The sequence below is a fragment of the Tasmannia lanceolata genome, unplaced genomic scaffold (genome assembly GCF_043159265.1).
Source record: "Tasmannia lanceolata isolate RefF3 unplaced genomic scaffold, GAP_Taslan_0.1 ptg000004l, whole genome shotgun sequence".
NCBI lineage: Eukaryota > Viridiplantae > Streptophyta > Magnoliopsida > Canellales > Winteraceae > Tasmannia > Tasmannia lanceolata.
In genome coordinates this window covers 1,133,812-1,194,759 of record NW_027518681.1, presented here as the reverse complement: position 1 = coordinate 1,194,759, position 60,948 = coordinate 1,133,812, and the positions used below count along the sequence as shown (strand labels likewise).

At 38.8% G+C, this 60,948-nt stretch overlaps 3 protein-coding genes, 1 long non-coding RNA gene and 1 pseudogene across 5 annotated transcripts; 2 read left to right on the top strand and 3 right to left on the bottom strand.

Annotated features, from left to right (window-relative positions):
* Positions 1-984: 984 nt before the first annotated feature.
* On the bottom strand, positions 985-20,499 carry LOC143876002 (FRIGIDA-like protein 3). Of its 2 annotated transcripts, XM_077377601.1 has the most exons (5): positions 20,346-20,471; positions 15,584-15,670; positions 2,295-3,323; positions 1,933-2,105; positions 985-1,835 (listed from the first exon to the last, which is right to left on the bottom strand). In XM_077377601.1, exons 3-5 carry the CDS (start codon positions 3,298-3,300, stop codon positions 1,215-1,217), a joined length of 1,800 nt encoding a protein of 599 aa, XP_077233716.1. In that variant the 5' UTR covers positions 3,301-3,323; positions 15,584-15,670; positions 20,346-20,471; the 3' UTR covers positions 985-1,214. The 2 variants fall into 2 exon arrangements, with proteins under 2 accessions (XP_077233716.1, XP_077233715.1); XM_077377600.1 differs by lacking the exon at positions 15,584-15,670 and having other exon boundaries at positions 20,346-20,499.
* Positions 20,500-25,726: 5,227 nt separating this feature from the next.
* Positions 25,727-26,581, top strand: LOC143875919 (protein FAR1-RELATED SEQUENCE 5-like). The gene has a single exon (XM_077377497.1). It carries the CDS (start codon positions 25,727-25,729, stop codon positions 26,579-26,581), a length of 855 nt encoding a protein of 284 aa, XP_077233612.1.
* Positions 26,582-26,644: 63 nt separating this feature from the next.
* LOC143875918 (protein FAR1-RELATED SEQUENCE 5 pseudogene) lies at positions 26,645-27,211 on the top strand (annotated as a pseudogene).
* A 2,757-nt stretch (positions 27,212-29,968) lies between these two features.
* Positions 29,969-31,364, bottom strand: LOC143875687 (uncharacterized). The gene is made up of 3 exons (XR_013250170.1): positions 31,210-31,364; positions 30,301-30,434; positions 29,969-30,203 (listed from the first exon to the last, which is right to left on the bottom strand). It is a non-coding gene; the product is annotated as an uncharacterized LOC143875687 (long non-coding RNA).
* Positions 31,365-35,399: 4,035 nt separating this feature from the next.
* LOC143875685 (Transducin/WD40 repeat-like superfamily protein) lies at positions 35,400-49,436 on the bottom strand. Its single transcript, XM_077377288.1, has 5 exons — positions 49,145-49,436; positions 48,942-49,040; positions 36,956-38,046; positions 36,309-36,570; positions 35,400-35,727 (listed from the first exon to the last, which is right to left on the bottom strand). Exons 1-5 carry the CDS (start codon positions 49,161-49,163, stop codon positions 35,489-35,491), a joined length of 1,710 nt encoding a protein of 569 aa, XP_077233403.1. The 5' UTR covers positions 49,164-49,436; the 3' UTR covers positions 35,400-35,488.
* Between the last annotated feature and the right edge of the window lie 11,512 nt (positions 49,437-60,948).

The following is a 60,948-nucleotide window of genomic DNA, read 5'->3' as shown; positions in this document are numbered from 1 at the left end:
CACTTACAGCAAGTCCCATGATTTCCCGCTGTGCCTTACACACGCAGTAGAGGGACCCTAAAATCTCTCTTAGGGTACACATACAAGCAAGACGATTTCCAGTGCTGGAACCTTCCGTTGTCACGAGTCATTGACAGCAACTAATAGTAGTAGGTCCTCCCTGTCTGCTCCTATTCTTGTCAATTCATTCGCCTCTCATTTGCTGACCGGCGCTTGCATTGGAATTTTGGGGATATCTTCTCAGCTAGATCCCTGATTTCATCTATTATTGGGCCAATCTCCCTCGGCTAACAGCTTTATTACAAGCCCAATGAATACCAATTGTTGAGTCCCCCTCCATGATCAAGGGGCCACTTCCATTCTCTGCATACGGTCTCAGTCCTCACAAGGCCTTTGCCTCGGCTTCATTTGCATCACATACCCCGCCAATCCTGAGAATGACAGGATTTTCCTTATGATATCATCTCGGATTAGTCCCATAATTCCCGCTTTTTCCAGGATTAGCTCCCCAATTAGTTCAAAACATGCTTTTAAACATCGGCATATATCAATCTGGGATTTGGTAGTGTCCATCGCAGAAGGCATTTCGTGGATGGTTTGTTGCATGTGAGAGCAGCCACATAGGCTCGCTTTTCAACACATTTTGTCTTCATTCGTTTATTCATCCGACGTGGCTGCTCTCTCATGCAACAGACCATCCGCGCCTTCCGCGATGGGGGCTAGCAAATCCCTATCAATATATATTTATTTCAGCACCCTTAGGATATAGATACATCAGTTGATATGTATTGCTTGATATAATGAGAATATTTGGGAATATTCATGATATATCGGATGATATTTTGGGACCTAAAAACCTTAGAAAATGACATTTACCTAAGAAGATTCTGAATAAGGTTTAATTGTGAAGTCATTAATAAACTAACATTAAATAAATTGTCCAGCAATTTTGCTCTACACAGTATTGCATCACAACTCAATGCAGACTTCAAAAAGGATCTATGCATTCCATAGCCATCGTAGAGCCATTGCAACTGAAAGAAATATGTATCCTAATAAACAGACCACAACATAAAACAAAGCATGAAAAACTCCCTGCAACTGATGACTTTGAGCAGGGAACAACACATAACTGCCTACCACAAAAGTCCTACATATTTCCTCTAGGCTACCTCTCAATGATAACTGTCTTCCTACAACCCTTGGAAATTTGTTTACATATAAGGTTTGTAGGAAGACTGCATTCCACTCCCCAAATAGGCTCCATAATTTGATGAAGCATTGAATGAGTTAGCAGGAACCCTCTCTTCTGCGTAGAGATGGGATGGTTGGACATTTGCTTGAACCCTCTCTTCTGGGTAGAGATAGGATGGCTGGATAGTAGCTTGAACCCTCTCTTCTGGGTAGAGATAGGATGGCTGGACAGTTGCTTGAACCCTCTCTTCTGGGTAGAGATATGACGGCTGGACATTTGCTTGTTGGCCATACAAACCCTGTCTTGGCGCTTCATAATCATATGTAGTAATTGGAGTAGTAAGAGGGTAACTTTGTGACCCCGCTCGGAGTGCTATCCTATTGCTAAAAATCGGATGGCTAGGCGGCTGTCTTTCTGCAGCGAAAACAGGCATACGGGGGCTGAATCCTCCATTAGTTCGAACCCGTTTAAATTGAGGCTTTGCAGCATCCCCGGCCCTCTTCTTATCAGATTTCACTTTCTCCAGTTGAACAAGTCTTCTTTGAAGGGGATCCAATGGGTACTCTGCTTCGAGCTTGTAGTCATCAATACATTTGATCACAGCCTTCAGTGCGGCAAGCTCCTCTGCGATTGCGTCATCCTGAGTTCAAGAATGCAGAAAATTTTCAGTCAATCAAAAATAAAAATAAAAATCATAGCTCAATATTAATTTTAACAACTTGTAGTTTGATAGGCACCTGACCGTCTGCGGACCCAGAATTTCCACCTTTTCCCTGCGCATTTCTCCTCAAATCCCTCAAGTATGTTTTCAAGAGAGGCACAGGGGGGAAACTCTCAGTTAGCTGGAAGCCAAGCACAAGATGAACAGCATCAACATGTCTCCCAATGTCGACCAATGCTTCAATTACGCCTGCATCAAAATGAAAAACCCACACAATTAGACACTATATAGTGGGACAACACCACCAACCTAATAATGCCAAATCCTCAATCGCTCATTGTCATACAGACCATATCATGGCATGCCCTCAAATGGGACGCCTACGAAAAGGTATGAAGGGTCAGTAGACCCCTAATGGTCAGTTAACAGAATACCAACCTGGCATCTTGTGTGTGAGCCCAAGTGAACGGTAGAGTTCAGGTTTCTGGCTACGAGAAGCAACAGCAAGGACAAGCTTGCAGAGTTCATCTTCATCAAACTCCGACGCAATGTTAAAAGTCGCTAAAAGCTGCAGGAAACCCTGAGCTTCCAATGAATTTCCATTCTTAGCATCAATGTCCTCATCACCCAACTTGGGCTTCCACTCATCAGCAATTGCCTTAGCTTGCTGTTTGGTTTCAGAGCTCAAAGTGTGATCGGGCCCCACCAACAATGGGGCCACAGATTCCATCAAAAGAACACAAGATCTGCGCAGGCCCTGTAGGGCCTGATCCTTCTTGTTCCCTTGATGGGTAGTTTGAACTGGAGGGTAGAAACCCTCCAATGAATCCAGCACCAAACGGGCTGGTTCGGTTGCACTTTTCAATGCAACGGGAATTTCCTCACGTATGGCAGCGAGATCTTTCCGGTTCTCTGAAATGAATTTCAGAAGCCCTTTCGCATCCATCTGTTCGCATAATTGCTGCAACTCAGGACGGGGCTCAACTTCTACAGCCATGGTTTCAGGGTGTTCACCTGGTCTATCAATAGATTTCTCACCATTGGAAAAGCTGCTTACCTTGCTTTCTATGTGGGCTCCGCCGGTGGGCTCCGGAGATGGCGCCTTGTAATTTTTGCGTGCCTCCACAATAGCTGCAACAGCAGTGTCTTTTAGTTCTTGGAGCCGATCCAAAAGAGCTTGTTCTTTAGCAGCAATATCGGCCTCTCTCTGTGCCAGCACAGATTCCTTGTCCTCAAATGCCTTCTCCTTCTCAGCTAACTCATCAAATTTCTCCTTTAAAGAACTCTCAAGATTGCGAAGGTGTTCTTCAATTTCATTCCACTGAATAATGTTGTCAGAAGAAGCTTCTCTATGAGCTTCCAGTTCAGAAAATGCCTTACCAAGCTGCTCTATCATCATGGTTGTCGATTCAATGCCCATGACAGCTGGTTCTCTATCAGCCATGGAAAAGAGCGGAAGGGGTCAACCTACAAGAGAGAAATATAAAATCCGTCAAGAAAAGCCAGGAATTACAGTGAAAGGTGTTAAATATTTATTCTTTCAAAAAAAAAAAATGCGTTCAATATTTCTCTGCCGCTTTAGAATTGGAAAGTGTATAGTATGAGATGCAAAATATGAGAGGTGTCATGGATTCGGTAGTTTTTTCTTTTCTTTTTGGCTAGTGTCTTGATGAGAGAATATAAGGATCGATGTTAAGAGAATGAAGTATTTGTTACTCTCACGTGGTCTTTATATAAAATGTATGGTTTGATTAATTTATTAGTGTTTTGGTTCCTTTTTCCCTCTTGTTTGTCGAGGAAGATGGTATGGTTTTTATTAAAAAGAATACGCGAGGTGTCCCCGATAACCAGAGTATAAAACGATCACCAACTTACATACTAGTCCAAGTCAAAGAAATTAAAAATTAATAAATATAGAGAGGGAATTAATCATCGTGCTTCTAATGGCGAGGAATATCATGGGGGACATCTCAGATCATGTGGAATAAGTCAGCCCTCTCATGCCAAACACAAAAATGCGACCATGGATGCTTTTGTAGCTTATTAGAAGACACGAATTGCAGATACCAGAAGATTTAAAAGAGAGCTACATTACAAACGCTGCAGGAGGCCAAGAGTGCCATGACAGACAGTTTATTTGGTTGGACAGTTGCTCCTATACGAACTTCCAAGGGAGGCCATTGACTTCAAGAAGGGTAAGTATGGAGGAACTACTTGGTAGCATTGTTGTGTCGCATACTGAAAAACAATGAATATAAGGAAAGAACCATCGATATGGGACGTGATTGATGCAGACATGTGAGATGAAACCAAATCCATGACTGTGGAAGCCAAATGTCTTATGGAGCCGCGCTTTCTAGAAATATATGTTATGCATGCATTCCAACTTTTCATTTCAACGAGTACAATCAGTCTTCCCCGTCTGAAAATTATGATTCCAAAAGGCTCACAGAAAAGAGAAAAATGTCCATTCGCGACATTGACTGCATCTGCAGTTCATTCGTAGTTTTTTTTTGGGTCAAAGGTACATATTTTATTAATCAAAAGCAACCATAACACAAGGGAGACAATAACCAAACCAGCGCTAACACAAAGCCCTCACCCACTCTGCCTCACAAAGAGTGTCATCACTAGTTAAGGGACACTAATCACCCGTTAAATCAAAATTACAAAAGGGAAATGATATCCCTCCCCTCCTTTAACGGTTTCTGTGAGAATGGTTCAGTGCTTGAGGATAAATTCATGCCTTTTAATTTCCTTTGCCTTTAAAACTTAACGAATAACGTTAAAGGGGGAGATTTTAGCCGTCACCGGGTGGTGGGGGGGGGGGTACAGCTCCAGCCTTAAAATGAAGGCAAATCCTTGATCGCAAATTCTGAAAGAAGCCCCACTTGCCAAGAAACACTTCTAGAAGGAAACCATTGTGCTCAATAGAAGAATGCTTCGCCAACAGAAAATCAGCAACACAACCAAACCATTTGCCCAGCATAAACAACTCTTCAGATTTGGAGAAAGACAGTTGCACCTTTTTTTTAATATTACAGTCGCACCTTTTTTCTCAGAAATAACTTTGTCAGACACTGAAAAACAGAATAAAAAGAAATAGAAAGACTGGGACCATCCCAGAATGAAAAGGAAGAAAAGAAGGCGTACAAGCTAGATCAGGAAGGTTCTTGAGAAAACCATACCAGGTTTGATAAATATAAACCGCTGCTTATATACAAATAAGTAAGCATTCTGTGACAGATCAAGAACAGACTTGGTCAATGCAGTTTCATATTTGGAAGCAGTACAGCTTACACAAGAGATGTCAGATATGGATTCAATTGAATATCCAAATGACCAGGCATTAACGTAGTTCTACTAGAATATGAAAGACGGTAGGAAGAGACGCTTGTTCCAGAGTTATCCCTAAGAGCCTTCGATATTGTGCCATGGTTTATTTTTTGTTGAAAGGTAACGATTTTATTATAAGCTGCGAAAGGGTTACATAACCTACATCCAATGGGGACAAGACGTCCCACCAACGCAAAAATCATCTCTACAGCCCCAATCACAAGGGTTTTACCCCTTGATTAATGTCTTTTTTTTACATTTTATTACAGTTCCCCACAAATAAGAGAATACAAACAGATAACTATACTGTTCTGTCCTCATTCTGCCTTGACAGCAGATAACTATACTTAGCTGAGCTATATCCGCCTACCTGCTAATTCGTTCAGTTCTATTCTCTCTTCCTCTTGGCCTAGGGTTATGCCCTCCACTTCCTCCTTATCCGCCCCATCTTTGGCTAGTTTATCAGCTTGTTCATTTGCAGATCTCCTATGGTGATGAAGATGGCCAATTTACCAGCTATCTTCCAGGGGCCAACACTTTTATTGTTAGCCCAGGCTATTACGTTTAGTGAATTACATTCCACCAATAGGGGGGTTACGCCCCGACTTTGCAAACCATCTAAGCCTCCAAAGCAAAGCTTTAGCTTCCACCTCATTAGATTCGCATATTCCGGCTGGTCCAAAAAATGACATCACTCATCTTTTGTTAGAGTTGCAGATAATACCCCTGAATCCCGTCCGACCTGGGTTCCCTTTGAAGCTGCCATCGAAGTTCAGTTTCAACCAACCTTCTGGTGGTAGGGACCACTTTGGTGCAATAGTGCACTTCATTTTCTTTTCCATCATCACCATATGCCACTTTCTAAGTACCTCTGCCACATTCCAACAGTGTGCATCCTTGGCATTTCTACCCCATAAGTGGTCTATTTTGATGTCAGATGATTTCACTCCAACTTTTCTCTCTTTGAACATATGGTTGTTCCTTTCTTTCCAAATGTGCCAAATTAACTAGGGCCACAGGGATCAACCTCCATAATGCCTGCGCCGTTTCTCCAAAAGGTCCATCACTCTAGCTTCGCAATAAGCTCATTATAGATCTTGGCAACACCCATGTAAGGCCAAAACTTGTGATGATTGCCAGCCAAAGATTATATACGAACAGGCAGTGCACCATCAAGTGATCTACAGACTCTGTTTTGCAGAAAATACGCCAGATTGCAAGGTGCATTTTCCTTCCTTTATGAACGCCGCATCCCTTGGTGGAGCCTTAGTCTTCCAAATAATTGCACAAATTTAAACTTCCCTATTCGAAAAGTTCAAAGAGTTTAAACATGAAAAAGAAAAATTTAGCACAGAAAGCATCATCAGGGCCAGGGATCCAAACTCTACTGTCAGCAAGGCCGATGGACAATAGGTAGAATACAGAAGACTGAACAATGAGGACAGAGTAGCAATCTCCACTCTCCTTAAGGTTATGCCTAAGCCAAATGTCCTAGCAACCACTCCCTTCCCCTCACCAAATAGACACAAGACTATAAGGGTTACTAAACGGTATAGTTCTGGAAATGCATGGCACAGAATTGTGATTGATTCCTTAATTTTTCCCTCTTGTGAAACTCATCTACAAAGGCGATGATCCCTTTCTTGATTAACTCCCAATACCTCTGACAGAAGGCCATGGAGAAACAAACTGGACTGAGAGTTTTATCCTTCATGGAAAATAATGACTCCTTTACTTCCTCCTCTGAGAACTCCCGCCCCAACCATTCTTTTTTATTTGGTGAGATTTGATTAAACGCTACCACTAGTGCTCCCTTGTGTATAACTTGGAGAACGTTTTTTTTTTTATAAAAATTGACACATTTCATTAATATTAAGATGGCAATCGGGACCAACATGGGCCGACATGCCGGCACTAGTCCAAAAGGTAAACAGAGCATTGATATTAGTTTGTTTTCATCCCTATACTTTTCTAAACACTGTGTTCTTTACAACATCTTCTGACCCCCATTTATGTATCACCTATGGAGGATTATGCCACCACTCAGTAACTGGCCAATAGCCTAAGCCCTTAAAAGCATTGACTTGCAAGACTGGGGAGATAAACGGATATGTCCCCTTTGAGCTCATCCCTTCGAAACTCATGCTCCTCCAACGAAACCAACTAAACCAATGAGACAAAACAAAGCGATAGGAGCACACTATCAAGATACTGCAATAGAACCTAAAATTAGGGTATGTAATTTATCAATTCTATTCAATAGGTCCCGGGCAAAACATTCTTCCGATTCTCAAGCGAGAAAGTTGCACCTTTGGTTAGTATAGCCCTTCCTCATACTATTGAATCCAACCTAATCTCTCATAAAAACAGAAACGTGGTTTCTTTGTTTCTCTACTTCCCCGTCCTCTTTACATTCTCCTACTTCTTTTCCTCTGATCCTTCCCTATTCTATCATTTTCCTCTTAACTATTCATGATTTAGGTTCTATTTCATCTGCCATTTCCTTCTCTACTCCGTCCTCTACAACTTTGCATTGCTCTCCGAGGAATATCGCCCTGGTCTTGCCTATATTCTCCTGATAAGAGAATCCCAAGGCATCTCCCGTCACTAAGAATTCCTTAAAGCTCTCCAGTTCAGGGTGCCCAGGGTCATCACCTGCTGATGGCAAAGAAAGAACTTTACGCTTATCATTGCAATCTTTAAGCTGCCCTGTCCGCTGAGTATCTTCCATTACCGGGGTCCCTTGTTCCCGAATCTGAACTGGGCCCAGAGATTGACGCCTAAGTTCCAGACAAGAGATAGCCGCGTGCTTTTCATCCTCCCACAGGCGCCTTCGAATAAGCCTCTCCTTATCCAGAATCTTATTGAAGATGGGCAGATTACGAAGGGGGGTGTGAAGTTCCTCCTCACTATTCAAGGTGGACCGAGATGGGGACGACCCCAAACTTCGAGCGCCGGCAACCCTTTCTTTAACCCATTGTTTCTTCAGGGGATACCAGGACCTCGGCTGGTGTAGGCGATTCCTTCGTTGCCAACTTCTCGTTGTACTTTAGAGTTTTCAGAATCTCTATGTCTTCATTAACCAAGGTGATTGCCCCATCAGCTATAGTGCTTGTGTTTCCGAAGTGATCGTTGCTAGACATACTTTGAGAAGGCGATTTTAGAGGGGATCGAAGATAGACTTGGAGAAGTATTAGACAATGATGTTTATAATGATATCCTGATCCACTATCAATTCCCCACTTTCTACAAGGTAGGTTATTGTGTTAATTCTTCTTCTTGGGTTTGCCATACGGTGAAAGAATTTGGAATTCTCATCCCTCTCTATGAGCCAGAGAGCACAGGGTTTTAGTCGCTAACTAATTTCCTCCCTTCGCAATTTTTCTTCATGCTCCAACTTGAGAAGCCACCTTTTCTCTTGCAACGCATTTTCCTCTTCCTTTCTATCAAGGCGTTATATTCCTCGTAAGATCTCTTTTATTATGGCGCCATGTTTTCAACACCGCATTAATAATTCTTTCTTCATGAAAAAATTACCTCAACGCTCAAAAGGCTAAAAAATAAGGGAAAGCAACAAAAGAAAAAAAAAAGAGCCGCTAAGGAGTGAAACTTTAATTTTTTTCCAAAAAGTTGGTGCTTCGGCCAAATCAGGAATGCAATGGGATGAAATAGAATGAAAATTCTAGGCGAAACGGAACATGAAGTGTTTCTGTCTGAGGGGGCCGATTGAAGGCTTTAAAATAGGGTGTGAAGGGGTGGAGGTATCGCATTTGCAATTTGCAGACGATACTATTCTTTTTAGCCCCCTGATGTGGCAAAGATTATGAATCTAAAAGCAATCCTTAGGTGCTATGTGCTAGTGACGAGGCAAAGGTCGAATTTTCACAAATCTAGAGTCTACGACATTAACATTACCCAAGAGGTGGTAGAAGGGATAAGGGAAAATTGGAGTGGGCCCTCTTTTTATTTAATCAAATCATTTTATAATAATTTATGGTTCATTCTAGGTCACCTAGTGCTTTTTTTGTGGATTGTAGAGCTTTGGCAGATCATATGTTTGAGCTTGGAGGGGACAATAAGTTGCTCATTCTTTGAAGTTATTACTTTATATTCATGGCTTGTTTGGAGTCAAGTAGGTAACGCTATATTTGATTGCACTATTATTGGATGCTTGATCGCTGTCCGTTTCCAACTAGAGGCCATATTATGTGAAACTTAACTTCAATGGTGATGCTATGGTCTATTTGGAAGGAACATGGTAAAAACAATTCAATATGTGGGAGAAAATATAATTCCTAAGCATTTCTTAGGAATCAAGTGGGTCCTCAAATTCCCAAAACCCTTAAAAACATGTCGTCAAGAGAACAATATTAATTATTAGAAATGAACATAGAAGCCCAAGACCGAGATGGGCGATACACATGAAGAAAACAAACAAGATAAATACATAAAATAACACACTTAAATAGGTGTTCTCTTTTAGTTAAGCGTTTTAGAGCCTCCTAGGTCCCCCCCCCCCCCCCCCTCTTCTCACCCTCCCTCCTCTCCCTCTCTTCTATTCACATCACTATTAACAGGAGTTTCTAGAGCTCTAAGTGAGTATTTTTTTTCATAAGTGGGGCGCATTTAGTTTAGGGTTTCAGAGCTTTCTATATGTATTTGCTTTGGAATAAGAAAGGGGTTAGGGATATACTACCTATTTCATGTTCGAGTGATTTTCTTGAGAAGAAAACTCCATGATTGCGAAGATCTATTTTGTGTTGCAATTTTCATTCATTTGGATTGGTTATCAATCGAAGGTTGGTTGCTAAAATTTTCTAAAGTAATTTAACTTTTTAATTTATTCTAGATTTGAAGTATGTTGTTGATATCTTTGAAGGTATGGCTAAATCCTCTTCTTCTTTATGAAAGTAATAGCCCTTACAATAGATTGGGTGAAATCTCTCCCTTTCTTTAAGTTTGTATCGGCCTTCAACCTATGGAATGGATGGAGGGAGATCTGCTTTTGTGTAGCTTGGCGCCGAGTGATTGTGCAAAATTGGGAACCCCCTTCTCCGGATACCTTGAAGCTTAATTTTGACGGAACCAGCTTGGGGAACCCTGGGCCAACAGGAATTGGAGGGGTTCTTAGAGACGATGAGGGAGTTTTCTTATGGGCTTTTGCAGCGCCTATCGGAGTTGTAGATGCCGAGAAGGCAGTTCGAGCAGTTCATCAAGGTATTAAATACTTGGACAAGGGTTGTTGTGGAGGGAGATTCCCTCAATGTCATCCTTTGGTTAAGAGGCTCATGTGTTCCGCCTTGGAGATTCGCTCAATTTTTTGACAAGATCCAAGACCTAAGTTGTAAATTTCGTTGTGTTCGCCATTTTGTTTTGGCAACCGGAACGGAACATTTCAAAAATTTTGGTCATTTTGTTCTGATTTCGATCGAAACTTTTCGTTCTGCTACGACGACAGAAATTTAATACTTGAACAATATGAAAAAAATCCAAAAAAAAAACGGAAATTGTGAGAAAAATATAAGAAATAATTAAATGAATCAAATATGTAAAATATCCAACATTTACTGAAAGGGAAATCACTGTCAGCAGAAATGCATATGTCGACCAATGCCTGACAAGGTCAAAAACTTTTAGAGACCAAATTATGAATATTTTTACCAAACTTGATTTAATAATGGAATTTATGAATTTTTAAAATTGCAAAAATATCCCATTGTCTGGAAGTTAAGATTTTAACCCGGCCAAATTTTGTACTAGAACTGGAAAGTTGACTTTTTATCCATTTAGACTTGGATCTTGAAACTACTTTTTAATGAATCCAAATGCGTGTGTGAGGGAGCGGGGGGAGGGGGTAATTCCGGACATTAAAAATAGTAAAGACATTTACTTAAATGACTTTACATGTGAATACTAAGAAGAGAAGAGAACTGCTAACTACCAGTTTACTCTAAAAGCTTAAGCTGTTGGAGAAAGGCGTTATTTATCTTTTATACTTTAACACTCCCCCGCACGTGTGGCCCACTTGGCAAACACGTGGCACATGTGGTCCCACTTTGGGCCGACCATCGCATGTGGATTTTTGCTAACTGGGAGGTTTGAACTCGAGACCTTTGGCTCTGATACCATGTTAACTTACCAACTTCTCCAAAAGCTTAAATAGTGCCTTTGGAGAAGTTGGTAAGTTAACATGGTATCAGAGCCAAAGGTCTCAAGTTCAAACCTCCCGGATAGCGAAAATCCACATGTGATGGTCGGCCCAAAGTGGGACCACATGTGGCACGTGTTTGCCAAGTGGGTCACACGTGCGGGGGAGTGTTAAAGTATAAAAGATAAATAACACCATTCTCCAATAGCTTAAGCTTTTGGAGAAGTTGGTTAGTTAACAAGAACAAAGAAGAGAGAATGAGTGGAAGAAAAACAACTAAAATTTCAAATTTCGGAAAATTTCATCCGTAATTACTGAAATCCATCGAAATCCGGAACGAAATGGTATATACGGCCTTTTTGTTGAACCGAAAAGTTTCTCTCGAAAACGGGCAAAACGAAACGATATATACATCTAAGTTTAAGACCAAGTGTTGGGGGGGGGGGGGGAGGAATCTACAATTGTTTTTAGTCATGATAGACGGTTTGTCATTAGCGTGGCGGACAACCTATTGAGGGAGGGGATAGAAAGGGAGGGGCCAAAGATGTTTGTTTATCTTCCCCCTTGATTTATTTTCTTCCGTCTTTTTTTTGAATGGTTGCAGTTTCGCTCAAAGAGAGGGGAAGACCGAGATGGTCGACCCAAAAGTACAAAAAGAATATATAAAGAAAACAGAAAGATACAATCAGAGCATAAAACAAGGATCAAGGTGGGAGGAAGTCAAACATCTCCAATCCCTGCTTCCCCACACCATCCATTGCAAGTCTGTCAGCGGACTTCTTAAGTGTGTAAATATGATTGGCATCCCTTCCACCCGATCCTGAATCTCATAAAAAAACTGTGTGAATCTCCAAGGCGGGAAACTCGATCCACTAAGCCACAGAATAACATTCATGGAATCTTCCTCCACAATGATCTTATCCATACAATCTCCATCCAAAAACTTTATACCATGGTGGACAGCCCTATCTTCGCCTCACCAGCATCTGCAATCCCAAGAGATCATGAGAAAGCCCGATAACATCACCATTTGAGTCTCTTAGGATACCTCCTATGACAGCTGGACCGGGATTTCCCAAACTAGAGCCACATCAAAGTTGAACTTGAGCAATCCCATAACACGAGCCTCCCACTCTCGAACAATCGAATGGCGCTTTTAGGCACTGAAACGCACCTCCTTCCAACCCTCCCATAAATTGAAAGCAGAGACGAACAGAAAAGAAGGAAGAGTCCCCACCCAAGCTATTGTGAGGGCAATAACTTTGATAAATAAAAAATGAAGAGACGTTGCATTATCTTCAACTAATCTAGCATTTCTTTCTTTCCATAGAACCCACAGAGTTGCTAAGTGGGAAACATTCCAAAGCACTTCCTTTTTTCTTCCATGGTACCAATGCCCAGCTTTCTAGCAGATCTGAAAGCTTGGATGGAAAAACCCAAGACAATCCAAACCTGGAGAGGATATTGCTCCAAAGCTCCTTGGCTACCTTGCAATGTATAAAGACATGGTCAATCGAATCCCTGGCTACCTTGCAATGTGTGACTGTACTTTGTTTTGTCTATATTTACTTTGCTTCTATATTTTTCTTGGGGTTGACCATCTTAGTCCTCCCTTTGGATTTAATGAGAATTTGCTACAATTCAAAAAAAAAAAAGTACGTTGTTGATATCTATAATCAAGAGCTACCCATCGACTCTTGGATGTTATATCTATTATAAGTTGCATTGTAAATTGGTATCACAACATCAATCGTAGATTTGTCCCACATAACTCTCTTATTGATGCACACTCATTCTAGATGGCCCAGTAAATCAAAATGCGGCCCAAGACTAGATGTCACTTATGCCAAGGTTTCTAAACAACTTTATACCTTTCTCTATCATAACCCAAATTCTAGGCACCCCTAAGGAAAAATCAAAGGAATTCCCCATTCTAGGAGTCTTCCCAACATCTAGCTCATATCTAATCCCTACATAAAAGCAGGCTGCCACACACCAGAACCCAACCTCCCAACCCCCAAAACACTCTCGAGTGCCTTCTTTTTGTACTATGCTTCCATGACCCATTCTTGCTCCTTGTTGAACCTCCACAACTAACACTCAATACTGCTTTATTTAGCTCTTTTGATATGAACTCACAGCTCACCAAACTTTTGGTTTAGAATGCTCCACCAACCTTACCAAATGATACGCATATCCTTCAATTTTATCAATCCATAAGAAATCTTTCTTTGATAGTTACAAATGATTCTACAGTTCAATGGGAATTGGAAAAGGGTTATGACATGGACGAGACAACTTGGGAGATACCCACTTTATATCACCCCAAAGAGGCACAAGAATATCCATTTTAATAACATCTGAAAACTATACATCATAAGCTCCCGCAAGATCCCACACAATTTTGAAGGCTTACTGATACACAAGGGAAGTCCCAAGTAGGTGTTAAGAAGTGTTCTTCGACCCCTCAGATAAGACACAATCTTAATAGTTTATCCGTCCTCTACATTCACCCACAATATCACATTTCAATAAAGTTCACTTATTGCCAGAAAATTGTCGCAAAGTACCACAAAATCCCCTTTAGATTTATAACCTATTCCAAAGAAGAACCACATAATAGGAGTTTCCATCTATAAGTTGCATAAGGGTTCTTCGGCAACCCAAATAAGTCAATCCATATAGCTAATTCCTCCTCGACATTCACTCACAACAATATATATTGCCTTAAAACTGCCGCAAAGTACCAAAAAGTCGCCTGTGGAGGTACAACCTATTCCAAAGAAGAACCACAAAGTAGTGATTACCATCGATAAATTGCAAATGCGTAACTTCAACACTGAAACAAAACCCAAAAAACCTCAATCATCCTCAGCTAACGACCTTTTCCATTAATCTACTAGCCACATTTTATAACATGCTAAAGAGAAATGGAGAGAGAGGGTCTCCGTGTCTCAAACACCTTGAGCTTTGGAAAAGATCATTTTTTTGGCGTGGTTTTGTTATGTGTGTGTGTGGGGGGGGGGGGGGGATAACCATTCAGGATAGAACTTCAAGTTGAAGAGATGCAAGACTTCATATGTTTCAACTTGTCACCGGATACCATTCCTCAAAAGATAAATAAATCTCAATGACGTAATGCGTTCTCCATGTCCAACACACAAATTATGCCCAAGTGTCCCCTATATGATGTACTTCTAGAAATTCATCAACAAATCCCCGATCAAAAAGTCGGGAGACCACTAATGAATGCACCTTAAGGGTAGAGTGAGTCTAGGCAATCATGAACAAAGCCACATCAAAAGGTTGAGAGACCACTATTGAATGCACCTTAAGAAGGGGAGAGTGAGTCTAGGCATTCATGAACAAATCTGCATCAAAAAGTTGAGAGACCACTAATGAATGCACCTTAAGAAGGGGAGAAAACTCTGATATTTTCCCCACAATTAGCTAGTAGGACTACATAAAACAAGAAGACTCACACATCAGATTATCCTAGGTCAAAGTCGTGATAATTTGACCCTGTTACAAAATTTTCATAAGTTTGTTATAACCTCCCAAATCCCACCAGTCCCTCTTCTACCAACATACCTGCCGTAATCCCCAACTACAGTCCATTAAACCCTCTTTCTTTGATTGTTCCTACCTAATATTTGACCCAAACCCTGAATAGACTAGTTCCTATTCGTTGTCCTACATCAGTCTGTCAACGAAAAACCTGTGAGAAAATCTCACACATAAATCAAAGGTTCTTCAATATCTCTCAACTGAACTCACCCCGAATTCTGTTTCAAAAAATGGAAAAAAAAAACAAATAAACTTCAATCAATTCAACATATTCAAAAGCTATCATCTTCCACTTACAGACCATACAAGGAATAAAGGAAACAGCTTATCAACTCAAACTCCAATATCATCTTTTTTTTTTCCTTCCTTTATATAATATCAAAAAAGGCAATGATGTACAAAAAAAGAGCAGAGGAAGCTTTCCTTCTATTCCAGCAATCATAAATCCTTGACTAAGCAAATTGGCAAACACCTAGAAAACTGAATTCAATTCCCCATTGAATATTAAAAAATAAAATCAGTATGATCCATCATTTGAAAACCAGAATAGATTTACGAAACTCAAAAAAATAAAAAACAGCGTCCAAATAACCTTTACGAAAAAAGAGAAAAAGATAAAAAAATTAATAAAGAATAACCAAATATTAGAAGGAAAAAAGAAGTTGCAGATGATTACCACGGTGCAGATGTAGCACGCAACCGACTTCTTTTTCTAGTGTGTAAGGGTCCCAATTGTGTGATTTTACCCACTTCGATCTGGGGACTGAAAATTCAGCCCAAAATCGACTTTATTTCACAGTATAAAGCCACGTTTCAAAGGATTGGGAGATGAAAATTTCCTCCAAAATCCAACAGTGTTTCGCACCAGAGAAATAATATGATTATAGTTAATTTAGAGGGATATCATCATAAATTTAAGGTCCCTCTTACTAAATATAAAATTTGGATGGTTCAAGCTATCTTTTTCATTTGTAAAAAAGATAGCAAATTTTAGAAAAAAATTCCTTTTTAAACTTTTCCAAGAAAATCATGCAATCCAAACTAGGCCTCAACCATTGATTTGTTTGTCCCCACTAAAGACAGTCATTTCTCTATTGGACAATCTAACTATTATTATTCGAGGGTGAAAAATGGACGGCAAAGAAAGTTAAAGATCAACAATACTCAGAATGTTGACAAATCAGAGGCCTACAATTGTAAGGCCAATTAGGGGCCCGTTTGGACTGGAGGAAAAATATTTTGGGCAAAAAAGTTTTTCTTGGGAATTTTTTTTTCATTTCTACGATTTAGAGGAAATTATATGGTTGTGGTTTATTTGGAGGGATATCATATCATCCACCGCCACCGACGACCGTCTTTGCAACTTGAGAGAGGAGGAGGAGGAGGAGGAAGAAAAAGAGAAATAAAAAAAAAAAATCAAAACAGTAGAAACAAATGGAAGAGCCAACTATTGAGGTGGGTATTATTATCATATGTAGGGAGCATTTAGTCTAGGGTTTCAGAGCCTTCTAGGTTCTTCCCCCCTTCTATTCACGTCACTTTTAATATGATTTTGTAGAGCTCTAAGTGAGAGTTGAGGAGAAATTAGTTTAGGGTTTCAGAGCTTTCTATATGTATTTGCTTTGGGCTTTACCGACAATTTTTGCATTTTTTGGAATAAGAAAGGGGTTAGGGATCTACTACCTATTTCATGTTCAAGGGATTTTCTTGAGAAGAAAACTCCATGATTGCGACGATCTATTTTGTGGGTTTCATCTATGGTTGAAATCAACCTGGATTAGATACATTTGGTGTTGCAATTTTCATTCATTTGGATTGGTTATCAATGGAAGGTTGGTTGCTAAAATACTCTACAGTAATTTAACTTTTTAATTTATTCTACATTTGAAGTATGTTGTTGATATCTTTGAAGGTGTGTCCTATCAAGCACGGGTTTGGGTACGACACGACACGGGTACGCAAGTATGTGATTTTTCAAAAAAACCCGGGTGCGGGTACGTTCGGGTACGCCGAATATAATAATATATTTTAATATTTTATTATATATTTATAAAAATTAAAAAAAATTATCAGTTTTGGGCTCTCAAGTCTCAATTGGTTGCCCACAATCTCAAACAAACAAGGCCTAAACAAATGGGAGAGAAGGCCCTAAACAAACAACAACAGATTTTGTCAAACAAACAAACAGCAAGGCCTAAACAATTAAAGTAAAAACAGCAGATTTTGTCACAATCTCAAACAAACAGCAGATTTTTTCACAATCTCAAACAAATAGCAGATTTTGTCACAATCTCAAACAAACAGCAGATTTTGACTCCAATAACCAGTTTTATGCTCTCAATCGGTTGTCAGTTTGTCACAATATCAAATGAACAGGGCCTAAATGTAATTGTGAGCCCCAGATAGATGATTGGACTCAAAATTAAACAAAATTTTGAATCCAATAATCAGTTTTGGACTCTCTAACAGTTATTGCACCCAAAAAACAGATTATTGCACCCAAAAAACAAACAATCAGTTTTGAATCCAACAAATATAATTTTGATTTTTTACTCTCAACAGTTTTGGACTCTCAATCCAATAATCAATTTTGAATCCAACAGGTTATTGCAGATTGTGAGTCCATCAATCCAACAGATTATTGCAGATTGTGAGTCCATCAATCCAACAGATTATTGAACCAAAAATTGCATTTACACCCTGTTTGTTTTGGATTTTGAGAACAGATTGTGAGTTCAAAGCTGATTCATGGACTCAAAATTAGACTCAACAGATTGTGAGTCCAATAATCAGCTTTGGACTCACAATCTGTTCTCAAAATCCAAAACAAACAGGGCCCAAATTAATTTTGAGTGTGGGGGGGGGGGGGGGGGGGGGAGGGGGGAGAGAGAGAGTGTTCCATTTGTCAGGATAGAACTTCAAGTTGAAGAGATGCAAGACTTCATATCTTTCAACTCGTGACCAGATACCATTCCTTAAAAGATAAATAAATCTCAATGACGTAATGCATTCTCCATGTCCAACACACAAATTATGCCAAATTGTCCCCTATATGATGTACTTCTAGACATTCATCAACAAATCCCCCATCAAAAAGTCGGGAGACCACTAATGAATGCACCTTAAGAAGGGTAGAGTGAGTCTAGGCATTCATGAACAAAACCGCATCAAAAAGTTGAAAGATCACTAATGAATGCACCTTAAGAAGGAGAGAGTGAGTCTAGGCATTCATGAACAAACCCGCATCAAAAGGTTGAGGGACCACTAATGAATGCACCTTAAGAAGGGGAGATAACACCTCCAATATTTTCCCCACAAGTAACTAGTAGGACAAACACCAAAAATCATGTCGGAGTTTTCCACCACATACCAATGGGTCTAAAGTATTCAGCAAGACCTATAATGCCCAATTGTCCCCTATAAGATGTGCTTATAGACATTCATGGACAAAACCCCCATCAAAAAGTAAAGAGACCACTGATGAATGCGCCTTAAGCGTAGATGTGAGTCTGGAAATTCATGAAAAAAACCCCATTAAAAACTTGGGAGACCACTAATGAATGGCATGGGATAGAAGAGTTTATCACATTTTCTAAAAGCTTTTTAATCCAAATAAAAATGGTATTCATATTTATCATCATGGACATTTTCACTTTGACAAGAAACGGTATTCATATTTATTCATATTTAATCCAGTTTCAGTCCCTGATTCAATCTTCAAACCAAAAGCTTGCTACTAGAAAACCGAAGGAGCACACAGAGCAAACGAAGGGATTCACCAAGCAACAACGTAGTTGTTTGTGTAGGCAGAATCGAGTTTCAAATCATAAGATGACGAAGTGACTGCACCAACGCGAAAAAATGCTTTATTTCATAGGGGCTGAAACTGGAATGATACCTTACTAAAATAAGGAATTAGTGGAATATGCCAGAAAGAAAATAGAGGAGCGAGGCGGACATCGGCACGTGCACGGATCATTGTCTCTATAATAGAAGGGTTTTTTAAAAATAGATATAAGGATATTTATTGGAAACATAACAAAATAGGAGAAGAATTTTCTGTTTGAATTATCAGAAGCCCTTTGGATCAGCTCTCAATTTGATTAGAGAAAGGCTTCCATCTTGCTCAGGTTAAATACAAATCACCCCAAGGGATGGTCATATGATGTTGGCTCAATATTGAGTCACATACAGTCTTGTATTTGTGTTTTATGTTTGGTGCCTTACAAGAGAGCAAGCCAAGTAATTATTATCCTGAAAAATGTTTTAATTGGCTTGGCTGCATCAATGTAATAGAGTTTGGACAAGACGAGTATTAGCAAAATTTTGAGGTGATGACCACCCTTGCATTGGTTTATGTTCATAATAAGGGGGATGAAAGATATAGTTATTCAACAGACTGAAAAATCATTAAGCTAATCTTAATTGGGAATCGGAAATCATCCTAGATGATACTCTAATAGTCTCCTTCCAAATACCAGATTTTTGTAATTGTCTAATGTTGAGTTCAGTAAGTTTGCTTTGAACCGCTTTGTATAAGAGGTTTTAGGGCTTATTTTTGTATTCTTGTTTTCAGAAAAGGGTTGAGAGCTCAAAAAGGAGAAAAGGGTGTCCAAGAGTTTCTTGGTGGGTTTGGTGAGAGATACCGATTTTCTCTTGTACTCTCTAGTTTCTATAGCAGATTTTCTCCCCGCCTCTTCCGTAGATGTAGGCTTTACGCCAAACCACATAAATCTTTGTGTCTTCATGTGAGTGCTTGCGTTATCCTGTTTCGTTTCGCTTTGCCATTGAAACTACAGGTTGCTATTGAGGAGGTTCTTCACAACATCTAATGATTGTAATGCGAGGAGTTCTAAACTGAAAAGTGCCCTTGCAAAAAAGGGATGAAACGGCGCCCCCATTGGTTGTAATTCACCAAGGCGCATTAAATGAATTGAAAAGTCAAAAAACATTAAATACACATTGCTGGCGTACAATCAATGGAGGCGCCCTTTCATCCCTTTTTCGCAAGGGCGCCCTTCAGTTTAGAACTCCTCTTGTAATGTAATCAATAGTGACACAAAAAAAAATTGTGTGTTCTAGGGTTTTAGGCTTCACTATTTTAGGCATCCTCTACAGGAAGAAAAAAAAAAGGTGTGATAAAATAATAACTAAGTGCCGAATCAGGAAAAAAATCTCTTCCACCTGATCCTTGATGAAGAATACAAACCCTTTTAACCTTGTTTGTTTCATTAGGTCACAAATATGCTACGAATTTCAACTTATTTATATAAAGAGAGATCAAGGAAAAACTACAGAGCTCAAGAGCAAAAGTTAAAACCTGGCCTTTCTGTGCTCGAGAATTTCTCAATGCAGTAGAAAAATCATTGAAATAAATTGCTGATAAAGAAACCGAAGGAATGTACAAGGAGAAAAGAGAAGAATGAAAAGATGATTACCTTGGGAAATAAAAACAAGAGGACGAGTTTGATGAAAACCCTAGAGCTGAAACAAACGAGAAGAGAAACCCTAGAACTCTCTGCCTCCCAAAGTTAGAACCGGTTCTCTCGTTTGTACATTTTACTATGCTCGTGTTGTGTTTAAGCCGAAGCTAAATAGGACAAGGGAATTTTTCTTGGAAAACATTATTTTTTTAAGAAAATGGGTTGGAAAGCATTTTTCTTGGAAAGCATTTTTGGAAACTATTTTCTTCTTGTTCTAAGGGATGATGGGGGTGTTGTGAGATGGGCTTTTGCAGGACCTATTGGTTTTTTCAGACTCTAATGAGACGGAGGTGCGCACTGTACATAAAGGGATTAAACTTCTGGTTGGAGAAAATTTAATTAAAGTAGTGGTAGAAGGAGACTTCCTTAATGTTATTCGGTGGCTTTACGAATCCTAAATCAATCTTTGGAGATTCGCCGACCTATTTAATGAGGTAAAAGACTTAATGGGATCCCAAGTATTTCTTTCCGCCATATCAGGGGATCTGCTAACAAGGTGGCCGTTGGGGGATAGGCTTATTAGGGTTGGGGCTTGATTGGATTTGAGCTTCAGTTACCCCAAAAGCTTAAGCTGTTGGAGAAGGCGTTATTTATTCTTTTATACTTTAACACTCCCCCTCAGGTGTGGCCCCTCTTTCTTTGGGTTAACCTACACGTGGCACATGTGGACCGAAAAGACCTTTGCTCTGATACCATGTGAAACGACCAGATACTCCAAAAGCTTAAGTTGTTGGAGAAGGCGTTATTTAGTTTTATATACTGTCACCCCCCCCCCCCCCCTAAACGGATAAAATCCACCCTTTAACGGTTTCTATGAGAATGGTTCACTGCTTGAGCATAAATTCACCCCCTTTAACATTTTTCTTTGCCTTTAAAACTTAACGAATACAGTTAAAGGCAGGGATTTTATCCATCAGACGGGGGGGGGGAGATATCATTCTCTCTCTCTCTCTCTCTCTCTCTCTCTCTCTCTCTCTCTCTCCAATGTATTTCAAGCTAGTGTGTAGAAACCGTTCTCTCTCTCTCTCTCTCTCTCTCTCTATATATATATATATATATATATATATATATATATATATATATATATATATATATATATATATATATATATATATATATGAGGAAACTGTTGGTGAGCTTAAGCTCACCAAACTTATGGTGAGCTAGCTTGCCCAATCACATGGATCCCACATTTTGGGGAGTGATCCAAACCATTCATTTGCAAGGCCTTATCATAGATAGGGTGTGTACCAAAAATCAGCTCCATAGGATCATCCTAACCCCTCCATTTGTGGAGGACAAAAATGGACAGACACACCATAAGTTTGGATCATCCTAACAAAGTGGGCCCCCATGTGATTGGGCAAGCTAGCTCACCATAAGTTTGGTGAGCTTAAGCTCACCAACAGTTTCCTCATATATATATATATATATAGAGAGAGAGAAAACGGTTCCTACACATATGTGTAGAGAGTTCTCTACACACTAGCTTAAAATACAGTGGGGGCCACATTGTTTGGGTGATCCAAGCCATCCATTTTAAAGGCCCTCACATAGATAGAGTGTCTACAAAAAATCAGATCCATAGGATCATCCCAACCCTACGATTTGTGGAGGTAAAATGGATGTCTTTAAACCTTCACAAATTAGTCCATTTTTTGCCTCCACAGTTAGAATGGTTAGGATGATCCTATGGATCTGATTTTTTATGGGCACCCTATCTATGTGAGGGCCTTAAAAATGAATGGTTTGGATCACCCAAATAATGTGGCCCCCACTGTATTTTAAGCTAGTGTGTAGATAACTTATCTACACATATGTGTAGGAACCGTTTTCTCATATGTATATATATATATATATATATATATATATATATATATATATAGAGAGAGAGAGAGAGAGAGAGAGAGAGAGAGAGAGAGAACATTTAAGTTACCTACACACTACCTTAAAATACAGTGGGGGCCCACATTATTTGGGTGATCCAAACAATTCATTTGAATGGTCCTCACATAGATAGGGTGTCCACAAAAAATCAATATCCCAACCCTACGATTTGTGGAGGTAAAATGGACGTGTATAAACCTTCACAAATTAGTCCATTTTTTGCCTCCATAGTTTGAATGGTTAGGATGATCCTATGGATCTGATTTTTTGTGGACACCCTATCTATGTGAGGATCATTCAAATGAATGGTTTGGATCACCCAAACAATGTGGGCCCCCACTGTATTTTAAGCTAGTGTGTAGGTAACTTACCTACACAAGTGTGTAGGAAATGTTCTCTCATATATATATATATATATATATATATATATATATATATATATATATATATATATATATATATGAGAATAGAGTTCCTACGCTCGAGCGCAGCTAGAAATAGGGGATGGGGCCATTGGGGGGGTGATCCTAACCATTCATTTGGAAGGCCCCAACATGGATGGGGGCCTACCAAAAATCAGCTCCATTGGAACCAATGGGTGTCCATTTATGGGGCCAAAAATGGACAGATACTGTTTGTCCACAAATCTGTCCATTATTTGCCAAACAAATGGACACCCTAAGGTGATCCAATGGAGTTGATTTTTTATGGACACCCTACCCATGAAAGGGCCCATCAAATGAATGCTTTGGATCCCACTCAAAATGTGGTCGCACCCTGTTTTTGTGCTTGAGCGCAACTAAGCTTAGTGCAACAACTCTGTTCTCTACACACACACACACACACACACACACACGCTTTTACAAACCTCCTAAAAAGATAATCGAGCCCTTATCTAAACAAAAGAGGATTTTAAAAATTACAGCCGTCTCCCCACATCACGTTTTGACTTTTGAGAAGTAAAAACCCCAAAAAAAAAAGATCGTCTCCCTCCCCCTCTCTTTCCAGCGTCAAAAGAAACCCAAAAAAAACTAGGGTTTGGGTTTTGGTTGTCCTCCCTCTCTCTCTCTCTCTCTCTCTCTCTCGGGTTTCCTTCTCTTCAGATTTTTTTTTTGGGTTTCGCTACTTCACCTCTCTCTGCTTCCTCTCTCTCTCTCTCAGCTTCTCCTCCTTCTTCTCTACGGATTCAACAGATATTTATTACTTTCTGTTTATTTTCCTTTTTTTTTGTTCAAGATTAGGTTTAAACAAATCAGATGTTGTGATTACCAAATCAGATGTTGTGATTACCAACATAAACATCCTTAGGCCCTGTTTGTTTTAGATTTTAAGGATTAATTGGGAGTCCAAAACTGATTATTGGACTCAAAATTAAACATAAATTTGTGTCCAATAATCAGTTTTGGACCCATAATCTGTTCTCAAAATCCAAAACAAACAAATAGATAGGAAGAAAAACTCACATTTTCTGAACTAGGAATGGCTAAGAAATGAACATTGTTTACTGTCAATTTGGGATACATTTTCTAAACTAGCCTTGTACCAATCGGTTTTCAAAACAAACAAACAAACAGATAGAAGGAATCTGCCACAATCAAGTATTCCCAATTTACTTTCAATTTGGGATAGATATTGAAGCCACTGTTCTTTTTGTATTTTGAGAACTGATTGCAAATCCCAACTCCCAAAGACTCAAATTGGTTTGGAGGACTCACAATCAGTTCTCAAAATCCAAAGGCCCACTCCCAATAGGTCTTCAAAATCCAAAATAAAAAAATGCTGAAACAGATTGAGAGAGAGGGAGAGAAATGAACCGATTGTGAGTCCCAAAGACTCAAATCAGTTCTAAAAATCCGTGGACCATCTCGGTTCCGTTTATTAATATAATTCGCCATTTAAAAAAAAATATCCAAAATGATTACATACCTATACAGTAATTTTTCCAAAATGATTTTCTGGTGCTGGAGGGCATTTGGCAACTATGATTTTAAGCTCAAGTGGTTATCTGTTTTGCTAGTTGATGATATGAGGAAGATGGGTTGGAGTGTCTATGCACATGTTTCTTTACTTGTAGTTTGTCTCTAAGGGGGGTTTAGTCGTAAGGGATTTTGAATATCCCATGGACTCTCATGAAATGTCAGTGATTGTCTGTGGACTTGGATTTGAATGCATGAACTCTCAACTTATGGGGATTTCAACGAGGTCTTTTTAGAGTCACGGACAATCAAATTAACAAGAGAAAGTAACAAACCTATTCGTCCTCTCTGATTTATTGGCCAACAAAACAACCCATTTTCCCTCTCAAGAACATGAGATTTAATAAGAAGATAAAATCTCATATCTTATTTTGATAAAACTCAAAAAACCTGGTTTTGAAAAACCAGAGAAAAATACATAATCTCCTTCACTATTATTCTTTCTCCTCCTGACTACCGTATCTCCTCTTCACTATCACATCTCCTTCAAATAAAAAAGGGAAAGATGAAAAAAAGGGAAACTGTGGCCCATGTGATTTCAGTCGCTAGGGTTTCAGAGAGAGAGAGAGAGAGAGAGAGAGAGAGAGAGAGAGATGCTCTTCCATGAGTAGAGAAGGCGTTAGGGTTTCTATTGGGAGGAATTTCTTGCAGAGAATTCCGTGTTAGGGTTTCAACGAGCTAGGCATTAGGGTTTCAACGAGATGGGAAATTTTTTCTTCAACCGCATTAGGGTTTGATCTTCTTGCAGAGAGATGGGAGGAATTTCTTTCAGCAGAGTTAGGGTTTGATCTTCTTGCAGAGAGATGGGAGGAATTTCTTTCAGCAGAGTTAGGGTTTGATCTTCTTGCAGAGTTAGGGCTTGCGTGGAAAACATCGGTGTGAGGGAGAGGCGTGAAAGAGAAGATGGATCCATGATGTGCTCCGAGGAGTTTTTCAAGTTCCACCTATTTTAGGCGAACTTAAGATGGCCTGTTTTAATATATATGCGTGACTTTTAAGTCCTGACAAGCAAAATGTCCGCATTTTTCCCAAACTTGCCACTAACGGCCCATTTCAAAGTCTTCGGAAAAAAGAGCGTGCGACTAATGCTGGACTCGTCAAGTTCGCAAAAGATCACCTAAATCTATCCTGACTAACCCCCCATAAAGGAAGCCAGAACCAACCATGTATTGTGGATAAGGATGGAATCATGTGTAAATGATACGCTGAATTATGGAATTGCTAGTTATGGTTATTTTTTTTGAATAGTTGCTTCCATTCTTTGCGTATTAACTTCTTTTTTTTCTTTTTCTGACATATTTCTTCCTTTATGGCTGCTTTGGTGGTGGTTTATGGTTGGTTTGTGGTGATTTATGGTTGGTTTAGTGGTGGTTTATGGGTGGCTTGGTGGTGGTTTATGGGTGGCTTGGTGGTGATTTATGGCTGGTTTGTGGTAGTTGGCTGGTTTGTTATCTAGTGTTGTGACCTAGTAAAATGGATGATGCTTCGTTGCTCGCTTCTGTGTTTGATGTTGATGAAGTATGTGGCACATCCTCAGAGTTTGTTGAGGACACTGTGTCGCAAGTATGCGGCCTATCGATAAATGATATTGATGAACACGCCTTCATTTTAGGTGATCAAGGGGGAGAATTAAATGATGGAAACCAAGTAGAAGATCAAGGGGAAGATTTAAATGAAGGTAACCAAGTAGAAGATGGTGAGGAAAGGAATGACGAGGAGAGTATAGACAAAAGGCCATTTGTTGGGCAGGAGTTTGATAGCTTTGAAGATGCCTACATATATTATAATACCTATGGCTTGAGTAAAGGTTTTGGAGTGCGAAAATCTACTACAAACAAGTCGACCAAGACAAATGAAGTGATATTCAGAAAGTATGTGTGTGACAAGGAAGGGAAGAAAAACCCTAATGACAAGAGACAGGCAGGTAAGGAAGTGATTCCGCATCGCACTGTTAGGTTTGATTGTCAGGCGAAGATGGCGATTAACTTGAAAGGCAAGAAGTGGATAATGTCAGTCTTTGAAGACCAACATTCTCATGAACTCACTTCTCCACTTAGAAGACGCATGCATCGTTCACACAACCGACTATATAAGGAGACTGTTAAAAATTTGATGGATAGTTACCAGGGAATTGGGTTACAGGCTGCTGGAATTGCAAAAGTCATTAATGTCCAATCCGATGGCGCATATGGTGTTCTCTCACCACAGCAAGTGCAGTCCCATTTGAGATTGAAGAAGAAACATAATATGGGGTTAGACGCTAGGATAGTGGCCGACCGTCTCCAACGGAAACGAGCTGAAGAGCATGACTTCTTTTTTTTCTATTGAGTTGGACTCAGAGTGTACATTGAGATCTATGTTTTGGGCTGATCGAGGGCCAGAGAGTCTTATATGACCTTCAGCAATGTGATTGTCTTCGATGTGACTTATAGGACCAATATGTATTTGATGCCCTTTGCACCATTTACAGGGGTCAACCATCACAGGCAATCTACATTGTTTGGATGTGCGCTCCTCGCTGATGAGACCGAGGAGACCTTCACTTGGTTGTTTAGGCAGTGGCTGCAATGTATGCCTGGAAAAGCTCCAGGACCTATTATTACGGATATGGATTTGGCGATGCGAAATGCAATTAAGAATGTCTTCCCCAATACACGTCATCGGTTTAGTTCTTGGCACATAACAAAGCACTTAGTTGAGCATGTTCCTGCAATGAGAGAGGCAGATGGTGACTTTCCAAATGATTACTACCATTGGTATAACACGGGTGATATAGATGAATGTGAGATGGAATGGGGGAGATTATGTTTGAAGTATAAAATTGATGAGACTGATTGGCTAAGTAAGATGTGGGAGCTAAGGATTCACTGGGTCCCGGCCTATTGGAAAGGTACTTTCACTGCAGGCATGACTTCTAGTCAGCGCAGTGAAAGCATGAATGCTTTTTTCGATGGTTAGAAGACTTATGTGCATGATTTTGTTGATCAATATGAGAAAGCGCTTGCTGACCGTCGTAGGAAAGAAACAGAAGAGGATTTCAAGTCAAAAAATTCAAAGCCGACAATGACTACAGGTAGCCCATTGGAAGATGATCATGGAAAATACTATACAAGGACAATTTGTGGCCTTTTTTTGGCTGAGCTTAATGGTAGTAGATTATATTGGGGTAAGAAACATAGTAAAATTGGCAACGAGACTACCTTCAATGTAAGAAGGAAACGTGGGGATGATGAAATGTCAAAAGGGCATATGATTGTGTACAACGATTCCGATGGTGTTAGTGCAACTTGTGATTGCTCCATGTTTGAGACTTCAGATATATTATGCAGGCATATTCTGGCCGTATTTGACCAGTTTCAATTAAATTCCATTCCCGAGCGTTACATTCTAAGAAGATGGACAATTGATGCTAGATATCAGTTGTTGGGTGGAGAACCTACAAGTCAAGTAGGTAACGAAGGTGCAACCCTGTTTAGAAGGTGGTCCGTAATGGCAAAACAACGAATAGTGGATGAGGAACTCGATAATGACGACTTTATTTTAAGGAAGTTAGATGAATTTTACTCTGAATTGGTGGTTGAGATTGAGCAGAGAAAGAAAGAGAGGCAAGTTCACATACTAGTACTAGCTAGCCAAGTGCAGTCTAACTCTCTTCCCACTCAAGTACCTGGGATATGTATTCGAGACCCCGAAGTTGTTAAAACCAAGGGTCGGCCAAGGGAAGCATCACGCTTGAAGTCTTCATTAGAGCTCTCCCAATCCAATATGGGGAAACGGAAGTGCGGAGGTTGTGGGGAGTTGGGACATAATCTAAGAACCTGTAAAAAGAAAGCCAAGGTTTGATCTTCAGTTCTCCTCTATATGCACTTACACTCTTTTTTCCATGCTATACTTTTGTCTCCAATTATAAGTAAATTTTTATTGGTTCTAATAGATGAGTGCACTGGAGGAGGAGGAAGAGGAAGCGGCGGAAGACGAAGATATTGCTTCGTGAAATGTATGGATAATATTGTAATAACATGCTTTGCATTTGGTACGTTGACTTTGTTATTTTCCTCTTCTTCATTACATTGCTTGTACAGTGTGCCTGATTTTCCTTCTTTGTTTGATTTCAGGCAGATGCTGTGAGCTTCATAAAGGTGGCAATGGATTTGAATAAGATGTTTTGATTTCAAACATTGGTGTTATTTGGATGTTTTGTTCCATTGGATGTAATGTTCCCACATGAATAAATGTGCATTTTGGATTAAATGTTGCCACATGATTCACATGTATATTTTGGATTAAATTTTCCAACATGATTCACAGGTGTGATGTATTGGTTGTATTTGTTGTTTATTTCAACATTGCAATTCACAGGTGTAATGTAATTTTTTATTACAAGTAATCTGGGCCAAGAGATGGATGGATTGAACTAGAACTCTATTGAATATAATTATTATAAAATTTCTATCATCTGGTATTCTCTACAAATTAGAAGTAGAAAGTTACAAGTATTCGTCTCAATGCCTGTGCCTGTGACAGTGGCGAAGGCTTGACTTGAAAAGGAGATCATATGTACTCAACATGCTTGGATATATATTAATGAAGAATTTATATGATGGGTGGCCGTGAAAACACGTGAAGTCTAAAAATACTAGGTACGGCCCACTTTTTTTGATGATCCAAACCGTTCATCTGTTTGGGCACAACATAAACAGGTTGTGCCCCAAAAATCATTTCCATAGGATGATCCTAACCCTCCGCTCTGAACTGATATGAATATGGAGATTTCCAAAAATCATTTATGGAATCTTCTACAAATCGGAGGGTTTGTGTCATCCTATGGAAATGACTTTTTGGGCACAACCTATTTCGTTGTGCCCAGATAGATGAACGGTTTGGATCATAAAAAAAAGTGGGCCGTACCTAGTATTTTTAGACTTCACGTGTTTTCACGGCCACCCATCATATAAATTCTCTATATTAATGATGCTCAAAATTGAAACTATTTCACCCCTTCTCCGTACGCATTCGCCCCCTTATGACGTGAACAGTGGGCAACGTACTACAATGGGGGTGAAAATATCATCGCCCTAAAAATTTATGGATTGATAATTATGAGAGCTCCATAGTAGTGAATGGCTATTTTAATTCTCAAAAGGTTATGACAGCCAATCAGAAAATGTGTTTAATTATGAGAGCTCCACCCCATATAGTATTTTGGAGTCATTACAAGTTGTTCTTGTATTACTAGCCATTCATCCTTGCCCAACAAGTAGTAGCATCATTGGATTGTAATCAGGACCATTGATCTTGTGACGTTCAGATGGGCCAGAGTTCAGAAATTACAACAATTAATTAAAATAATCTTAGTCATCTAAACAATGGCCCAAGACAATAGAGAAGAAGTTGACCAAAAAAACAAAGGTAGTGATCATGTCTCATAGCAAAAAGTGAGTGGACAACTATCTAACTTTGGGTACAGCTTATTTGCTAGTTGAATCATAAGGCCCTTGTCCCTTTGGTTTTATACAAAAATCAATCCAACTTAGGGTTTAAAATCAAATCCAAGGGCTTATAAGTTGTGAGGCCACTTCACATTACATACATCAGGTGTATAACAACATTGCCGAGTGTGTATATCAAACACACAGAAGACAGAACCTGAGGTGAAAGTACATAGAAAAAAAGAAGACAAATCAAACACAAAATATATGCATAAAGAGAGCAATAAAGGTCTTCTTTCTACAACAACTCTAGCTGCTCACTTAATAGTGGCAAGATACAAGAAAGAGTTCATAGCATATACCACCAAAAAAACAAAAAAGACCAGATATATAATCCTAATCAGATGTGTCTCAATGTTCCGTTGATGATCTGGCGAAGGCACATCATATTCAACTCGCTCATGTCCGACTCCTGTAGGCATCTCATCGACCCATTGGAAATATCCACAACCATCTTTACCCTGTAATTTTTTATCATTTACATTTCCGTTAGAAAATATGGTGATAATAAGAAAGAAAGAAATAAAGTCAATCGATGCAGAGAAAATCAGCACTTACTTTCCAGTTAGAACATGTGTAAAGGGGCCTGCCTGTATTTTTCGTTGTTCTTGATATGTAAACTTCCATCTGCCCTTTTCCTCTCGGACATAAAGGACAAAATATACGCCTTACCCCTTATCAGTAATTCAGTACTACAGACAGAGGAAGCCATGTTAATTCCTAATAACATGAGGAACAAGTCATGAGGAACAATTTCTAAACGTCCAGCAATCCATAGTCCTTTCTGCAACTTGTATACATAAATCAGAATACAAAAACTGAGTGGAGTTCAAACAGGAACACACATACTGACATTTAAGCCATAATTTTCCAAAATTGCATCTTCAGATTGTTGAATTAAACCAAATAATTAATTCTGCTCACTTGATAGAAATGAAGTTCTGTCATTTGAAGCAAATTTATGCTTTCTTTTATTCCCAGATAGACAACAATGAAATCGAACAGAATAAAAAATTCGAGTAAAGGTTGATGAGTTTAGGGTTTTTTTTATCCTGGAAGAGGAAAAATCTGAATGTAAATAAAAATAAAAATACGGGTTTGAATAGGAAATCTGGGTTTCAAAATAAACCCTAATCTTAAACAAAAGTGAATCAGCAGTGTTAACACCCAAATAAACACAAACTAAAAAAATATGAGAGAAATCTCAATGACCACAACCAAGAGGAAATCTGGGTTTAAATAACCCAAATCTCAATGAAGAAAGAAATATATGAGAGAAGAGAAATCATATCTAATAGTGAATCAGCAGTGTTAAACCCAAAGATTCAGCAGTGTTAACCCCCAAGAAATTCATGTAAACCCATTTCCTGTGAAAAACCCATTTCCTGTGGTAATCACAACATATGATTTGTTTAAACCTAATCTTGAACAAAAAAAAAATGAAAATAAATAGAAAGCAATAAATACCTGTTGAATCCGTAGAGAAGAAGAAGGAGAAGCTGAGAGGGAGAGAGAGAGGAGGCAGAGAGAGGTGAAGCAGCAAAACCCAAAAAAAATACTCCGAAGAGAGGGAAACCCGAGAGAGAGAGAGAGAGAGAGAGAGAGAGAGAGAGAGAGAGAGAGAGAGAGAGAGAGAGAGAGAGAGAGAGAGAGAACCAAAACCCAAACCCTAGTTTTTTTTGGGTTTCTTTTGACGCTTGAAAGAGGGGGAGGGAGACGATCTTTTTTTTTTCTTGGGGTTTTTACCCCTCAGAAGTCAAAACGTGTGGGGGGGGGGGGGGGGGGGCACGGCTGTAATTTTTAAAATCCTCTTTTGTTTAGATAAGGGCTCGACTATCTTTTTAGGAGGTTTGTAAAAGCGCCTCACATTAAATGGGACCCACTGATTTGGGCGAATGAGAGGCCAAAAAACATTAGTGCGCAGATAACTTCTCTATGCACCTGCGTAGAAACACTTCTCTCATATGTGTGTGTGTGTGTGTGTGTGTGTGTGTATATATATATATATATATATATATATATGAGAGAATTTTGTCCATTTAACACGTTAATGTGGATGATTTTTACCGTTTTTTGCCCTCCCCGCATATCTGAACATACTATCTATGTGAGGGTAAAAAATGTATGAATGTTTGGAATTATTTGCAAAATCTGTGGCATTTAACACCTCGCTGGTAATTTCAAATCTTGATTTGCTAGCCACCTTCTCCAAACGATATGTCTCTGCCATCCTTTGCAATTGTATGTATTCAGAGATTTGTCTTATTAGATGTGATGAAAAACTGCACGGAAATACTATTTCTTGAAAGGTTGCCCGCAGTAATACGTAAAGAAAGAAGCTAGCAATAATAATCATTACGTAGTAAAGTTTGGAGGAATTATGGACAACAGGTACCTGGATATGACAATTACGGAAAAAACTACAAAGAAGAAGTATCAAAATATGACAATTACAAAAAAACTACTTTTCCTTATTATTTTTTTGAGGATATTACGAATTCCGCACACTTGTAAAAATATTTACAAATTCCGGGCACCTTCAGACGAACAACAGATTATGGAAACCTCCATAGATTGGAGGGCCAGGAGCAGCCTATGGAAATGATTTTACGGGCACAACCTATTGATGTTGTGTTCCATCACATGGATGGTTTGGATCAACCAATGATGTGGTCCGTACAGTTCTTTGTTGGCCCGTGCATCGCACGGGGTTTTTTACTAGTGTGTGTATATATATATATATATATATATATATATATATATTTGTGTGGGGGGTGCTGGGGGGGGGGGGGGGGGGGGGAGGGTTATTTTCATATCCCCACACCCTAAGTCTCAAGTATCTCTTCTCCTGCCCATCTCTCACAATTAGCCCCACAAACATTTCATGGATTATTTTTTCATGGTTTCCAAACATACCCTAAATTTATAGTGGGGCCCACCATGTCAATCTTGGAAGGCACCCAAAATATTGAAGGAAATACCAATCGGCTACTTGATACCAGCTAGCCGTAATTAGGGTTTCAATTAGACCTGGCAAGAAGTGACCTGGACCTGCGCGTTGACCCGGCCCACCCGTAATTTCCGAGTCAGGGTCCCAAAGTAGTGACCCAAAGTAGTGACCCGTTTCAATTTGAACTGCGGGTCCACTCGGCCCGTAAGCGTTGACCCGGCCCACCCGTAATTTCCGAGTCAGGGTCCCAAAGTAGTAACCCGTTTCAATTTGAACTGCGGGTCCACTCGGCCCATTAAAAGAAGTACGAGCCGGGTGGATCCCGTGTACCCTTTAAAAAGCGGAATATTTTTTTTACGTTTATCTTTTGAGAGATGCTAGCGTCACTTGAGAGTACACGTTCTACTATTGGTTACTCGGAGGCCAGCGTGGCAAACTAGTCATTTTTTTACATTGTTTTGGCGTGAAGTGGAAGGAAACACCTTACCAGAATAGCAACTTTCCAAACTTCTATATTGAATGCGTTTCAACAGCTATAAAAACCCACAAGAAAATAATTATTTTCGTTGACAAACAGCTGTCACTCCAATATTGCTAAACGTTTGGGATTCTACGGCTGTCCCCTTTTTACTAAACGTTTGGTATTATTTTCGTGTGTAAAACTCACGGGGCCTTTACTTTTCTGTTTCCAAGTATTCCATGATTTATTGGAATAAAAGAGAGATATTGGCGATTTCTCTTTCCAAAATAAGGATTCCCCTTTACTTTTCTCTACCAAGTAGTGTCCTGTAAAATTTCGGGTCATTTTTGACCCGGCCCGTATGACCCGGGCCCGTACTGGTCGGGTGAAACCTGGCCCGGCCCAACCGTTTGCCAGGTCTAGTTTCAATGGGACCATGCCGTCCACATATCTCTAGATCGAAAGGTAAAACAATGACAACTCCATAACTTTGATAATCCAATGGTTCATTGCACCCTAACACCATTTATTAGCTCGTCTTTTGTAACCCGATCAACGAACAAAAGCAGCAGATCAAACTAGATGCTGACATTCAACCCCGTTCTATAAAATAATACAGATAAGAACCCCAATTCTGGTACAATTGAAAATAATAATTAAAAAAATGACCTCTAAGTCTTTTTTTGCCTATGGATATATGGATTATAGGTCATCCACGATCCAATGGCCCATATTTATCTTCAACAAAATAACCTTTTTGCCCTCAAGATCAACCATTTACTTCACAAATTTACCATTTGCCCTTAAATTTCAATGAAAGGACTAATAAAAAGGTTATTCAAGGTGGGATTTGCTAGGGATCATCGCACGAAGGCAGTTCGTGGCTGGCTGTTGCATGTGAGAGCAGCCACCTCGGATGAATTAAATGAATAAGACAAAAGTGATCCTGCCACAAAATGCCTGTGTGATGGTCCCTAACAAATCCCAGTTACGTCACCTCACATCAGCCCTAATTACGTGTGCGGAATCACTGTCCTTTACCAGCCCTTACTCGGTGGATGAGATTCATCAAGATGAAATGACCTTTTTACCCCTCCAATTGCCCTAATTACATATGTAAGTGTTTTTGTTTTTGGGCAAATTTTGTATTTAAGCTTATGGTTTTTGTTGTAGTAATGCTTATGTTTGTTGTGATGTTTGTCCGTAATTAATAAAGAAAGCTCTTCTTAAAGACTCCCTCTCTGAGTCTCTGCACATCTAAAGTTACAAATTCCGTTCTGTTCTTGCTAGAATGGACTGGAATTGCGGTTCCGGTTCGGAATCCAGAGCGGAACGATCAAATATTCTGCTCTGGCCTAAATTCCGGACAAAACTCGCAGAATGCCCTTATTCATCCATAATTCCCCATTTTTTTTGTTTTTTTAATCTCTTCTTCTTGGTTCTCTTTTCTTCTTAGTATTTAAGTCATTTACTATTTACTTAAGATTTACACATAAAGTAATTTACAATTTACTTAATATTTGGATCTATTAAAAATAGTTTCAAAACCTAAATCTAAAAGGATAAAAAAATCAACTTTCCAGTTCTAGTACAAAATTCGAAAAAATAGGTCGAATCAAAATCTTAACTTCCAAACGATGGGATATTTATCCAATTTTAAAAATTCATAAATTCTATCATGTCCAAACATTATTAAATCTCAAAAGTCAGGTAAAAATCTTATAATTTGGTCTCTAAAATTTTTTCATCTTATGGTCTACCATTGGTCAACACAAGCATTTCAGTTGATAGTGATTTTCCTTTAAGTAAATGTTGGATCTTTTACATATTTTGTTCATTTAATCACTTCTTATAATTTTCTTACAAATTTTGGTTTTTTCTGGATTTTTTTTCATATGTTTAACTACTAAAAAAATTCTCTCGTCATAGCGGAAGGAAAAGTTTCGAACAAAATACCAAACAAAATGGCTGAAACAACCGTTCCCACCAATATTCCATGGAAGATTTTTTTATGGTTCCCACGCATTCCCTAAAATATAAGTAGGTTTTAGATGGGGAAATAATATCAGCACAACCATGTTCTGATATTCGCACTAACTCAAATTGTCTTTTCTTATTTATTTAAAGAGCTGTTAATGGTTATTACAGTTCCCAAAAAGCGAATTGTAAAAGAAATGACAACTTGGGTTTGTGAAATCATTAAAACATGGTTGTGCTGATATCAATTCCCTTTAGATATTATGCAAGTTTTCATAAAATTTTCATATTTAGTTCAAGTGGCCATTTTAGTAGGCCTGGTTCCAAAGATACATGGGAAAACACCAAAATCACAGAGGTCAAGAAAGCCTGATTCCTGCCGTTTGGTACTCATCAGTACCATCATCCTCAAATAAGGATGTAGTATCATATACCTCCCCTGCTCTGGTTCTAGTTTTCGATAGCTTACCTGAAGATTTCATCTTCATCAAGGGCTTTCGCCCTTGCACTGCCTGCAACTCCAACCCTTTCTCTGATGGTTTTCGCTTCCTTTTTAAGCGCCCATTTGTAGCCACATTCTCTGCTACAGAGTCCCCCACTGTTGCATAAAGAGGACGCGATTAAAAATTGAAAAATAGAACCTGTCAAAATAGCTTAAGACCAGAAATTGGAAAATGAACTCCATTTTCAGAGGTTCTCAGTAGGGATGTACATGGGTCAGACTCAATCACAAATTTAACCAAAAAAAAAATGAAATGGTAAATTTTGGATCTGACTAGGGGTGCAATCAGGGTAGCCTCAGTGTTTAGCTATATCAAAATCTGATAAGATCTGACCGTTGGATGATCAGAGGGTTCGATTAGTCTACCAAGCTAGACTAGGGCAACAGGATCGGCTGCTCTGTTACCATGAAAATAAAGGAATTGATTAATCTCAGTTGATTTCCACTAACAATAACATGTGCTTATATAAAGCACTTTGAGATAAACTCATAAACATAAGAGATAATGTTAACTATGATCGCAGGTAATCCCAATCTCTCTTACCTACCTAATCTAGCTTGGTGGACTAATCTAACCCTCTAATGATCCAACGGTCAGCCACTTCCGAAGGAAGGTATCATGTCTGTTAATTTATAACCGAGGGTGACACACATTGACATTGAAAACAAAATTGTACCTTCAAGAGGACTTGATACAGGGTTCATCTCCAGGCCATTCTGCACTGCTTCCTCTGAAATTGGGGTCCCAGAATGGTTGCTGTCCTCTAACTTTACTGAACTTGCAACGTATTTGTCTTGCTCTTCAGGTACATCTGGGGAAGGAATTGCAGGCAAAAAACAGAGTTCTTCCTCTGACATATCTGAATCACTAAAAGCTGAATCCTTCTCCACTGTTACAACATCGACTTCTTCATCTTCATTGACATCCAATTCTTTCATCTGCAGAGATTCATTTTAGAACCAAAACAAAAAAAAAGGGCTCCTGATATTGGCACTACCATGATTTGATAATTGCACTAACTCACATTATCTTTTTAAATTGGCTTTTGATAGAGATTTTTTGAAATTAAAATAGCCTTTGACAGCGGGTGATATTGGCACTGCCATGTTTTGAATTTTGCACTAACTCACCTTATCTTTTTAAATTGGTTTTTGATAGAGCTTTTTTGGGAATTATAATAGCTTTTGACAGCGGGCTAAATAATAAAAGACAAGGTAAGTTAGTGCAGTTATTAAAAAATGCAGTGCCAATATCATTAGCCCAAAAAATAAAAGAGAAAACATGAATGATATAACAAATATAATTTGTCAAGTTTCTTTTTACCTTTTCAGTTTCAGGCATCAAATCAAATTCATCTTCTCTCTCTACATATTCTTCATTTTCTTCAAGCTCTTTAAAATCGGGAGCAAATGCGCTCCAGTTCTCTGTATAATCTTTGGCCCATATATAGACTAAGCCCGATATGGAAACAGAGACCACTATAGGGTGGACCGGATGCCACGCCAGATCTGTCAAAGCCTCTTTAGGACCTTCTAGGATCTTTACGAGATGCCCAGCCCGGTCCCATATATAAATTTTGTGCTCTCCTTTGCTAGCAGAACCACCAACCACCCACTCACCATCGCCACTAAAACATGGAGCTTTCCAATGGACCCGAGTGACAGAATCCTGAAAATCGTGGAAAAAATCCAAGCACTTGGACCCAACTGCCTTCAACTTCTCAATCCCTTCTAGCTCATGAAAAGTATTACTTAGTTCATCAAGAGCCTTCAATCCATCTTTTTGAGGTATATGATTCTCATAAACTCTCATTGTCCTATCATTCGAATTTGTAAGTAGGTAGTGACCATTCCTACTGAAAACAATATTCTTAACAACAGCACCCCCAGATATGGGAACTATACCATATATTTTATTGTTTAAATCCATTATAAGTATTTCCCCTTTGGAGTTCCCCACGTATATTAGATCCCCATATTTGTTAAAACTCGCGGCGGTTGGAGTGTATGGTGGAGAACCATCTACAAATTTGTTGCGAGCCTGAGGAGCAGTGCCATTGGCTGTATCAGAAACAGAAACTGAAACTGGAAGCACAGTAGTGCTTCCACTATTTAAGTCGACAAGGATTGGGGCAGAGGAAAGTGGACACGCCAAACAGAGAGATGGAGTGCATGAACCTGGATGGAGACGGGCATGTAGTGTAATTTGTTGTAGAGTTACACGGGCTATCTTTTCCCCATTGACAACGTTCCAAAGTGTTAAGGACTTGTCGGTGGCTGAAGCAAGTACATGGTGGCCGCTCTTCGACCAACAGACGCTTGTTATGGCATGGACACAATCTTTATCGCGAAGCTCCTTAGCAATCCCCCTGGTCTCAAAATCCCAGATAACACAGCTCCCATCAGAGCACCCAGCTGAACAAAATATCAAAACCAAAGTGTCAATCTCAATATCAAATGAAAATTTGAGCTTATGATGTACAGGGCACATACATTTCTGTTGATGATAAGATACAACACTGAGCATATGGGGTGGCATGAAAGAATTGTAACAAAATTTAATATATAGCATAGAATTCTTGGATATGAGAAACAGAGGCTCAGAAACATTAGGTAAAGCGATTTTGTCAACCGTTTAACTTCAACGGGAAATATCCAATGTTTGACATCAACAGCGAGTGTATTGCAGTTAGCAAACCTTAACAAATCTGGACAAGCTGACCAAGCTTGGCTGATGACAACAAGCGGGTCTGCTTGAAGTGTCATCTCCATAAAGACCAAGGGCGGTTCACTCCTATTCACCATCAGATCTTGACCTAGCAGTTGCTATTGGTGTCCAACACCGGATCATTTCCAGTATTAATTTCAGACATCTTTAAATCAGAATGTTAGGCTACGTGTTAGTGCTGTGTTTCCAGACAAAAGTTGATGCAGGTTTTCTGTCGGGTAGCAATGCTTGAATTAGATAAATTGTTTACGCAACACATTTACTTGAGACATGTTGCTAATTTAAACTAATGCTTACGTTTCTAGTTTAAGATAAATCCATGTCCAAAGACAAATGTGCCTACCTGATGTATATATGTTCAGGTTTGTAGTAAACTTGAAGTTCATGTTAAAACTGCATGCTTCTATAAAAAGATCAAGAAAGATCATGATAACGAAGAAGATCAAAATCAAGAAACGATCAAGATAGAAAAGAATAGAAGATCAAGAAGGGAAGTGAAGATCAAGGTCAAGAAAATATAAGAGGATAAGGAGAAACGGCTTATAAACCAAACTGGAAAGGGTAAAAAGAGGGGAAATAGGTACCGATTTATAAACCTAACCGAGAAGAGTGGAAAGGGAGAAAAGAGAAATGGTTTATAAACCCAACCGGGAAGGGTGAATGAAAAGGGGTGATTATGAAAAAGGGTGAGAGAGAAAAGGAAGATGGAAGAGGGGAGAGAAGACAAAAAAACGAGAACGGAAAGAGAGAGGGGAGATGGCGTACCTTGACACAGGAGGAGCTTCTTCTCACATCTTTTCCAAGAGTTCTAAAATAAACTTTCTAGGGCTTCCTACTTTAGGGGTTTTATAAGGAGGGTTAATGTATCTTTTGCGGATTTACTATAAATAGTAAGTCTGCGCTTACTAAAGATAGTAAGTCCACACTTACTAAACATAGTAAGTTCGTTCTTTTATGGGTTAAGGCTTAAGTGATGGTAGGCCTTGCAAAATTGTGAGGAAGGTGGGCCATGGGGGAGGCCATGGGGGAAAAGGGTATGGTGGGCCATAGATGATGTGGACATCCCCCAAATCTAGCCAAAATAAAATGCTTATATAATCTAAATAAAATACTAATAAAAGAAAATAACACATGTCCAATAATCCGATAGGAGAAAAATAAATCCAATGACTGCTAAGAGGCTAAATCACATCAGCCTAGAAATCAATCCCAAACTTGCTGAACACTCTACCTTGCCCAGGTTTGATTTGTGATATGTCCATATCCAAAATCAGAATCCAAAACCCTAACCTGCAACCTGCAACTTCATTGACAACTTTTAAATCCTTCAACATTCTGACCTAAATCCTAACCCTTTTCCGCAGTTTTCTAAACTCTTAAAGGTTCAAGAAATTGTTAAATCCCTATCCTCCACGTCTGGTATACCCACTGCAACCATACGTCATCTTTATCCTCTACCCTTTGCCAAAATAGTCCTCTCTTTTGGGTCTGTTACAGACTTCAAGGGACTGTTACGACCAGTTCACCTTTTTCTTGTCTAAACATTCACCATACAGCTACCAACCCCTTGCACAGTCCATCATATTAACCTCCTGAATTAACTGCTGCTAGAGCCTTACCTCTTATCTGTGTGACCCTGCAGCCCATTATACTCGCAACAGTCCATAAACCTATACCATACGACCAGTCCATTTTAAATCTTATACCAGCCCTAGACCTGAAAATTATTACATATCCAATAACCTTTAAAGCATACTCGTGATCTGTTATCACATCCCAGAGTTTTACCATAGTTAGATATCTGTCCAGAACTGTAAATATTCTCTACAATTGTAACAACAGTCCACCGTTACCCAGTTTATCTATCTTTAATACCTGCACATAACTTCCACAGTCCTGCCTGTGACAGATAAGCACGGGTTGGGTGTCCTACTCCTACATCAGTTTCTAACCTAGGGAAAAGGCTCCCTAATTTTTCAAGGAATGATTGAGAAAGGGGAATGATTATGATCTTTCGGAAGCAGGATCAATGGCAGCGGGATCAATGACGTAAAAGGAGCTCCCTAGAAACCATGGTTGTGACGTAAGGTCTACAACTTAATCACTAGCTCAATGCATGTAGAAAAATAAATATCTAAGTTGTTTCATTACTTCAAGTGGGTGCCATTATAGAAAAAACTAGTTTTAGTTTACCGTGACAAATCCACAATTTTCTCTTATTTGACAGCTTAGAAATCATAGATCCACCAAATGCAAAAGTAAACATAGAAATAATCATAAGAATGCTATGGCAAGGTGCAGGCATGCCACATCCACAAAGCTGGTATGGCTGTAATCAGGAAGGCTAACTTTAGTAGTTTTATGAGTTTAGAAGCTCCTTTTGCTGAGATTTTTTTTTTTTGGACAGCAACTTGTCTCAGTTTCTAATATGATTTCAGCAGTCTAAAGCTAGGACTTGTGTTTTTTGATATGTTTTCAAGCAGTATTATCAGTCTAGCATTGAAAATTGGGTTCCAATGGATTGCTCAAGATTTTCAGATTGTCACATAAATATTTTTGAGAAATCATCGACAACAGTTCTACTTTTACTTTTCTCTTACTATTGAGAAAACTGCAAGTATTTTCCCTATCTTTTAGATCTTCTCCAAGATTTGAAATTATCTCTCTAGTTCTATTTTGCAATTTGTGTAGTGCACTTGTGCATATTTGGTTTGATTTTTATAGTTGTTTGACAATTATAATTGGTGGATTCCAGATAGCTTGGTCGCGATTTCTGGCAATTTGAATTGAGCAGTCAACTCCACCTACAACTCCTTGTACCAACATTATTATTTTGATGCACCATCCAAATCTTTTTAGTCAATTATAGATAAAAATATATACGATTGACGCTAAGGAGGACAATATTTCCATAAGAAACCAACGAAAGGAACACATAGTCAACCATCTGTTTTGACCTGCACTGTGGTGTGGACTACTTGAAAATAGCGCACCATGAGAATTTTCAAAGGTACCATCAAGAGCTTCAATGTGTTCATAGGCATTGCATATAATATGATTATTATATGGGCTACCTCTAAGGCTCTAACAAGATCTTGCAAGGACTTTCAAATTAGGATTTATGAAGGTTGTGGAGCTACTAGCTAACTTGATGAGACTCTTGCCTTTGTTGAGGGGAGCTCCTTAAATGGGATTAGATGGTTGAAATTTCAGAGGGAAATTCCGTGGCATCGAGTAAATATTATCGAGGAAGCAAAGGACTTACTGGTTGGCTATTGGCTGACTTTTAGTCCTTGGGGAGTGATGCCAAATTTGAGGCTGATTCACTTGCAAAAGGTGATTTTTTCACCCTGCTATCATGACTGTTATACATTCCTGCTTGGAGATTGGAGATTGTATTTTGTAGTTATTCGTTTCCTCTTAATAAATTTGCGTCCTTGACGGACGTACTGATTCTCGCTATGTGTCCTTGACTGGCTCGGTCACAAGCCAATTTGTATTTTTCTTTTTATTAATAAATTCATTGTCATTCAGAAAACACACAATATATATATATATATATATATATATATATATATATATATATATATATATATAAAGAGAGAGAGAGAGAGAGAGAGAGAGAGAGAGAGAACTAATGAGACTCCAGGTTGAGTAGTTCCCTGTTGGTCCCCTCCCAGTTTCGGCAAATTGAACTTTAATGATTCGAGAATTGAGAAACTGAGATCAATGGGAATTGGCTGTATCATAAACAGACGGCTGGGAATCTTTGGACCAGCAGTTGGGAAGAACTCAAACAGGACGAAGGTGTTGGCTTTAAGGCAAGAAATCAAGCTGCTCATTTCATCTTCAATCAAACGCCTGAACCTCCAAAGGAACTCTTGCATGCATATACATTATCCTTATAAAATGAAATGGTGGACATCATATGGGACCAGCAGATTCTGTTTTTCCATATTGGGAGACAATTCTAATTTAGAGGCGGAGTCACTCATGAGAGGTGGAGAGAATACTTCAACTCTAATTATTGGTAAGTGTCTCCCTATTGTTGAGGAGGGGCTGTAACTGCTCTGTCCTCTGCATTTTGTTTTCTTTTTCCATAACCAGCTTGGTCAAGTCATTATCCTATCAGTTTGCGGGTTTGAATAAAAGGCCTTAATTATTGTTCAAAACATGCCAGAGGTATAGAGCTGAGATGTGTTATTTATTTTCCATTAAGAGAATTTGGAAGCGTGCATTTCACAGTTTTCATTTATCTTTTTATTTGCGTTTGAATGTTGAAGAGTCTCATACGTTTAGGAGTTTATTAGATAGCTGTGGAGTAGGTTGTTTGGTAATACAAGTTTGTAGGGACCGTTACCGATCCATGAAGTTAATAAGAGACTGTTCTTATTGCAGAAGTTATCGAAAATCCAATTTTAAGAAACCGATTGTAGAGAGGGCTTTCCCCAGATGCGGGAAATATTTATTTCTTGGATTTCTGTATTCTTCTCTAGTAATAACCCCATCATTTGCTATCACCTATCAGAGCAGCGATCCTGCATGCCTGATTTCAGTTGAGACGGCAGATGGGACTAGAGGGCATGATTCCAAGCGATTGGATGTCGAGATAGCCAAACTTCGTGATAGTTCCACGAAACAAGAAGAAGGCATCAAGGAGATCAAAAGCATGATCTCACCCATGAACCTAAAGTATGATCAGCTGGCGACTTCAGTGGCTTTGGTTCAATAGGAGCAGCATGGATTGAATCACAGCTCTCCTTAACGAACAGCCAGACCACAAGGACCGATACAGACCAAGTTCAGAAAGTTAGAGTTTCCAAGGTTCGATGGAGAAGACCCTTTGGGATGGATCTACATTGTGGAACAGTTCTTTGACTACAATCTTATCACCGAAGAACAAAAGGTTTCACTTGCATCTATTCACATCTAGAACGCAGAACCCTACAGTGGTTTAGGTGGTTTGAGCGAACCAAAGGGCGTGTGAGTTAGGCAGTGCTTGTGAAGGCTTTACATACACCGTTCGGGCCCATTGCTTTTGGCGACTTTGCTGGAACCTGGAAAAATTGAAGTTGACCTCTTCGGTGAAGGAATATCAAGAAACGTTCGAAGAGTTAGCTGCAAGAACCACGGGGTTAATTGATGAGTTCTTTGTCAATTGCTTCCTTAGCGGACTGAAGGAAGAAATTAGAAGAGCAGTGCAGATATTCACACTGACTACGATCAGCCAAACACTCGCCTTGCACGGTTACAGAAAGAGAATGCCGAAGCAATGGCAAAGCGCATGCGCTTCAGCACCATTAGACTAGATTAATTCAAGTCGATGATACTTGCGAAGACACTCTCAAAATCAAACGAAGGGGCTGGTCCTAATCCAATCAAACGACTTGCGCTATCTGAGATGGATGGACGCAAATCCAATGGACTCTGATCCAGTTGAGATGAGCAATTCAAGCTAGGGAATCGATGCAAAAGAAGGCAGTTGTACTTGATCGAAGCAAACAGTTCCAATGGTGAAAATGAAGAGACACCGGAGGAGGAGAAAGAGGTCACAGATGAAGGAATGCAAATATCTAGCCATGCTACGACCGGAACGTTGGCTCCAAAAACAATGAGGATTAAGAGGTACATTAAACCAGCCAGTTTCGATCCTCATAGACTTGGGTAGCACCCACCAAACAAACAGGCTGCGAGTTGGAGACGACACTACCCCTGAAGGTTACGGTTGAACACGAAATGAGGAGTAACACAATCTGTAAGAAATTTTGTTGGGTCATGTACAGCTCCGATTTTTGTACAGACGTTCAGCTCTTACCCTTGCGTGGCTATGATGTTGTAGTCTTGGGAACCACATGGTTGGAGACACTCAGAGACATTGTTTGGAACTTGGCCAAGCTACGTATGGAGTTCTACCTCAATGGCAAGTGACACATCTTGCGGGGAGAAAAATTCGAAAGTGTACTTTCAGTCTGACGGGAGAAGATGGGAAATTTTTTGAAGAAACAAGGATATGGTGCACTCGTCCAGCTGTTTGCCCTGACGGAACTACAAGAACCCCAGCCCATGGACCCCGAATTATCTGAGCTTTTGCACGAGTTTCAAGGCTTGTTTAGTGAGCCAACCCCTCTTCAGCTAGTCCGGCCGCAGGATCACAGCATCCCCTTACAACCAGGTACATTGTCCATCAACGTTAGACCTTATTGATACCCGTACATGCAAAAAATGAAATAGAAAAATTAGTCCATGAGATATTACATAAGGTATTGTGTGGCCCAGCACTAGCCCTTTTTCCTAAACAGTGATTCTGGTCAGAAAAGGATACCTCCTGGCGGTTCTATGTTGATTACAAAGCATTAAGTAGGGTAACTATCAACGATAAGTTTACGAATCCAGCCATTGAAGAACCGCTAGACGAGCTGCATGGCTCACGGTTGTCCTCCAAACTTGATCTCCAATCCGGGTATCACCACATTTGGGTATTTCATTCGGACATCCCCAAAACAGTGTTCCGCACACATGAGGGGCATTATGAATTTGTTGTCATGCCCTTTGGATTAAAAAATGTCATGAATGAGATCTTCAAACTTTTTTTGCTGAAATTCGTGTCAGTTTCTTAGATGATATTTTGGTGTATAGCCAAGTTGGGCATATCACATTCAACATCCATGGGCCACCTTCCAATGACTAGAACAACACCATTTGCATATCAAATGCTCCAAATGTACCTTCAGGCAAACCCGGTTGGAGTATTTTGGGCATATCATCTCCAAGCAAGGGGTTGCTACAGACCATTCCAAAATTGAGTGCATGCTCAAGTGGCCGAAACTGCAAACCGTTGCGTGCGTTTTTACGCCTAACCGGATACTATAAGCAATTTGTAAAGGATTACGGGAAGATTTGCAAACCACTTACAGATATGCTCAAGAAGGATGTTTTTTCATGGACTCAAGAATTAGAAGATGCATTTGAGCAACTCAAACGAGCTATGAGAACCACCCTAGTAATAGCATTTCCAGACTTCTCCCGGGAGTTCACCATCGACAACGATGCATCTGGAGTAGGCATTGGGGCAATTTTGATGAAACAAGAGCCATTCCAAAAAAAAGAAAAAAGAGCAACCAATAGCTTTCACACGCAAGACACTCGCACAAAGGTATTTAGGACTCTACAAACGAAAAGGAGATGTTATAGATAGTACATGCAGTACAACAATAGAGACCCTATTTGATAGGAAGACATTTTAAAGTGTGATCCAATCATAATAGCCTGAAATTTCTTTCAGAGCAGCAAGTGAGCACACCGACCCAACAAAAATGGCCCTCGGTATAGAATATCCAAACCCCACTTAGAATGTGTTTTTGGATGGGTAGCGATTCTCCAAAGAATTCAGACGATCGACTTCTTGAGGGTTCGGGGTATGTTGATCATTGATCGCTGTGCTCTAGGTATAGAGGCCGGGGAATCAGAGGATCATATCCTCATGCATTGCAGGGTGGCCAGAGAAGTATGGAGCATAATCCTATCAAAATTTGAAATCGCACGGGTATTCCAAGAAAATTCGTTGGATCTGTTGGAGAGTTGGACATGGGCCCCATGGAGGAAAAAAAGGAAAGATTATATGAAATGTCTCCTTTCTTGCAACTATCAGGGTGTTATGGAAGGAGAGAAATGCTCACGTGTTTAAAGGATACTAAAAAAGGGCGTATTATCTCTTCAATAAGGTTATAGCCACTACTATCTCATGGGTGAGAATACGTCCATGTTCTAGATTTGTCTCTGCCCATGACCTATGGTATGGGTGGAAGGAGATATGTAGTGCCTTAGATCATGGTCCCAAGACTGTCCAAGTGTGGGAACCTCCTGGGCAAGGCCTAATGAAGTTGAACTTTGATGGCCCCAGTATGGTAAATCCAGGCCCATCTGGAATTGGATGAGTCCTAAGGGATGAATTTGGATCCGTTAAATGGGCATTTGCAGGCCCGATTGGACCGGCAGATGCAAATGAAGTGGAAGTGCATGCTATCCACCAAGGAATCGAGTTCTTAGAGCCTGAAGATTTGAGCAGAGTGCTGGTGAAAGGGGATTCACTAACTGCGATTAGGTGGCTCAGCGGTTCCCACCATTTTCCTTGGAGGTTCGCCCCGTATTTTGATGAGATCCAAGATATGATAGGGGAATCTCCAATTCTTTTCCATCATGCGAGGCAGTCGGCCAATGAAGTGGCTGATAAATTAGCAAGAGATGGGGTTCCCAGAGCGAGCGTGGAATTATTTGTCTTCCTACCGCCATAACACTCTCCTCATATTGCCTTTGCTCAGGATTACTGTTATATTCTCCATATTGTTCTTGTTGGCTGCTTGTTTGTATCTCTAGACCCCCTCGGTCGTTTTCTTTTAATAAAATTTTGCCAAAAAAAAAAAAACTACTCAGTTATGATTATGAGATCATTTACAAATGGGGTGCATAGAATATGGTTGCAGATGCATTGTCTCAACAACTTGAAGACGAAGGGGAGTTACACGCCATAACTAGCCCACATGCAGATTGGTTCATTCAAGTCAAATCGGAATGGAGAGTATAGTTAATTGCAATAGTTGATTCACCAATTGGAGGTTGACCCCTAATCTGTGATAGGATATACATGGGATGCGGGCAAATTAAGACACAAAGACAGGCTTGTTGTTGGGCACCAATCTCCTTTGAGGAAACATTGCTACAAGAGTTGCACAGTTCTCCATCCGAGGGACACACGGGTTACCATAGGACCCTCAAAAGTGCCAAGCGTTCATTATATTGGCAAGGCGTGAGAAAGGACATACGGAGGTTTGTAGCAGAATGTGAATAATGTCAGTGGAATGAAGGAGAGAGTGTGTCACCGGAACTCCTGCTGCCATTGCGAAAACCATCATGAGTTTGGATGGAGATTTCGATGTACTTCATAGAAGGTTTACCAAATTCTTACAGTAAGGATACTATATTTGTTGTGGTAGATTGCTTCAGTAAGTATGCTCATTTTATTGCCTTGAACCACCCATATTCTGCTGCGACAATAGCAGAGGCATTTCTTAATCATGTCTTTAAACTACATGGCATGTCGGTGTCAATAGTTAGTGACAGGGACCCCATCTTCTTGAGTAAGTTATGGCAAGAACTTTTCAAATTGCAAGGCACCAAGCTGCAAATGAATTCTGCCTACCACCCTTAGACGGCTGGGCAAACAGAAGTTCTTGATCGGTGCTTGGAGACTTACATTCGTTGCACTACTGGGGCCAAACCGAAGCAATGGGCAAAGTGGTTACAGAGTGGTGGTACAAAAACTCATTTTTATTCAGCCACTCAAACCACACCTTGTGAAGTAGTGTATGGACAGACTCCGCCACCTTGCATTCTGTATCCCAAAAGGCACAACAGTTGCAACTGCCGACCAACAACTTCATGAACAGGACAGTTTCCTCTGCATTGTTCAAGAAAATTTGCATCAGGTGGCTCATCATGTGAAACAACAAGCAGATCAGCACCATATGGAAAAGAGTTCTTGGTAGGAGACATGGTTTTCCTTCACTTGAAGCCATATCGTCAAACTTCGGTTGCAATTCATGGGAATCAAAAGCTGGCACCAAGATTTTATGGGCCTTACAAAGTGCTGAAGTGTATTGGACCGATGGCCTATAAGCTTGAATTACCGGTTGTCTCAAAAATACATCCGGATTTTCATGCATCATGCTTGACGTGACAATGGTATAACATGACCCCTGAAGAAGCTACATGGGAGGTTTGGCAACGACTCAATTAACTTTTCCCACATTTTGAACCTTGAGGACAAGGTCTATTCCAAGGGGAGTGGAATGTTGAGTGCATTTCTCTGGTTTCATTTATCTTTTTATTTAACGTTTGAATGTTGAAGAATCTCATACGCTTAGGAGTTTATTAGATAGATGTGGAGTCGGTTGTTTGGTTATGTGAGTTTGTTGGGATTTTTATCGATCCAGTCATGTAGTTAATAAGGAAATGTTCCTATTGCAGAAGTTATCAAAAATCCGATTTTAAGAAACGGATCTTAGAGATGGCTTCCTCCTAGACGCAGGGAATCTTAATTTTTTCTGTGTTTTTCTCTCACAATAACCCCATAAAAAAAATAGAAAAACATTTCAACAAAAGATTGGAGAGGATGGTCAGATAATGTTGAAACAATTACTGTATTCAAGAGGGTAACACAAGGGCACAAGCAAATATTAACCCATGATAATACTAAAAAAGATCCCATGATTTAAAATTTCGATTTCCGCCTGACACCCAATTCGCCACTGCCTGTTCACATTGTTCTCAATAAAAAAAATAGAAATTAAAATTATATATATCCAGCTAATTTTTGTGAGGAAGCTTGAGATGCCCCAGCAAGAGAATCAACAATGTCCCCGAACAAAAAGGCAAAAAAACAAAATTTTCCAACACTAAATGCAAAACCCAATTCTTTGCTACCCTATGAGAGCTACATTATCTAATAGATCTTCATTTAATAATAAGATAGAGGCAAAAAAAAGAAGAAGACAGATAATTATAGGAAAAACAAAAGTATTGTTACCTGCAAGGAGTGTTCCTCTGCGATTAAAGGCGATACATTTCATAACCCCATGCTGCAAATATTCCTCTATTACTTCAGGAAAATCTCCCTGCAACGGATCTTCAAGAAAACAGAAATTGGTGAAAAAAATCGAGAGAAACAAAAAAACCCTAGAAAAAATTCCATCTTTTTGGAAAAAAATTGTAGCAAAAGCAAAAACTCACCGATTATGGAGAGGTTCATGGTCTGTAGATTTTGGGGCAGAATAAATTCGATCTTTCGTTGGTTGAGAGGGTTTACGATCACATGGATTCGATAAAAACTAAAAACCCTAGAAAAGATTTAATCTTTTTGGGTGGAGTGAAGATGAAAATTTGAAAATCCTCTTTTGAAAGAGACAAATTGAAAACCCTAGAAGAAGCTTAGAAAATAGAAGCGGGAAGTGATTGATTTCTAGTACAGGAATTAGATTTTTTTTTTCTTCTACTTTCTTGGTACCAAGGACTTATTGGTTGGGTGTTGCTAAAACTGTAGGGCGATGATATTTTTTCACCCCTATGTAGTACGTATTCGCCCCCTTGTTAACGTCAAAAAGCGTTAAAGTTGCACACTGTTCACGTTACCAGGGGGCGAATGCGTACTGCAGAGGGGTGAAAATATCATGTCTCAAACAGTATTGCAAAAGGAAATTGCTAAAAAAAAAGACATCCCTAACAGCCACGTTTTATACTCTGCTTTTTGCCACGTGTATATGATCGGATCCGTTGATTTAACTGCGGACCACTTTTCCATTCAAATCCCATCGAGTTTTCCTCGATAGATGATTGTGGACCCTTGTTCCATCAAGCCTCATTTAGGCCAATGTTTGTTTTAGGGGATTTGCTAGCCTCCATCGCAGAAGGCATTTTGTGCATGGTCTGTTGCATCTAACAGCAGCCACATAGGCTCACTTTTAAGCAGATTTTGTCTTTATTCACGAGGTGGCTGCTGTCTGATGCAACTGACGATCTGTGAAATGCCTTCTGTGATGGACGCTAGCAAATCCTTTGCCTTGTGTGATGTACGCTAGCAAATCCCTTGTTTTAGATTTTGAGAACAAATAACTAGTACAAAAACTGATTATTGGACGTAAATTTGGAGATTTTATATGGTGTAAGCTCTCATAGTCCAAACCCATAGAGGAACTGCATAGTCCTCTATAGATCGGAGGGTTGAGATCATCCTATAGAAATGATTTTTAGGGCACAACCTATTTACGTTGTGGCCCATCACATGGACAGTTTGGAACATCCTATAGTGTGGTCCTCACAGTACTTTTTGAGAAATACAGGACTATAAGGGCTTACACGGTATAAAAACTTGTGTTAGTCATACAAAGTCAAGACAAATAAAAGTCCCTGATTTTGTAATTGTCACGTGGACGAAACTAGGGTTGCAACTTGGGTCGGGTTTTACCCGACCCGTTTACCCGACCCGACCCGAAAATAACCCGAGTTGGGTTTAGAAATCATGGCTCTTGGGTTGCGGAGGGTTTGAGGTTGAAAAACCCGACTCAGTCTTGGGTCCGGTAGGGTTTAAAGAAAAAAACCCGAAACCCGACCCGACTTTTATAGGTGTACTGACTTTCTTAAGCATCTCTTGAATACATTGCAAATTATTATCTAATATATTGGTATAATTGTTTTCAATGGGCTGATCATGTTTGTGATGTGAAAAAAAATATTTTCTTTCTCAAATTTATGCACTTGATGATATAAATCGAGAGATTCTTAGCGTGAAATTTTGTCGCTTTCTACAATCTTTGAAATTAGTCATTATCCTACACTAAATAATAAAAACCCGACCCGACCTGAACCAACCCGAAAAACTATCTTGGGTAGGGTTGGGATTATGAATCTAGGGTCTTTTCAAAGAAAGCAAAACCCGACCCGACCTGAGATAATTTCTCAGGTAGGGTAGGGTTCTAGAAAACCCGACCCGCCCGACTCGAGTTGCAACCCTAGACGAAATAATGTTAGAAAGAACATGGGTTTCTATGTCTCTCTAGTCTCTACTACAATATGTGACTAGTCGTGAATGCTAGAGGCATGATGGGGATTTACGAGCCATCCTCAGATGTTCGATAAATAGCAGAGCCATTAGAGATACTGAGGATCTTTAGATCAGTCGATCTCCTGATCATCCAATTTATCATTTTTGTTCACCATTATCTTTAGAGGAATAGTGGGAAGTTACGAGCCATTCTCGATGACATATAAATAGTAGAGCTATCTGTTGGAATAAAAATTCAAACGGTGCTTATTTTGTGGGGCCCACCTAATCCCACCCAATTTCACATTCTCATCAAAGAGTTGGTGGTGTGAGAGTTTATTTTTGAATAGAATTGGGCGTGTGTGTAGGTTTCCTAGTTATGCTTATCTTTAGAGTGTTTCTTCTTATCTAGATATTTTAGGTAGCAGAGTTTGACTAGGAATAAAACCAGAGTGGAAACGTACAGTACTTTGTATGTGATGAACGTATGGGCAATAGTCTATTCACAGAGGTTGTATTGGATATTTTACAGATGAATAAAGCTATGAAAAAGTAGTGTGAAATAAAAAAAAAGAACGGCCACTATTCTACTCTTCTTATCTCTTATTAAAAAAGCCCTCTTATTGTACTTTTGTGTTCATATTTTGCTTCTGATATTCCTACAGAGTGGTATCGGAGCAGAAGGTCTTGGGATCTCTCAATCGAGTAGAGAGCAGAAAAGCTAGGGCGAATTCAAGAAAACACCGGCAAGGGTTCGGTAAGTTCGCAACATGGCAGGTAACACCAATTCTTCAAATTTTCAACAAAGTGTTCCTTTATTTAAAGGAGATAATTTTCAATTTTGGTCTATTAAGATGAAGACATTATTTATGTCTTATAAATTATGGGAATTGGTGGAGAGTGGTTATGAAAATTTTGCAGAAGTGGAAAGATTGTCAACGACACAAAAGAACGAATTGAAGGAGAGTAAAAAGAAAGATGCAAGGGCTCTTTTCCTCATCCAACAAGCTATGGATGAACCAATATTTCCACGGATCATGGCTACAACTGCATCAAAAGAAGCATGAGATTTGCTTTAGGAAGAACATCAAGGTACTACGAAGGTAATCTTTGTTAAGTTACAAACCCTTCGTTGTGATTTTGTGAATTTGATTATGAAAAATTATGAATCAATTCAAGTGTTTTTCTCTAGAGTTAGTTCTATAGTAAATCAAATTAGAACCTATGGGAAAAATTAGATGATCAAAAAATTGTTGAAAAGTTTTAAGGAGTCTTCCTCCTAAATTTGATCATGTAGTTGCTGCCATAGAAGAGTCTAAAGATTTAACTACATATTCTATGAATAAATTAATGGGTTCTTTGCAAGCACATGAGCAGAGATTGAATAGGACTACCGAAAATCCACTAGAACAAGCGTTTCAATCAAAAGTGGATTTGAAGAAAAGAACTGATGATTCAAATAAAGGTTTCCGAGGAGGAAGAGGTCGTGGTGGATTCCGCGGCAGATGAAGAGGTAGAGGCCAATTCAGTGGTTATCAAAGAAATCAAAGTGAAGGTAACCATGAATCTACTTCTTTATTTTGTTCCATTTGCAAAAGATCAAATCATGCTGATAAGAATTGTTGGTATAAGGATAGTTGAAATCAAAATATAAATTTACCACAATGTTTTTATTGCAAAAAGTATGGTCATATTGAAAAAAGGCTAGGGAACAAGTAAACTATCATGAATAGAAAAGTGATGAAAACGTTGAAAAAGAAGATAACGTATTTTTGTCATGTCTAATTGCCAATGTTGAATTGAATGATGAAATATGGTATTAGATAGTGGTTGTAGTAACCACATGACCGGGAACAAGGATTATTTTCTTGAAATAGATGAAACTGTCAAACCACGAGTAAGAATGGGTGATAACAATCATGTTAATGCCCATGGTATTGGTCTCATCGTGGTTTCTACAATGGTTAGCAAGAAACAAATTCAAGATATTATGTATGTTCCTGGGTTGGCTCAAAAGTTGCTAAGTTTGGGTCAATTGATAAAAAAGGGTACCGTGCTATTTTTTATAAAGGAGAATGCAAACTCTATGATAAGAAAAGTATGAAACTAGTCTATTAAGATGACAGAAAATGAGATGTTTTCACTAGTGTTTTCAAAACTAGTATTCAATGCTTTTAGTACGAGTAGTGATAACTCTATATTATGGCATAGAAGATATGTACATTTGAATTTTGGTGGATTGTCTTTATTGCAAAAATTGAATATGACTGTTGGTATTCTTTCTTTGAAATATGATGGAAAAGTGTGTGAGGCATGTATTTTGGGAAAACACCACCGTGAGCAATTTCCAAGTGGTAAGTCTTGGAGGGCATACAAGCCTTTGATGCTTATACATGCAGATATTTGTGGCCCTATGCAAACTTTATCTTTGAGTGGGAATAAATATTTCATTCTATTTGTTGATGATTACTCAAGGATGACGTGGGTATATTTTCTCAAAAAAAAAGATGAGGCTTTTTCTATCTTCAAACAGTTCAAGGCACTTGTCAAAAACCAAAGTGGTCATTCTATTATTACTCTTCGTACTGAACGTGGTGGTGAATTTATTTTCAAAGAATTTCAGGATTTCTGCAAAAAATTCTGCAAAAAACATGGAATCAAAAGACAGTTGACAGTGAGTTACACTCCACAGCAGAATGGAGTCGCAGAGCAAAAAAATAGAACCTTTGTTGAGGCGGCAAGGAGCATGTTAAAAGACAAAGGGTTGCCTAATGATTATTGGGCTGAAGTAGTAGCCACAACAGTTTACTTATGCAATCGCGCTCCTACAAAAGCAGTTCGAGGAAAAACTCCATATGAGGCTTGGAGTGGAAGAAAATCCAATGTGAGTCATTTTAAAATTTTTGGTTCTATAACCTATACTTTTGTTCCATCTGAAAAAGACAAAAGTTAGATGATAAAAGTAGAAAGTGTTTTTTTGTTGGCTATAGTGTGGAGACAAAATGATACCGACTTTATGATCATATTTCTAAAAAATTAATCATAAGTCGTGATGTTATTTTTAATAAAAAAGAAGCTTGGAATTGGAAAAACGATGCTGAAGCCCCCTTATGTGTTCTAAATGAAAACACATCATGTGAGACACCTTCTCTTGATGTTTGTTTACCAAATTCTGTTGAGTCACCAAGTTCATCTAGTGATTCCTCTCCCATTAGAATGAGAAGTATTGCTAATATATGATTCATGTAAGTTTGCCTGTTTTGCAATGGAGCCTTCTAGTACTGTTGATGCAGTGAAAAAGAAAGAAGGGTGTGAAGCAATGAAGGAAGAGATTGATGCAATTACTAAGAACAATACTTGGACATTGGTGGAGTTGCCTCCAAATAAAGAAGCAATTGGACTTAAGTGGATCTACAAGTCAAAGTTCAATGCCAACGGTTTTCTCCAAAGACACAAACCTCGGTTAGTTGCAAAAGGCTATGCCCAAAAGTCAGGTGTTGATTACTTTGAAATATTTGCACCTGTTACTAGAATGTATATTATTAGAACTGTTTTGGCTTTAGCAGCTCAAAAGAATTGGCAAGTTTTTCAGCTTGATGTGAAATCAGCCTTTCTTAATGGAGAACTTGAGGAAGAAGTGTATGTGGATCAACCTCAAGGTTTTGAAATCAAAGGCATGGAGCATAAAGTGTACAAATTGAAGAAGGCACTCTATGGGCTTAAACAAACGCCACGAGCATGGTATAGTAAAATTGACAGGTATTTTCTTCAAAGTTCATTCCAAAAGAGTGCTAGTGAACTAACTCTTTATGTTAAAATTCATGGTAATGATATCCAAGTTGTTTGCTTATATGTGGATGATATGATATACACTGGGAGTTCTCTTGATGTGGTTAAGGAATTTAAAGAGAATATGTTGAAAAATTTTGAAATGTCAGATCTGGGTCTATTGGATTATTTTCTTGGAATTGAAGTCATTCAAGGATCTAATGAGATTTTCTTATGTCAGAAAAGGTATGCTTTAGATTTATTGAAAAAGTTTGGTATGGCAAATTGTGCACCTGCTAAAACACCCATGAATACTAATGAGAAACTTACTTTGCAAGATGGGGTTGAAAAGGCAGATGAGAAGAATTTTAGAAGCATTGTTGGTGGTTTGATTTATCTAACTCATACAAGGCCAGATATTATGTTTGCAGTTAGTATTATTTCCAGGTTATGCACAGTCCAAGCAAACATCATTTTGGAGCAGCAAAGAGAATTATGAGATACATCCAAAGTACAATCAATTTTGGTATTGTGTACACAAAAGTCACTAACAACAAATTGATTTGTTTTTCTGATAGTGATTGGGCAGGTTTCATTGATGATCGGAAAAACACAACGGGTTATTATTGTAGCCTTGGATCAGGTGTTATAGCTTGGGCATCTAAGAAATAACTTACTACGGCTCTTTCAAGCACGGAAGCCGAGTATATTGCTGCCACAACTACAGCTTGTCAAGCAATTTGGCTACGAAGAATTTTGTGTGATTTGAAGGACGAACAAAGCGGACCTACGTGGATCTTTTGTAACAACAAATCCACAATTTCATTAACAAAGAATCCAGTTCATCAAGGGAGGACGAAGCACATTGAGATCCGGCATCATTTCATTCAAGAAGTCACAGCCAAAGAAGAAGTGGAATTAAAGCATTGCAACACTGAAGATCAAGTGGCGGATACTTTCATCAAGGCTTTGCCAGAAGAGAAGTTCAAAAAATTTCGTCATATGATGGGGGTACAATCATTCACATAGTTTGAATTAAGGGGGTGTGTTGGAATAATAATTCAAACAGTGCTTATTTTGTGGGGCCCACCTAATCCCACCCAATTTCACATTCTCGTCAAAGAGTCGGTGGTGTGAGAGTTTATTTTTGAATAGAATTGGACCTGTGTGTAGGTTTCCTAGTTATGCTTATCTTTTAGAGTGTTTCTTCTTATCTAGATATTTTAGGTAGTAGAGTTTGACTAGGAATAAAACAAGAGTGTGTGAAATAAAAAAAAGAACGGCCACTATTCTACTGTTCTTACTTATTAAAAAAGCTCTCATATTCTACTTTTGTGTTCTATATTTTGCTTCTTATATTCGTACACTATCAGAGCTAGGGTACTCCTTCGATCAATCTATGTCTTCATCTTCGAATTTATTATCTTACTTCATTGTTATCTTTCCTGTCCGCATCCTCAAATATATTTATACCGAAATACTTTATTGTCTTTTAACTTTTGATTAGGTTTATCCATTGTCATTTATATTTCTCCTATTTACATTCCAGTTATCATTTATATTTCAGGTATCGACATTTGCTTTCTATCACATTTTCTATTTATAGTAATTTACCTTCAAAAACATGCCCACTTCATTTCATTTATCTCTCGTACCCGATCACCGACTAATCACCTTAATTAGTTTTAGCCATTGATTGACAATCGCTCTGATATCAAATGATGGAATTCGCGCGACTGCTGATATCAAATGTTGAAGGGCTCGGAAAGGTTTAGTCTCTTTTACTTGGGAAATGAAATCGGTAAAATGGGCTTGAATTGTGAACAAGACCAATGGGGTTTTGGTATTATAAGTGGGGAAAAAAGAAGAAGCACTCAGCTCACTTTTGCATTGATGAAGGAAAATAACATGAGCTAATTGGTTTGTTTGCGATAAGAGACAAGGCAGCAAGAAGCTAACTTGGGGTGGTTTGAGGATGAGAGAAACAGATTAACAAATGAGTTTTTTTTTTTTTTTTTGACTGATTTAATAATGTAAAATTGGATAGTAGGTGGCTGAATTTTAGACAACAAAGTGGCTGAGATTAAGGGCGGAGAAGTCTGAAAAATTAAGTGCAAGAATATCAAACTTACAGTGAAGTTTAGGATTCAGATAAAAGAAAACAATGGCTGGAGAAAACCAGTTCGTTGGCTGGTTTTAAAGTGAAATTCTTCCTTACTTCAGCAACATTATCAAAGAGAAGTCATGGCTATGGCATCTTCGTGAGGATCACTCGAGCTTTACCTTCTCATCCCTAATGTTCAAGAAGCATATAGCAAAAGGCATACCTAACATCGACTATCAAAATCAACCATGTGAAGGATGTGTATGGAAAGCATCAAAGAGACTCTTTGCCGGTTTGAAAGGCTTCGATAACATCAAATCCTCTAAAGCTACTACCTACCGATCTATGCGGGCCTATGCAATCAACATTAATTAGAGGTAATCATCAATATTTTCTCACCTTCAATATTTTCCAGTTTACATTCTTCTCATTCTTCATCATGCAAGGTTTTAAATTTCGGTTTCGGAGTGCGTTTCGGTCCTCACCGAAACAGAAATCAGAAATTTCGGACGAAATCTCTTGAAATCAATTAACGTAATATTATATCCCCTACAAAATTTTGGCGAAATCTCTGAAATTTCGGTCTCAACCGAAACCCGAAATTTCGTATTTCGGTTGAAATTTAAAACCTTGGTGATTGCCCAACTAAAGTACCATGGTCTGACCATTCCCTTGATCAGATCCGAAAGGCAAGGATCTACTATTAGTTCCACCTGGCTGCTATATGCTTCTAATTGCCACTCAAAGAAGACTACACTTGCTGTTCGTGAAGGCCAAAAACTCGACAGGACAGATCATTGTAATTTCTACTAGGTTTAAAATCCAAGAACAACTTATAATCCTATGTGTAGCCGTTGTCCTAAGTTTTAAGTTTTTCTTATAAAAAAATGTAGACCGACTTGTTGTTTGCTATAACTAAATTCCGATTACACCAGCCAGCTCGACCCACATCCAAGTTTGAGCATGCATGCTCTAGTTTGGACCAAGGAGTTGCAAGCAAACCCTCTAGCTGCAAGACCAACCATTGATCGTTCATCTCATTCAACGAACAGAGATTAAAAAATGCAGATGCAAAGATAAATGAAGAAGTAGATGAGAGAGGGAGAGAGAGGACTTGGAATTCTTCCAATTAGAAATCTTTTGTGTGACAGTGGCAGTAATAGAGGTTTGTTCAAATGCGAGGGAAAGATGGGTTGTTCTTATATAGAACTCCACATGCCCTTTGGCCTTTATGTCTTTTCACCATGACATGGTCTTTTAACATGGCTTTTCACATGACCTCACACCCCCTCACACCGTTTCATTCTTATAGTTATGTGACTGTTCATTCGATTACAATATATTCAACCAACATGGTCATGTTGTTTTCCACCCTGGTCCAACTCATGAAGTTCCATAAATTTGAATCAGCTGTAGCCTCAATCTAGTAATTCACAGGATTGTGAGTGGCCCTGTTATTGATCAAAGTTGACACTCAAATAAGATAGATCGAATAATTAGGAAAAAGTTTTGGGTGTCCAGTTAACATTAGGAAAATGAATTATATGTATGAGCCCATGGATAAAGTATTGATTGGAAATCCACTCCTCATGGGCCCACATGAGATTATTGTCTATTTGAAGGATAAACAACTATTTCTGTAGGAAAGGTTTTACTAGTAATATTTTCAAACTGTGTGTGTTTATGGTATTGTTTTTCTGGAAATCAATTGACATAATTATATTTCATAAACATCATTTCATTAGTAAAATTCCATACATGAAATTTATGTAGAGATAAGAGCACCCAAACTAATTAGAAATCTTTCAAATTAGAGTCCCTACAACCATAGAGTGTTGAAAATCTTGGAAATCGCACACCCTATTGCAATCAGGAAGATGTGGGGGATCATGATTATCCCAATAAGGAGGACCATCATCTCTTGCAAATTCTTACATGAAGAGGGAAAACACCAGGTAAAGGTGTGAATTCATAGGATGCAAAACACTTGGGCTACTTGTATGTAAACTTACCCTCAGTTTTTTATTATTAATCTTCGTAAATATGTGAAAACCATGAGTAAATGACCTGAGAATTGATTTGAAATTTTCTAAATCATTTTAGTTTAAGAAAACTTTAAAGTTTCAGAAGGCCGTATATGACGCTCATTAAGATATCGACAATACAATGTGAATCCCTAGTGTGAAGAGCTTGTAAGTAATGAAAAGAAATGGTTTAGAAATGAAGCACTTGGCTTTTATATGCAGTGAAAATGGAAAATGATGTGAATTGTATATGGAATCTAGTTTGAGTATAAGTCCATTGCTTACGTTAGTTTTTTTTTTTTTTTTTTCTTTTTAATAGAAGAGGAGGAAGTATCTGTGAGGGAGCTTCTTATTTAGATCCTTAGGTCTTTTAAAAGAACAAACCTCAGTTCTCTAAATTTGCTTTAGGGACGTCCAAGTTTTTTAGATAGCCTTTGATTGTGTACTTTATTTATTTATATATAGTTTTGTTTTTGCTTAAATTAGATGTATATTTTCATTTCTTTGTTGCATGCAGCAAGGTCAAAGAAGTAAAGATATGAATAAAATGGGATTCTAATTTTAACTATAATGACTTTTAACAGATGGGGATGCCTAGGCTTCACCTCTTGGGTGCCTCATGTGGGACCATGTAGCCAATAAGCACAAATAAATAAAGAAAAATATTGAGGAACATTATTAGGCAGTAGAAGTAACCAAATAAGTAAATATTATGATCTTATTGTTGATCTTGGAAGCCTAAAGGCAATTGCATAGAAGTATCAGATGTTAATGAAATTCATAAACAAATAAGTAATTAAATTTGAAAGTAAATAATTAAGAGTATGCAATAAATGTGAGCTTGTAAAAGCTTCTGTAAAACATTGATAAATGGTGTAATGGGATTTCCCCAGTTGACATGAGATGCAGCCATGTGATTGGGTAAATTTTCATTAGAGAAGAAATCGAATTAAAAAAATACTTGAAAAGAGCATCAATTTGAGGCCTCTTGGTAGTTAAGGTGGTATTGGGCCATATCTTTAGCATAAGCCAATTAAGGTTATACCAGACCATATCAAAGGAAACTATTGAGGCACAGAAGGTGTGCATTAAGGTCAAACGAGACTATTCCATGATATAATTTAGATAATCTCAAACTATAAGGGGAGGTTTAATGTCCTCGTGGAACATACATCGAAGATGTATAGTATGTATAGACTCACCATATCTTATATTATATCAAAGGCAGTATAAGAGTTTAGGGTCCTACCAGACCCTTTGCAAGAAAACAAAGCTTCAGACCATTGAAGGAATAACCCTATGAACGTAACTCTAGAAAAGGGTGAGTAGAAGTGATCGTATGTTATTGGGCATGTAATAATAGATAATGTGACTAAAAAGCTAATGTACGTTGGATATAACACGTGAGAGTTTTTTATATTATCATGCTAGCTGAATGTGGGTAGTAGTTGTTGAATTTAACGAGTCTTATTATATTCTGCATATTAGAGATCAAAATTATTGGTGGAACAAAGGTATAATAGGATGTCATTGAATGATGATCTATGGGTTGAGGAAGATTTGAGTAGGTTGAGTTGAGGAATTTTATGAGTTGATCAATCACTTGGGTAGAAGAGAAGTTTCAAATAATTTCTCCCCTAACCAGACACCTAATCACTTAGATTGTCACTAGTAAACCTAGATTGGATGGACTGAAAGGTGATCGATACACCGAAGGGGTTTTGTGATACGTGGTTTATTTCTGTTACGGCCAATTAGGCACGTAACAATTTGTATGTACACTGCTAGGTGTTTGTAGTAGTACACCCATTATATCTCAGGCCGGATGAACTTGGATGACTCAGATGAAAGCTAGCTACTCATGGTAGCTTAAGGGAGAGATGAGAGAAGATACCAAGGTTTCATTGTTCTGTGTTCACTCTAAAATGAATCCCATAACATCTATTAATATTAAAGAGAGAAACCTTAATCCTAATCACACTCAAACTCAAATTATTTGTAATTTCAACCATACCCACAAAATATCTACAGATTAGGGGCATTATACGAATAACTCTTTCTCTCCTCAATAATTACAAGTGTGCCAGAAACTCTTATATAT

What these genes read in the sequence shown, in the direction of transcription:
- LOC143875919 (XM_077377497.1), top strand. Translation starts at nt 25,727, where the DNA reads ATGGATGATGCTTCGTTGCTCGCTTCTGTGTTTGATGTTGATGAAGTA.
- LOC143875685 (XM_077377288.1), bottom strand. An exon ending in CAGAGGAACACTCCTTGCAG is followed by an intron (nt 38,047 to 48,941) that starts GTAACAATACTT and finishes TATTTTGTTCAG; the next exon opens with CTGGGTGCTCTGATGGGAGC. An exon ending in TGTATCAAGTCCTCTTGAAG is followed by an intron (nt 35,728 to 36,308) that starts GTACAATTTTGT and finishes TTTATGCAACAG; the next exon opens with TGGGGGACTCTGTAGCAGAG.
- LOC143876002 (XM_077377600.1), bottom strand. Translation starts at nt 3,300, where the DNA reads ATGGCTGATAGAGAACCAGCTGTCATGGGCATTGAATCGACAACCATG. An exon ending in GCTCACACACAAGATGCCAG is followed by an intron (nt 2,106 to 2,294) that starts GTTGGTATTCTG and finishes ATTTTGATGCAG; the next exon opens with GCGTAATTGAAGCATTGGTC. An exon ending in CTGGGTCCGCAGACGGTCAG is followed by an intron (nt 1,836 to 1,932) that starts GTGCCTATCAAA and finishes TCTTGAACTCAG; the next exon opens with GATGACGCAATCGCAGAGGA.